This window comes from Humulus lupulus, chromosome 1 (assembly GCF_963169125.1).
Source record: "Humulus lupulus chromosome 1, drHumLupu1.1, whole genome shotgun sequence".
In the NCBI taxonomy this organism is placed as follows: domain Eukaryota; kingdom Viridiplantae; phylum Streptophyta; class Magnoliopsida; order Rosales; family Cannabaceae; genus Humulus; species Humulus lupulus.
The window spans coordinates 9480066-9552154 of NC_084793.1; the positions used below are offsets into that span (position 1 = coordinate 9480066).

Below are 72089 nucleotides of genomic sequence, written 5' to 3' on the forward strand. Positions count from 1 at the left end.
GAAAAAAGGTACGGGAGAAGCTCTTGAAGTTACTCTGTTTTTCTCTACCTTTCTACAGCCTTAATGGCTTAAGTCTATCCTAGGGGTGAAAAGACCAAAATACCCCTAGGTCAATTAAGAGTTTCTAAAGGCTCCCAAGGGAAAAATTGGTATTTCCCACCTATCTCATTAATCATAATTAACGCTCTCCAATTCCCGCTATTCTCGATATACTCAAACACCAATAATTCATATCCCGTTACCCTTTAATTCCCGGAAACGCTCTAATCTTTAAAATCACCCCGAGACTCACCCCAAGTCCCGAACTTAAACATGTTATGACTAAACCGCTAATTAATATTCCAAGATCGTCTCATGCCGAATAGCTCGAACAAACCCACATTATAATGCAGTCTCAACAATATGTCACCAACATGCATACAAATATACAATCACGCCCTCAACAGGCCAAATTACCTAAACATCCCTGTAATGAAATGTGGACCCACATGCATGCATTTAACATCATATTATAATATAATTCTCATAAACATGCATATAATCATTTAATGGCATAATTAAACAGTTATGGCCCTCCCGGCCTATAATCCAGCCATTAAACCGCATTAGGGAATCCGGGGCATTACAACTATCCCTTCCTTACAGAAATTTCGTCCTCGAAATTAACCTGAACAGCACGGGATACTGACTCTGTATATCTGACTCCAGCTCTCAGGTCGCTTCCTTGACCCTACTTTCCTCCACAACTCCTTAACCAAAGGTATCGTCTTATTCCTGAGGACCTTATCTTTTCTGTCAAGAATCTGGACTGGCTGCTCCTCAAAGGAGAGATCTGCCTCAAGCTCTAGATCTTCATAACTTAAAATATGATTCACATCAGATACATACCTTCGAAGAGTTGAAACATGAAATACATTATGCATAGCTGACAATGCCAGAGGCAAAGCCAATATGTAAGCCACTTGACCAACCCTCTCCAGGATCTCAAATGGACCTATAAATCTAGGGCTCAGCTTGCCCTTCTTCTCAATCCTTCTCACCCATTTCCATGGCGAGACTCTAAGGAAGACATAGTCTCCTACTTGAAACTCCACGTTCCTACGCTTGAGATATGCATAACTTTTCTGCCTACTTTGAGAAGCAAGCATCCGAGCTCTAATATTCTCAATGGCCTCACTGGTCCTCTGAACTACCTCAGGACCCAAGTATCTCCTTTCACCTGTCTCATCCCAATGAATGGGAGACATACACTTCCTACCATACAGCATCTCATAAGGTGCAATTCCAATGGTAGACTGATAACTATTGTTGTAGGAGAACTCTGTCAAAGGTAGACACTTACTCCAAGATCCACCAAAGTCTAGCACACATGCCCGCAGCATGTCTTCCAATATCTGGATCGTCATCTCAAATTGCCCATCTGTCTGAGGATGATAAGTAGTACTGAACTTCAACTGTGTCCCCATGGCCTTCTGCAAACTCCCCCAGAACTTGGAAGTAAAAGTAGGGTCCCCAGGCCCCTTCAGCTCCACCGCCCACCTGTAACAAGCTCGGGCCGCGGCGCCCAAGAACAGGGCCGCGACCCCACCTCGAATGCCAACCAAAACCACGATTTCTCCATTTTAAAACCTCCCAAAAACCTACCCAAACATTTCCAAATCCAAAAATCAAAGTTCTCAAACATCCCCATCATCCAAAACCATTAAAACCCAAGCTTCAATTCAATCAAAAGCTCATCAAAATACAAAATCCAATTCAAGCTTAAAAACTTAAAAACTTAGAACTTAAAACTTGAATTACCTCTGATTGAGTTGTTCCCAACTATATCCTCCGGCTAATAAGCTTCTAATCTACCCTAGGATCGTTATGCCTCAATCCTCGCTTGAGTTCGAGTCCTAGAACTCAAGTTTCCTTCGAAAATGTGATCGGGAGACGAAAATAGAACTTTGAGGGAGAGAGAACTTATTGAACGTTCTTTTTATTTCTTAACAGGTTACTTCAAGCTTAAGTAGCCTCAAACAAATCCTAACGCTCGGGGTCCCGAAAACGTACCCGAGGGCAAAATAGTCAAAACCTCCATAATTTCCCCCTGATCTTACTAACTCCCAATTTATCATCAAATACTTATTCACATTACCCAATAACCCAGTAATGTGTTAAATACCCCTTGACTCACTCCGAGTCAAGAATAAATCCCGTTGTGACTATTACACTAGCTTACCTCCTAGGATCATCTCGTGCTGAGTAACCCTAGCATAACCAAATAATAATAAAGCACCACACACATATCACATATACGCCAAATATGCCCGAAATGGCCAAAATATGAAAATCACCCAATTAATCAGAAATGTGTTCACATGCATATTTAATATACCTAAACATACATATAATCATTTAATAACATAATAAATCAACTATGGCCCTCCCGACCTCCTAATCAAGGTCCTAAACCATATTAGGGATTTTGAGGCATTACACATTTTCATCTTCACAAAGCTCAACTAGCAATTCATCCTCTACATCTGCGACTTCCTCATGTTCTGGCATATCACATTCGTCGTCACCCACTTCATCAGCCCCAACATATGCAGCAGGTTGATCAGATTGCATAATCAACTCTCCGAGGTCCACAGTCAACACAAAATTTGATGAGCTTGTTTCATGTACAACATCAATAGCATCATTAACCTCATCAGAGTTTTCCTTAATGTCCCAAATTTTTCGATGATTCACATCTTCTACAATTTTCCAATCACGACCTCTAAGTAGATCATCAAGATAAAAAACTTGCTTAGCTTGGCTAGCAAGTATATACAGCTCATCTTTGTACCATTCACCATTGACGTTTGTACTGGTGATATTATTTTCAATGATTGTTTTCTTCCTTCTTGGATTTGTATTAAACCATTTGCACCGAAATAATGCCACTGAATATGCACTAGTGAAATATAGTGTCACTACTTCTTCAAGCATGCTATAATAATTAAAATATTTTGTTCCGGAAACAGACACTCCACTATTCTATGTAGTGCGCTTTTTATCTCGGTCGTGTGCAATAAATCTAACACCATTGACTATACAACCTTGGTAATAGGTTGCCAAATGATCTGACCCAGATGCTAAAGCTAGTAATTCATCACCATTTTCCAAAGACCCAAGCTTGTGCAAAGTCATATATCTAAACACATAAAATTGTATTAGATTCACAAAATATATCATTAATAAAAAGAAAGTTCAAAGCTACCTTCTTATGAAACCACGAACGAAAATTTTTCCTAAGCAAACGATCATGATCACCATCTGGGTATTTTTGTCTAATCTCTTGTAGGTGTTTGTTGTTAATTAGAATAGTGTTACGATTCTTGATAACAAAAAATTTATAATAACCACACATGTTCTAATTTAAAAGGGAATAAACTTTCTCTAAATAGGCTCAATTTCTGGAGAATTCTCAAGTATGAACCACTCAGCTATTTCACGAGTGTTATGATTGAGATGCTTCAAAGTTCCCTTTGTGAGTGGACGACATTGAGATTGGAAAACTGTAAGGTTTCGTGGAATATAAGTTGCATCTTCATTTCGATCAAGACGGTTAAATCTTGTTTCAATGTCTTTGAAATACATTGACCAAAAGGTCAAAGCCTTATCTGCAACATAGCCTTCGGCGATCAACCCTTCAGGGCGAGCTTTATTTCCCATGTAATTCTTCAATTTTTTCATGTACATTTCAAAAGGATACATCCACCTCATAAATACCGAGCCACCCAATATAGCTTCTTCTAGAAAATGTAATACCAAGTGAATCATTATGTCAAAAAAAGTTGGAGGAAAAATCAACTCCATCTTTGCACAATATCTGAATAAGATCATTTTGTGCTTCCTCCATATCTTTAACATTTAAAGTCCTCGAACATATTTGCCTGAAGAAATTGCACAATTATGTTACAGTGGTCGATATAGATTTTGGAAGAAACTTGCGAACACTGAGAGAAAGTAATCGTTGCATTATCACATGACAATCGTGTGACTTCAACCCAAGAATATTTGTATCATTCTCGGACACTTTCTTCTTCAAATTTGAACAAAAGCCATATGGAAATCTAACTCCTTTTATAAACTGACAAAATTGTTGCCTCTACGCTGGAGTTAACACATAAGGAGCGTGCGACTTCATCAACTTCCCGTTCTGATCTTCATAAATCCACAATGATTCTCTCACACCTATCTTTTTCAAATCATTTTTTTCATTAGTGGTGTCCTTAGATTTATCATTGTCTAAGATGGTGCCAAGGAGACTATCACACACATTCTTCTCAACATGCTTGACATCTATATTGTATTTTAATTTGTTTGTACACCAAGCTCGTAAAAGAAACTTTTTTTCCTCCAATTACCTTCATCTACACCTCTTTTACGTTTCACAACTGGAAGTGTTTTCCTGGAACTTGCGCTGCCAAAGCATTAACTTGCTCTAATATTGCATCACAAGTAAACCGTCTCGGAGGACGTCTTGTCTCAACTTCTCCATCGAACTCGTTGTCTCTTCTCATTCGAGGAGTACTTGGAAATAATCTTCTGTGACCAACATAAGATGTCTTACCGATCACTCAGATGGAAGTTGTGTCTTCATTACACGTAGGACAAGCTTTGTATCCCTGACCACTCCATCTAGACAAACTACTGCGAGCTGGAAAATCGTTCATGATGGACCCAAAACGGGTATGTTTTAAAAATTTATACTCGCAAGTGCACGAATCGTATATGGAATATAGTGTTCGTGTAAGCACGAGATCGAACCCAAAGGAGTTGTCTTAAATCGAAAAGAAAACTATTTTAAATCAAAAGTAATAAATTCTAACCTAGCTCCAAAGATTGATGAGAATTTTGTATAATGAAAATAAAATAAAAGACAATAATAAAGATATTAAAGACAATATATAAACATAAATTAATAATAGAAATCAAGATAGTAAAATAAGATTATTAAGGATTAGAATCCACAAAATATAAGTTCAATAATATTTATAAGTACATTGATTCCCAAGTTTTAGTGATAGTTAAAATAAATCAAACTATCATTTTCCAAATAGATTTATAATTTTAAGCACAAATTACTTCTAAAAAGATAAGATTTTCCTTCACTTTTCAAAATTATAATTTCAAAGCATTTAGTGTAAATCAATATAATGAAATAACAAGTAAATCAATGAACATTATTTATAAGGCAAAACATAATAATTTTGTTCTAAGCATGGATGTGTACAATTTAATGTCACATCTTACACAAAGAATATTATGTTTTTGCACTAATGAAGAACAAAGTGTAAATATGTGTTAACAATCCAAAATACATGATATTTAAGATGAAAGAAGATATTTGAAGAAGAAAATTCCATAAACTTTGTTGCACAAAATGGGAAATCAACATACAAAATAAATACTATCTAGTTACAAATTATTTCATCATCACCTTAATAATCTTAAAAAGATGAAAACTCATAATTAGAATAGAAAATACAAACAAAAAAATTACAAACATAGATGAGACAATTTGGAGGAGAAACCCCCAAATTGTTCATCTAAAAATACATAGAAAAATATGACCCAAAAGAAGAGAACAAGATGAAAAGAATAGAGTGGTGGAAGAAGTGGTCTAAGAGTGGGTGTCCAAATTTTGTGGTATGAGACTCTTATTTATAGGAGGGGATGAGGGCTAAAAAATAAATAAAAGTAAATTATATTGGGGGTTACCAACAAGGACTAAACCAAAATAAAACATGAAATAATTAAAAATAATAAAAATGGCAATTTTATAGCTTTCTTGGGAGTGAGCATGTTGAAGTTGTGGATTTGGAGCAATGGAGTGGCTCTAGGTGGCTGCTGCTGGGCACTTTTTGGCAGCAAGGCTGCTTGGGGGCATTGGGCAAAAGGCTGCTTTGGGTGCCAGGCGTGGCTTTGCTGAAGGAAGGAATGGCTGGCTGAGATGATTGAAGGGGAACCGTGGACTGCTGGGCAGACTGGGCTTCTTTGCTGGGCTGAGTCTGGGCGTGGGCCTGCCTTGGGCTGGTGGAGGCAGCTGAAGTTGCTTTTGAAAAATGCCACCTTCTCCATATTTTTTCACCTTTAATTCTTGTCTTTCCTCCTTTTCCAAAGTACCAAAATGCAACATTTTTTTTCTACAAAATAAATGTAAAATAAATCATAATAAAATATTTTCAACTATAAAATAAATCAATTTAATTTTTTGAAAATATTAATTATAACTTAACTTGTATTTAACATTTAAATTCAATAACACAATATTTTTTTACCTCAAACTAAACAACAATAATTCAAATAATTAACTACAATATTTTACAACAAAATAACTATAAAAACACACAAAAATTTATAAAATTAAAATAAACCTAATAAATTCAAAATTACTTAAAAACTTAATAAATCAATTAAAAACTCAAGAATTAAGCAACAATTAGCACATAAAAAGTGGTAAAATAACTTTAATTTGTAGAGTTATCAGTTCACTGTCCACAAAGGGCTGCCCGCATCTTGAACATCCTGTTGGTCGTACTATCTCTTGTATTAACTCTGTTAACCCACATATCCTTCAACTCATCCACCAATGGTCTTAGAAATACATTCATGTCCTTACCTGATGATTTTGGCCCAGGAATAAGGAGGGTCAACATGAAATAATTGTCTTTCATACACAACCAATGTGTCATATTATAGTTTGCCAACACCATAGGCCACATGATGTATGCAAGGTTCATGTTGCCAAATGGATTAAATCCATCGGCAACTTAGCCCAAACGAACATTTCTGGGATCCCTTGAAAAATCAGGATGCTTGACATCAAAGTCCTTCCATGCAGAGCCGTCCACCGGGTGTCGGATCACCCCATCATCTTTTGATTTCCCGGTGTGATGCCATATCATGTGTTTCGCTGTAATCCTTGAACTATATAATCTTTTCAACCGAGGTGTCAATGGAAAGTAATACATCACCTTGTGTGGCACTTTTTTTCATTTCGTCATTTCGGAAGTAATCCATCTACTACTTCCGTATACTGGGCATGTCTCTTTAGATGCATGCTCATTGTAAAATAAGCAGCAATCATACAGACACACATGAATGGACTTGTATCCCAACCCTAATTTTTTCAATCTCTTTTTCGCCTCGTAGTACAATTTGGGAATTTTGTTTTCCTTAGGAAAGGCAAGTTTTAACAACTTCAGCAATTCATCAAATATGTTATTAGACACCTTCCCTCTAACTTTTAGATGCAATAACTTTGCTAAAAAGTTCAGGGATGAAATCCAATCACATCCAGGATACAACTCCGCTTCAATCTCCTCAAATAACTTGTCATAATAATAACTCTCACCAGGTTCCCTTTCTATTTCTTCAACTGTCGGTAAAAGGAAGTCTTCCACAACGTGAATCATCTCATCGCCTTCATTCTCATCAACCACCTCATCAGCAACAATTTCTTCCACCTCACCATGAAAAATCCACTTATCATAAGCTTGATGAAAACCCCTATCGAATACGTGTGCTCGAACAACATCCAAAGATTCAAATCTATTATTATTGCATCTCACACAGGGACACCTAAATATTCCATCAGAATTTTTATGTTCCGACGCCATCCTCAAAAAAACTTGCAGACCATTCCAATATTCTTGACAACCACGATTTCTCAATGTTTTCCAATATTTATCAATCGCCATCTACGATGATATAATAGAGCATAAGACATTAAAAATCGTTTCTAGTTTTTAATGTCCTACACCATAGATGTAAGACATCATAGAGAGCCATCAAAAGTAGAAATTATTGTAATGTAAGGGTATAAAAGTCCTTACTCAATTTAAACCATAAAGTTGTATCATAAGATCTCAGAAAAATTCTAAAATCGAGGCCGAGTTATTAAAATTCGGCCTTTATGTGTATTTTATTGACCCGTTCCCACTATCGGACCAAGTAAGATTAAATATTTTGGAACGTGTTAACTTTATAAAATTACCCTTTCTTTTGATAATTTACAAAGAACTTAATAATTTTTGTAGAATTTATTAATTGTAACCTTTTAAGAAATAAGTTATTTTATTTGATCAAGAAAATAATTGCAAGGATGATTATAATTAAATTTATTTTTTAAAAGTCTATGACAAGATTAATTTGATTAAAACTTAATTATTTTTAATTTCTATAAAATTAAAGCTTTGGTCCATTTTTATTTTATTTTAAATAAATTTCATTAATTTGTAAAAAATATTATGTCTTGCGTCCAAATTAACCCTAATAATTATTTAGTGTACAAAATTTAATTTCATAATTATTAATATTATAACAAACCAAAAATATAATCTTTCATAGAAAATCTCAATTTTTTCACCAAGTGTCAAAACTGTCTAGTTTTGTGATATAATTTCCTAAATTTGGAAGGTTATATTTTAAAAAGTTTTATTATTTTAAATATTTTATGATGTTTTATGAGAAGTGTTATTCCTTGACAAACTTGAGTTTTATGATCTCTTATTATTTAATTAATTATTCTAAAATTACATTAATTTTCTATTTATAATTACCAAATTAATAAATATAATTTAATAATTGTAAAGTAAATTAAATTTATTTATAATAATTACATTTATATTAAACAACCATAATTTATTTATTTTTAAAAATTTTAGTATATTCTAACACACTAAAAAAAGACAAAAAGTATCAGGGCACACTGCATTTTACTTTTCCTGACCATTCTTTTGAAGTTGCAAGACCCTAATTTATATTTGCAATTAGAAAGCTAACTCTAAATTATTTGAAATTAAAAATACAATTACTTCCAAATATCAACAATTACATTAAGAATGAATTTTATCACACCCAAGAACTATAAAATTAATTAAACCAAAACAAAAAGACTTGCTTTGTCAATAACATCAAACTGCATAAATAACTGAATAAAGAAAATTAAATTATTGAACAGAATGTGAACCAGTGGATTATAAACAACAAATTTTGGATAAAGAAACATTTTTTCATTTCAAAAGCATTTGATTGGTACTAAATTAAATCCAAAAATTACAAAACGGGATTATAAGAAATACAATACCTAAAATAAAACAAAAAGAACAGAACTTTACAAACAAGAAACCCTAATTCCCTACTCGGCCATTCGCAAGAAATAACGACTATAACCCAAGAACAGAGCCATTGATCTAAGAACTAGTAAACATATCATCTCCACACATTTAACTAAAATAATAAATCTTAAATACAAACCACACCATAGATATCAAGAAAAGTTTTATAACCTGTTGTTGCCGAGAGGACCCTTGCACCTGAGAGAAAGAAGAGGACCCTTGCCGAGAGGACCCTTGTGCTTGAGAAGACCCCTGTTGTTGCTGAGAGGATTGCTGTTGCCGAGACCCTTCCTTGCGCCTAAGAGAGACACAGATGAGAAGAGAAGTGAGAGGGGAAACGAAGAGAAGGGAAATGGGCTGTGAAATTTTTAAACCGTAAGGGTATCAGCGGCGGGACCCACTACTATTATTATAGTCTGCCGCTAATAATACTATTACCGGCGGGTACTCCGCCGCTAATGAAAGAGATTACCCGCCGCTAATACTATTAGCGACGGATAGTCCGCCTCTAATAAAGGTGGTTATCCGCCGTTAATAAATCTTAAAAAAAACCCCTCTATTTCTCAGGCATTTCATTACTGTATTAGCGACGGACTACCCGCCGTTAATAATGGTACATCTACCACTAATACATAATAATCCGCCGCTAATAGCTACGCTGCAAATAACATTTATTGTTGTAGTGAATACTAAATATTTAATAATTATATTAATATAAATTGAAATGTTATAAAATATTATTACGATGATAACATATAATTCTAATTTTTTATTAATTATATTAATTTAAATTTAAATATTATAAAATATTATTATAATAATATTTAATAGAAAACTAAATATTTAATACTTATATTAATATAAATTTAAATATTATAAAATATCATTATAATAACAATATATAATATATAATACATAATCTTAATTTTTATTAAAAAAATATTATTTTTGTTTAAAAAAGTTATCATATTATATATATATATTTTAAAAATCATAAACATGTTTTTGGTTTAATTTGTTATTTAATATGTTTATGTCATTTTTTTATATATAATATTATTTATTTATTTAAAATTTATATAACAATAATACAAATTTAATAAAAATAATTAATAAATTTTAAAATAAATTCAAACAAATGTAAATGTACATTGTATCTAGTATATATATATATATATATAAACAGAGTGATTAATAATTGGCCCCATATGCTACTTGGCTGTTTTCTTGAATCTTGACTGGTCACATAGAGATATGTGTTGAATTTATTCTTCTATTTGGATATTTTTATTATTTTTATTAATAAATATTAATTGCCTCAATATAATTTAATCACTAGATGTTAATATTCACTCTTTTGAACAGTAGGAACTATATATATATATATATATATTATATAACATGAATGTATAGGAAGGTTGAAAATGATAGACATGTGTGGTTTCACGAGAGATTATAATAAAAATAGAGTAAACTTTCATGTCCATATTTTTTTATACTTGGTTTATTATTACTTGTAAAGTTCATATATATGGCCAAGAAAGTAATTATACCAAGTATAATGAAGACGAAAAGATGAGATTAATAACATTTATTTTTATTTAAATAAGTTTATTCTACATATATAATAGAAAAGATATTTTGGCTTACAATGAACTCAATTATGGTCAATTATTATCAAGTGTAATCCCTAATTCACCTATTCATCACCTATAGAAAAGTAATATTTGCTTCCATTTATTACGTTTTGGAACATAGCTAGGTGCTATATAGAGGATGGTTTTTTTTTGGCATATATATAGATACATATAATTATAGTATATACTAAATAAAACTTTTATTTTGAAATGCTTACTTGGTAGAAACAAAAGTAAAATTCCATTCATTACAATTGGATATATATATATATATATATTAATAATTGGCACAATGATGGACCATAATCTACTAATTAAGTTTGTTTATGCGTGTGTACATATATAATAAGGGTGAAATATTACGTGGCAGCCAGAAGGACCCAACTATTGTAACACAATTATGACTCTTATTTCATCGTTTTGCAACTCTATACTCTTACTGTGAAGCATTTTTGAGTTGGTATAGTGACGTGGAAGTTGGCTCCTCTGGGACCCACACGTGGCAAAACACTAGTGCCACACGTGCTACAAACAACTGTCTGTGTCTTCTTTTTACAAATATATATCGGAGAATTTTTTTGTAGGGACTTTACTTTAAGTTCGGGCTTTTAGTGTTTTTAATTTGTGAATAGTTTTTGGCGCGATTTTTTTTATGAGCGTGTATATTGTAGTTATTTAGAGTATTCTGCAAATTTTCAGAAAATTCTGAATAGTTTACAGTCCCAAAAATTAGGTTCAAACATGTTGTTGCATGCGTGACTATTTTTTTTTATGCTCGTAAGCGTGTATATTGTAGCTATTTAGAGCATTCTGCAAATTTTCAGTCCCAAAAATTAGGTTCAAACATGTTGTTGCATGCGTGACTAATTTTTTTTATGCGCGTAGAAAGCAACATGTTTGAACCTAGTTTTCGGTACTGTAAATTATTCGAAATTTTCTGAAAATTTGCAAAATGCTTTAAATAGCTACAATATACACGGTCATTAAAAAAAAATCACGTCGAAAACTGTTTACGGATCGAAAATCACTGAGAACCCCACAAATAAAACTAAAGTGAAATACCCATAAAAAAAATTGTCCTATATATATTATTTCAAATTATTGATAAAATTTATTAAGAAGTAAGTTTATAACTGAATAAAAATAATGATCATCCATATATATAGTTTCCACTTGACCTTTCGAAGTTCGAATGATATGTATATAAATATAATAAAGAGAAGCATCTATTCAAATAAATATATATTTATATTTATGAACAGAAAATAATTGAAGCTTTTGTATGCTGTTTACTGTGTACTAATTAATTGGATGAGATTGTCTAGTCTTGACACCGTTATTTTGCACTTAAAGTAATTAATTGTATATTAATTAATTCTAATAGTGCTAATATAGCAGCTTTTATATATTATTTGGCAGACTGTATTTTCCAAATTGTGAATAAAATTATTTATTTATCGTCTCCCTTTTTATTGGTCTAACAGAAATATAAGATGGAGACGACATACACTACTTTGAGGAGCCCAACTGGTTCAAAAAGATGTATGCAAATGGTAGTGTCTGAATAAATATATATATATTTTTATATATATTCTTTTTTAAGGACTACATCATAAATTTTATATGTGGTATATAACTTACAAAATAGAATTAATTAAATTATTATGAAAAAAAGAGTTATATTATAAGCTTGTCCAGAGAGTTCAGAATCAAGAAGTACTAGAATGCCATTAAAGTATAAAATTTAAAGATTAATTTACCTTTGTTAATCAATGGAATATATAACACAGAAATTCTTAAAACACATAACATTATCCTACAAATATCTCTGCTTAATAATAATTAGTATTTATTAGGCAATTCTACTATACACCCCTTACATTTTTTAGTGTGCCGGTGCTTGTTTTCGGTACCGAAATCGATACTGAAATAATTTTTTTATGATAGTATATATTGAGTTATTTAGAGCATCTTATAAATTTTTTAAAAATTTTGAATAATTTACATGAATAATTTACAGTGCAGAAAATAGAGTTTAAATAGTTTGTTGCACGTATAATTATTTTTTTATGCATGTAAAATATAATTTGTTTAAAAACTCTGATTTTGATACTGTAAATTATTCATAATTTTTTTTGAAAATTTACAAGATGATCTAAATAATTATATTGTACACAATTAATAAAAAAAACTGTATTGAAAATCATTCAGGTACCGAAAACAAGAGAAGGGTGCATCGATACACCGAAAAAAAGGGGTTGCACCGGAGAAACACCCTTATATATATATAAATATATTCTAGAACATGCTTGGCACAACAGTAATAATAATTATGCTAATTAAGATGGGGGTGGGTCATACATGTATTAGCTAAAGACATACATGAACATACATAAAGACAATAATTAATCTGCAACAAATTAAACTATAGTACTTTGCTAAATATTTTGGTTGATATAGAGATCACAAGAAAAAAAAGTACTTTATCTGGTATAATTAGAATTAACTAATTATCCCAAATTATGTTTTTCATTAACTCATTGGACAACATGTGAGTGCACTTACATCACACGAAGGGACATGTATATACTAACTAGCAAGAGAAAATGAAATTTTCCACATCTCTTGTATATGTAAAAAGTGTCTTTAAATGAAAATATATACGGACAATTCATCAGGTTTCACTTTAAGTCTTATTGGTGAGGCTCTCAGTGTTTCTTAACCTATGAACAGTTTTAGGTGCGATTTTTTTTATGACCGTATATATTGTAACTATTTAGAGCATTTTGCAAATTTTCAGAAAATTCCGAATAGTTTATAGTATCGAAAACTAGGTTCAAACATATTGTTTTTCATGGGCATAAAAAAAACTAGTCACACGTACAATGTTTGAATTTGGTTTTCGGTACTGTAAACTATTCATAATTTTCTGAAAAATTTCAGGATGCTCTAAATAGCTACAATATATACGGTCATAAAAAAAAATTGCGCCAAAAACTGTTCACGGATCAATAACACTGAGAGCTCTACCAATAGAGCTTAAAGTGAAACCCTGTAGAAAAATTTCTTAATATATATATATATCGATTAAGCTAAGAAAATCCTTTTAACTAGATATATATTATATATATAAAACTATAAAAAGTTCCTGTATATACACAGGTGATGTTCAAATTAAAGATTAGTTGAACTTGAACTCCTACTAATTAGTTATTAATTGTTTAATCTTTTAAGTACTGTTTAACACTTTAATTAGCACATAAACACCCTACACTGTCTCCAGGTTGATCGTATAAATATATATATATACATACATATTCTTTAGCTTTTTCACTTCTTCAGTGGCCAACAAGTACACTTGTCAGAGGCTTTTCCCAAGATTGTCGTTTACGCCATGCGCAAAACCAAAATCCCCCTTTCATTTCCTATTAATTATATATATGTACTATGGCTTTAATTCTTTGTTATTTTAATTAATCAATGCTAATTAATATCATTTGATCACTTTTTTTTATCCACTTTAACTTCTAGTATGGCACTTATTGCCTGATTAATCCTTAATTATATACATATGTATGAAATTCTTAACTTGTATTATTAATTAAAAGATGTTTCTCAGTCCAGTGTTCTATCCCAATGTCACAATATAATTAATTTTGCTTCATTCATTTCAGGAATATTATGCTTTATATTCGAATGGTACTATTTGTCTCCATCTGATTCTGATCAGTTAGTTTTAATAATTTAATATATTCTAATTAGAGGCAGTACTGTTTATAGTGTTCTAGCTAGGTAAATAAATTAATAATATTACGTAGGTACTAAACTTCATTAACCAATGTGGAGGACTACTTTTTTTGGACATATAATTAGAACTCTAGACTAATAATATTATTATTTTAGCTTATTTTATTCTTCATATATATATATATAGTACTATATTATACCCCACTCAATCTAAGGAATTGAGAAACTGATTAAGGGATTAGTGTCCTATAAGAAGAAAATGAGTTACAATATTAGACTAATATGTATACTTTTTATAGCCAAAATGTATCGGAAAATGCTTACTCTAGCTAGGGTTAGGATCGAGAAATTAATTATAATTCCAATGAGTGTGACATGCATGCTAACTATTTGACAACTTGACTAATTCTTTGTTTGGATTTTATTAATGGGTCCCAGCAATATAATTCATAGAATAGAAAATTAGCTGAATCTTCGAGCTCTATTATAATAAACTAACAAAAAACATTGAGCAAGTGTTGGCTAATGTGACATATATGCAGTATTATCATGTGAAAAAAAGTGATATATATATATATTCCAATAATAAACTGACAGAAAATTTCCTTTCAGGTTTAGTCAAATTTCAAGTTCTGTCTTGCTTTATTCATTGTCATGGTAATATTATATATATATATATATATAGTTAAGAGTTATAAAAAGCCAATCTAAGACTAGGCACAAAAATATAATGAAGTTAAAATAAAACTGGGCCAGCATTGAAGTCATTTTACGCGGAAAAGAACCAGAGATAAAAAGTTGATTACTTCTTATTAATGACATTAATTTCTCAATTAATGGTATCCCACTTTTTGCCAGCTGTTATTTATATCTATATGTATATATGCATGCATGTGACAATTGTCTATGTACTGTATATATATTCAGTGTTACTCATAGATATTATTTTTTTATTTATTTTTTGCTAAATGAACTGAAAATTAAATATAGTGAAACTACTTTAAATGGTTGAACTGAATATTAATATTATTGGAGTTTGCAAAGTCCCATGCTTAAATATATTGTGTGATAAGAATAAGCATCTAAAGAAGATCACTAATTAATATACAAATATTTGTACTCATTCTCTCAGATTAGATTCCAGCTTAATCAACCACTTATACATAGGTGCACCCATCACTGCATATATATAAGAAAAAAAAAATATTATTTCAAAAATATATATATTTATATTTATAGAGACATGAATAATGGGTGAGATATATTAGCAAGCAAATCAAAATGGGTTTGGTTTATGTATAGTAGCTAGCTCTTTTTTACTTCGAAATTTTGAGTCAGAAAAAGGGGTGGGGTGTGTGAATTAGAGTTAATTAAATAAAGAAATATGTCAGCCATTAAGGGAACCTAATGCAATTAATTATTGATTATTAATTAATACACAAATCACCACACCCCTATCTCCTCTAGTCTTTATATACAGGGGAATATGGATCTTGCTCTAGCCAAAAAGCTTTATAAATTAAGAGCAAAAATTGCACTCCAAAAATCATCATCGAAAAACCCTCTTTCAATTTTCAATCGTTATTATTATTATTAGAATTAGTATTTGAAGATATGACAGGTTCTGGTTCTCCATGTGGAGCCTGCAAATTCTTGAGAAGAAAATGCATACGAGGCTGCATTTTTGCACCTTATTTCTGCCATGAACAAGGTGCTTCTCACTTTGCTGCCATTCACAAGGTCTTTGGCGCAAGCAATGTGTCTAAGCTTCTAACTCATCTTCCTGTTAGTGATCGTCCTGGGGCTGCTGTAACCATCTCATATGAAGCTCAAGCTAGGCTTAAAGATCCCATCTATGGCTGCGTTTCACATATCTTTGCTCTTCAACAACAGGTAATATTATAAATAATTTCAAGATTTTGTATGTTTTGATGATGATTTATTGATTTGTAATTATGTAATCGAATTGAATATTTTGTGTGCTATCTTATAGGTTATTAATCTACAAGCACAACTAGCATCGATCAAGGAACAAGCGGCTCAAAACTTTGGGAACAGCTCTGGCATTGGTAGTAATGAAAACCCTAATGAAAAGTACATCAAAGATGTTCAGAATTGGTTTCAATCAGAAACTAACATGATGATGATGATGACTACGCCTCAATTTAATCCCAACATGGTCACGAGTGAGACTTATAACGCTTCACATGCGATGCCTTACACTGAGAACAAGCCAGCGCCATTGAATTCTAACTCTGGTGGGAGTAGTAGCTGTGAGAATTCAATGTTTGGATCAGAAGAAAATAATAATAATAATGATCAGTTTTATAATCAAAATCATAATAATAGTAATAATATGGGGAGGTTTGATGAGGCTTACCACTACATGTCCTCACTAGATAGCCTCCAACAAGCGGTGAACAGGCAAATGGATTTTCAAGACTACTCCGACGATCATCACCATCATCATCATCATCATGAGTCAGTGCCTTTTAGCTATACCCGCCATTCATGAGAAAAATCATTATTACATAAATATTTCACAATAATTAGATATATATTAGAATATTATTATTAAGGATTTTTCTAGTTTTTTCAATAATATATATATATATGTTAATGCAGTACATGATCAAGTACTACTACTGCTAGCGATGGTCGATTTCATGAAAACCCTAGAGATGCTTTAATATTTCTGAGGGCAATTATTATTGGTGATTAATATAGCCAAGAAAGTATTACTCAATACTATATATATATATGTTATGTATCTCTATATATAGAAAGGATCGAAAATTTGGTACTGTGGTACTATTCCTAACTACATCTTCTCTGATTGGTTGAGATTTGTTTAAACTCAATTTTTTTTCTTCTTTTTAATTATTTATACCTAGTTATGATATATATGAAATGCAGACCAAATCAACCATTACTTTTGAAATTGTTGACTTTATATTAAGACATGCATTCAACAAATAGTTTCTCTTACATGTAGAAACTAAGCTCTGTAAAAATGTAGTTGTGCAATGACACATACAAAGTTTCTCTTTAATAGTCTTACATGCATATGTAAAAATGTAGTTGTGGAATAACACATACAGATAGATTCAAGTACAAAATGGGGTTCTTGGCCAGCTATTTAGGCAGGGAATATTAGCAATAATGAAGTAAAAAGTTTATTCTTGAAAGAGATCAGCTATAATTAATATAATAATATATATATTATTAATATATAGATGTCTCTTCATTATCTTTTTGAGAATTATGGCATGTGCTCTCTGAGTTATATGTGTGTAGCAATATCTGGCAGTTACCTGATTAGCACTCAGGAAAAAAATTGGAAATTATAAGGGTATAAGTGCCATATATTACACTAATATATATATATATATATATGCATGTATGGTTATGCATCATATACATCATCAGAATATAAGCGTTTTTTTAGCAATTAAATATTAATCTTATTATTGTGTCAAAGAAGTTTTCAAAGCTATAATAATAATAAAATACATTCAACATGTACCATATATATGTTATATATCTAAGATCATAATAATAATAGTCTGATAATTAAGTCTTCTTGAAGCAATATATAATATATTTCTCCAAATGGAGGCCAAATTCAGTCGTATCATCATCATAGGAGTGATAATCACTATTCGTTTTTATTAGCTGATCATCATCATGGTCAGTATTATTATTTATTGAATAAACATATCGAAATTTATCATTTTCTTCGTGTAATGTTTTTGGTGCAAAATGTGCTCATTGGGCATTAATAAATTCTGTCAATCTCGTATTTCGAATTTAATGCATTGTAATTTGTCAATACATGTTATTATTACTGTGATTAAATATCTTAATATTATATGTAGGAGTGATACAATGAATCCATTTTTTTGATAGACCGGTGTATTTTTTTTTTTTATTTTCAGCATTTTAATAGTTATAATCTCAAATTTGTGTATACGACAATGTACGTTGTAGTCATTTAGAATATCGCGCAAATTTCCAACAAATTCTGAATAGTTTATAAAGCCAAAAATAATGTTCAAACTGTCAAATTTTACACGCGTACACAAAAAGGTAAACACGCGTGCAACAAACAGAATAAACAATGTTTTCGGTATCATAATAATTTATTCAGAATTTTTAAAAAATTTGTAAGATGTTCTAAATAGTTACAGTATACATCGTCATTTATATACATAAAATTTCTTGATTCCTACCAGCTTTGATTTAAAATATATATAATTATTTTATCAGGATATATATATATATATATATATGTAAACACTACTCTTCCTTGAAATCATGTTTAATCTATATAGAATAGATGACAAAATCTATGTTCCCTTCAATATTAAACAACAAACATATACATATAGGTATAGCTAACAAGTCGATCACAAACACAATATATATTGGATAATTAAGAATATAGTGCTACTGCATATAAAGAGGGTATATATATATATATATATATATATATGATCACCTTTTCTAAAAAAGCACTAGGAGTTCCAATGCAACTTTAAAATCTATTATATTAATTTATTATGATACTGGAAGCTTAATATTACCTAATTTTAGGTTGATAGATAACTAGCTCGACCAAATTTTCAAACTCTTTCCCCAAAGTATTAACAGCTGAGTTACTGTTAACTAAAGCAAATTATATATACACATACACGCAAACACTCAATGTGAGACAAAAGAAGGAAAAAAAAAAAACTTTTGCTGAACTTTCAAGGTTTAGCGACTAATTAAAGAGAGAAAAAGAAGTCGAAGAAAGAAACTTTAAAGTAGTTATTAATTTTCAGTCAAATAAAACTCGACCCCCTATAGCTCTATAATCAGAAACAAACAAGGACTACATTTCTATATCATAGCAACATGTTAAATAAAGATTAGTCAAATAATCTTCCAAATAAAGTTAATATTATTACTTCTAAGTTCTAACCTCATGGACCTAATAAATTTATTTTGGTTCTCCTAGATGTTCTGTCCACTTGTGATGACTAGATATAGCTTTCTTGCTAATAAAGTCATTGAAAACATCATCTCTCATCTCAATAATAATATTCATCTTCATAAAAATAATTAAGGAAAAAAAAGTGTCTTTTTCCTAATCTTTCTTTTAAACCCCTCTTTCTTTTATAAATGACACCCCGGCCTCATTGTTGTCCTTACTGTTTTCACTACTAAAAAATAAAAATGATATAAATCATCACCCGTTCCCTGTAATAAGGGTTGGACTTTGAAATTTTGTCTCTTATTCAAACTACACTTAACTTTAAAAAATCTTATCTACCTCATTATTCTACGTATGGGTTCTAGAAATATAAAGGGGAATAAATTATAAAATTATTCTTCTGAAAATGAAGTTTCTTTTGCTATATATGTCTAAGCAAGAGCTAGAGCGTTTTGATGTTTGTGATGTGAGACGAAAGCCAATATGTTTCTATGCCAAGAGACCAAGTCACTTTCAATTTTAAGCATAATATATATATATATATATCACACGTTTATATATATTTATATTTATACATGTTGCAAAAAAGTTTCAAACTTGCTAGCACATGAACAATAACAACTTCATATACCTTATTGGATTCTCAAATATTAAACATCAAATCTTGTTGAGTTGATTAATTCATTGATGGTGTTATTGTTTATAATTTCCAAGTATAATATATATATATATATATATATTTATATATGGATCACACGTACGTTTGTGTGACATTATTTTTTGATATTATTAGTTAATTATGTGTTTAGAGACTACACTACTACTACCTTAGAAAATATTTATACATTTAAGTATTTTAATTATTTTGTTAGCTAGCTAGATTGAGAAGGAAAAGAAAATATAATAAAGAAACTTATGATGATTCGTTATCTAGTTATTAGTAATCATCCACACACGTGCAATATGGCCCCATGTGCAACCTTGGTGTCGGCTTGACTGGTCTTAATAATTTGACAAACAACACATTTGAACCAAACATTTTCCACCAATTTTGTTTTCCTTTTAATATATATATATATATATATTATTAATATACCAACCGATCTCTAATAAAATCTTATTAGAAATTATAATCAATAATATATATAATTTACTCAAGGTTTTGGCTGGTTCTTGTTTAATTTAATTTGTTCTGTCCAATGATACATATATGAGAGAATCGAAGAAGAAATTATTATTACCTAATATAACCGCGGTAGGTGATGATTCTCTGACAACACTAGGTGATCATAAAATAGAAAAATACATAGAAATAACATCCTAATAATATAATGAAATTTTTTTATAAGGGTTTCACTTTAAACTTTATTCGTTGAGCTCTTATTATTCTCAACCCGTGAACAGTTTTCGACGCGATTTTTTTTATGACCGTGTATATTGTAGTTATTTAGAGTATCCTGCAAATTTTTAAAAAATTTCGAATAATTTACAGTAACGAAAATTAAGTTCAAACATATTGTTGCACGCATGACTAATTTTTTTTATGCGCGTGGAAAGCAACATGTTTGAATCTAGTTTTTGGTACTTTAAACTATTCATAATTTTTTTAAAATTTGCAGGATGCTCTAAATAGCTACAATATACACAGTCATAAAAAAAATCGCACCGAAAACTATTCACAAGTCGAAAACACTGAGAATCCTACTAATAAAGCTTAAAGTGAAACATCTGTAAAAGAATTATCATATATATATATAAGTTTGCTCGTATATCGTCAATTTATTATTATTTTCTTTGTGGGTTTCTATAAAGTTAAAACAAAAAAGAAAAATGGGCAGGGTATCCTCTCCCCAAAAGCTCAATAGAATATGACATTAATTGGTGTTAATTAATAAGTTAACTTATAGTACCAATAATAATATTAATATGTGAGGTTATGTTATGTATTGACCATAATCTTGTATGGTTCCTATATAGTTTTCTCACTATAACATTTTTGGTTGGCACGTACGCCATTATTCCACACGATTAAACAAACAACAAAGTAATAGTTTTATTTATTTAAATAAAGAGCATGACTCTAGACAGACTAGACTCTAGTTTTATCGTTTTCCTAAAGCTGTAGGCGGTGGTGACGTGGAGAATTGCTCGAGTGGGACCCACCAATAGCATAGGAATAAATAAATAAATAAAAGAGAGAGAGAGAGAGAGGCCTCGTGTGGTGTGTCAATATCAAAGTTCAATGCATATTATTTATGATTCGAGTTTCGTTTTCCTATTTGGCACGTGCGATGCACCGCAATCCCGAGGAATAATGTGTTTGTTTGTTTATTATAAGTATCCACGGGCCACGGCTCTTCCTTAACTTTTGTCTTCTTTTGTCCATTTTACTCTTTATTTTTTCTTTCTTTCCTTTCACTATTAATTTGTCGACTATAAAGTTTCCAATCAATTAATAAGCACCACTTTTTCAACGGACAAGTCTACATCTCATGATTAAATTTACATAATAATATAATAATAGCATAAATCAATATTTGGGAAATCTCTACATGGAAAGAAAAAAAAAGATATAGCAAAGCAAATAGTTTGGAAAATATGTTGTACTTAAATTACTAAAAAATTAGTTTTACCACTAAAAATTAATAAGTAATATAAAATGTTAATATAATTTTATGGTGCATATTTTTTGTGTTTTGCAACTCATGAACAATTTTTGGAGAGTTTTTTTTGTATGATCGTGTATATTGTAGTTATTTAGAACATCTGTAAATTTTCAGGAAATTTCGAATAATTTACCGTGCCGAAAATTAGGTTCAAACATGTTATTTTCCGCGCGCATAAAAAAAATTAGTCACGCATGCAATAACTTGTTTGTACTTAGTTTTCGACATGGTAAATTATTTAGAATTTTTTGAAAATTGGCAGGATACTCTAAATAACTACAATAAACACTGTCATAAAAAAATATCGCGCCGAAAACACAAAAAGTATGCACTGTAGAAGTATCCTAAAATGTTATACTTAAAATACTAAGTTTTTTTTTTCCGGCCAAATCACATTTTATATTAATTTGATGCAGCAAAAATCATTAAGCATATTTTGGTAGATTTAACAAAGCGTGAACTGCTTACTGATTTATGTGCAAAGATTAAGAAAATGCATTTATTAATTATTATTTTTTGTTCTTTTCATCCACATGAATAGATACAACTTAACTAAAAGTATATAGAATTTTAAATTTAATGCTTTCAAGATTAGTATAATTGTGAATTTTGACCAAGATTGAAATGGAAATTTGTTTGTTAGAATACCGCTATATAAAAGGGTGGTGGGTGACACATTTAGCCAAGGTTGGGGTTCAAATATATCCCCCAAGCCCCATTTATGTATATATTAAAAATATATATGTATATACTTGTGGTCTATTTGGTGACCCAAATATTGATGGCTTATTCTTCTCCCTTAAGGCTGATGGTAGTGGTATGTGTGTCTCCCCCGTTGTTATAGTGAGGTTCGACACTTCTTCCCTTCAAAGTTATGTCGAAGATGTATTGTTCGGTAGACTATTATCAAGTTGGAGATCAATGTGTTGTGGATTGATCATTATATATAGAAATGTAGGAAATTTATATTATTTTGCATGATATGTAGTAATATTTCTAGGTCAATTTTAAAAATTATCTTCGTGAAAAATTGTATATTATTATATTTTTGTAATAAGAGAATCTATGTATCATATATATATATACTAGATACAAGCAACGCACAATATACATGTTTGCATAGTTTTATTTATAGAATTTATTAATTATTTTTATTAAATTTATACTAATGTCATATAAATTTCAAATAAATATTTTATTTTAAGTAAATAATTTATTTATTTTTATTTAAGTTTATGTTTGTTATAGTTTTTGAATTTGGGAGTGACAACAAAAGATTATATATTATATATTTAATGTAATATTAAATATTATACTTTGATTTTAAATTTAAGTTTCTTGCTATATTTTTTTAAAAAAAAATTTGTTGCTAATTGACAGTAGATTATATTATATGTTTAATATGATATTATTCTAATAAGTGAGTTTAAATTTAATTAAATTTTATTTATGTCATAAAACGTATGATTTTATTATTTTTAAATAATTATCATTGTAAAATATCTTATTTTAATTTGTTTAATTATTTATTATTTTTAAATAATTATTATTGTAAAAAATCTCAAAAATATCACATTTTAATTTGTTTAATTATTTATTATTTTTAAATAATTATTATTGTAAAATATCTCAAAAATATCATATTTTAATTTTTTTAATTATCTATTTTATTTTATTTAAATTTAAGTGTTTATGAGCTACCGTTAAATATAAGAATATTCCATTAAAGTTAATATTAAAAAAAATAAAAAACTGTTAAAACTAAAAATTTCCATTATCTACATACTTATTACACACTTATTATATAGAATAGATATATATATACATATAAGTATATATTTTGAAAAACGGTACCCAAAATTATATTAAAAATAAATAAAAAGTTACAATATGGTTGATATCTCATCATAATACATATCTCACTTTTTTTTCCAAATATAAAGTACTTCGAGTTATAGGGTCGCATGTTATAGATTCCACTAATTATAGACTTTGTGGCACCAAATGATTAGGTTGTGAAAAAAAATCTCAAGTAAATATTAAAAAGTACTTGATAAGCATTTCATTATTGTTCATTGAATATATATAGAAAAGGTCAAAACTCAATTTATATATATATATTAGTTTTAAAATATAAAATAATATTCATATATAAATTATATAAGAGTGGTCCATGATTAGAAGATTGAAAAAGTGAAAATATTGCTAAGGAGCTTGGAGTAATTATATAGATTATATATATATATATTTAAATATATGTATAGTGGTTAACGGTAGAATACCCTATATATATAAGACTTTCTCAGAGGCAGAGCACTTTCATAGTTTATTATTTAATAGCTTTGTTCCCTTTTTCTTGTGGAATTTAATTCTTAGCTTGGTTTTTAGTTCTTGTCAGAAAATTAAATAATAAATTAAGAAACCGATAATTCTAGTACTGTTGCGTAAAAAATTGTAGCTAGCCACATTTAGTTTGTCCATATATATGTTCAGCATATATTTATTTTTTTAATAAGTTTTCTGCTTTAATATGTATTATATAAATTGGTTTACCGTACGTTTTAAGAAACATGCCTTGCACTTCCCACCATTAATTAATCCACTAATTATCTTAATTAAGGGTTTGATTATTAATGGTTGTGTTGTGTGGGTCATTCATGCATGTATGAACTACACAACATATACGTATATATACTACAGTTACAGTATTTGTTTACTGATGCAATTAATAATATTTGAGCTTAGCTCTTCTAAACTCTTAATTAACAGTTACTAATCTTTCATATTAATTAAAAAGGGGGACAGAGTATTGAATAATTAATCACGTGTTTATTAACTATAACATTTTTGTATATATGTGGTATGTAAAAAGTGAATTGTTATTGCTTTATTATTATTTTGAATATTAATTAATTTAATTAGTACTCGATTATTATCATTCAAAATATGAAATTAGAATTTTTTTTATTGTATTTTATCTCTTCGTCAATTATTGATAAGAACTAAAAAAAATTACAATAAAGTTTTATTTAAATAGTATCAATGAATCGAAAAATTGCAACGTTTTATTTTATATTTATGACTGGTTCACAAAATAATTGCATTTCACTACTGTAAATATTTCAGGATATATCTTTTCTATATAATAAGTGTGTAGATAACGGAAATTTTTAGTTTTAATAGATTTTTATTTTTTTAATAGTTTTAGTTTTAATAGTTTTTAACTTTAACGAAATATTCTTATATATAACAGAATATTATTATATTTAACGGTAGTTTGTAAATATAAATTAAACTTAAATTAAATAAAATAAAATAAATTATCTCAAAAATTAAAATAGGATATTTTTTAGATATTTTATAATAATAACTATTTAAAAACAATAAATAATTAAACAAATTAAAATAATATTTTTTGAGATATTTTATAGTGATAATTATTTTAAAATAATAAATAATTAAACAAATTAAAATATGATATTTTTTAAATATTTTACAATGATAATTATTTAAAAATATTAAAATCATACGTTTTATAACTTAAATAAAATTTAATTAAACTTAAACTCACTTATTAGAATAATATCATATTAAACATATAATATAATCTGCTTTCAATTAGCAACAATTGTATTTTAAAAAAAAAACTAGCAAGAAACTTAAATTTAAAATCCATGTGTAATATTTAATATTATATTAAATATATAATATATAATCTTTTGTTGTCACTCCCAAATTTAAAAACTAGAATAAGTATAAATTTAAACAAAAATAAATAAATTATTTAATTAAAATAAGATATTTATTTAAAATTTATATGACATTAATATCAATTTAATAAAAATAATTAATAAATTCTATATATGATTATTTATATCTAGTATATTATTTAAGTATATATATATACTTATTAGATTATTAGATTGAAAGTTCTTCGTCACGGTTTGTATATAGTACAATAAACTTGTATATATATATATATATATAAAAAAAGATGGGGCAAACGGCACTTTTTGAAATAAAAAAAGTTTTCCAACATGCATTTTGCTGTACAATTAAATATAGAATGATTATAATTAGTGTTATCAAAACTACAAACGAATTTATGCAAATGGGGTATATATGTGGGATTTATGGAGCTACAAATTAAAGAAAACCTTCTAAAAATCTAAACTATATATAATGCAAAAAAGAGAGGGGTTCTTTTTTTTTCTTTTCTTTTTTGGCTATTAAAAGTATATATTTGCTTTAGCTTATTAATTCCGTTTTTAAAAGGCAATTAAAAAGCAAAACAAAAAAAGGGTTATAATTAATAATAAGATGGGACTTGCGGTGTCTTCTCTTTAAATTAAAAGAGAAAATTAGTTGGATATTATTATTGTTCAGGACGACAATATAAATAAATATGTATTAATATTATTTTAAGAGTCTTTTTAGTAAACATGCCTTATTGTCTCCAAAAATTCTCTTTTAATTCATTTTCTTTTTATAAACAATTTTCCATGGCTTATATATATAATATTTAAGTGGCAAACAAGTAGACCTGATCATCATGAGTGGAGTTCATTCCCCATTTATGCGATAATAATATAATGGCTTCCAATAAGGTCCATGCCATGCACAAAACTACTACAGCTTGATCTGAAATCACATACGTCCAATAATATTATAATAATACAATTAATTTGTCAAAATAATCATATATATATATAACTTAATTTGCTTTCTAATTATATGTTGTAATATAATTAATAATGTTACGCGTACGTAACACTGTTATTGGGAAATGAATTCATCAGATTTTGTTTTAATTATTTATTATATATTTAATTGTTAGGCGCCCACTTCTTGAGCAGTGAGCACCGTCCCATATAAAATTAATTTGATGATCAACACAATTTTCTAATATATATAATATTTATATTCATGTTCAAATGTTCCTGAAACTTTCATTTTTTTTTTCTTATCATCAGATTTAATAATAATATTTGCATTTCAAATTTATACAGAAAGACATTTTGGCTTGAAAACTTTGGACATATTGCCCTACATAATCGCTAGAAAGTAGAAAGCAGTGTAAATATATATACACACTCTTTATTATTAGTATATGTGTAGTGAAACCAATACACAATTTTCCATCATATTAAGAATAAGTGTATGTACACAGTACATACATCTATACATATAAAAATATATATGTGTAGAAAGAGAGAGAGATTTTGCTAGTTGTTAGTGCTACTAATTTCATAATTCATATATGGGAAAAAGAGGTACGTAATAAAGATTAATTAAAATGTATATGTTTATATATAGTTGGAGTGTCATTATTGGGTTTGGGATGTGGGACCAAATATGCAACTTTGAGAGGTCTACATGTTGGGAGCTATATATATATATATATATATATATATAAATATGGGTGACAGAAGAAAGTGATTAATTAGCGATAAGATATATAATAATAAGATTAGTTAAATGCCTATTTGTACTGTAATGCTCGACAAACCCTGACCTAAACGAGAGATGCTACTATTATTGTTTCTCTCTCTCTCTCTCTCTATATATATATATATTTATATATATATATCAGCTTCATGGTTAAGTTTATAGTGCTTTGAGTTGTATTCCAGTGTCACTATCTTTTGTTTCATTCATTTTTTGGAATATATATGCCTTTCTTTCTTTTTTTCTTTTTGTGTCCTTTGTATTAATTGGTTCCTTTTTATTACCTGTTCTTATCATTATTATTATGATTCCAACTACAATCACTATATTACATCAACTACACTCAGAAATGTTATCACTGATAATTCGTTTCAGTAATATTAATTAATGGTTAATATATATATATATATATATTATTCAATTAGTTTCTATTTATTTGTTTTACATGACTAGTGAAAATTGAAACTCAAAGAGATATGTGGCCTAGTACAAATAATTATTATAATCTTTATATATATAGAAATAAGGGCTTATATATTCGGCTAGCTTCTTCTACTAGGTACTATGCAATATAGATGTTAGACCAAAGACTTCAACCAACTTTTTTTTCGTTATTTAAAAAAGCAAGTGCCACATTTTATTTATTTTGTTATCATCAATTATATCTCTAGCTAAATACATCCATTGTGAGTTAATTAATAAATTAATAATTGGTAGATTAATAAGTATATATTCCAATTATGATGAGATTTTATGATCATTATTAAAAAAAATTACAATACATTAATTACATTCAACAAAACCTCCCATATATAGACATATATTGGTAGGAATTAATTAATAATAATAGTACATATACGAAAGGATTTATAATATCACTAGTGTTATATATGTATATTAAATTAATAAGCTCTCTCTCTCTCTCTCTCTAATTAATTAAACTATTGTTGAGTTGTTAAGAGGCTCCTATCAGTGTATATTGTTGTTGTTGATGGTCTCTCAAGTCTCAACTGCTACCATGGACCATATGGACCTACAAGACAACACTTAAGGGAACTAAAACTCATCCATGTACAAGGAGTATTAATTGTTATTACAATTAACCCAAGGATTATTTTAAAGAATAAAAAATGGTAGAATAAAAATAATATATTGTGCAAAATGATGAGACAATTAATATATCTCCGACTACACCACAAATCTAAGGAATTTATTTGTGTTTTGATATCATAATTGAGCCTATGCATATGTGATAAAGAATTCGACAGATCAATTAGTCATTATATAAATATATATATATATATATATAAATATCCATGGTTGACAAAGAACTCTACAATTTTGAAAAATCATGTCTTGTATGAATTTTTTAACCGAGCTTCTTTTTTTTGGCATAAATTGATATTAGATTTTCATAAATTATTCAGTTCTTTTAATATATATATATAAGTTCTAAAATTTTAAAGGCCAATGACAAAAAGAATATGTGGATCGTTTAAAAGTTTAAATTCTACTTTGTGATGTATAGCAAAATTCCTACTATAAATTCCATTTATTCTCCCTCAATGTATCTTTTACTTATTGATACTTTTTAGCTTTCTTTGTTTCGGTAAAGTGTTTATCAATGCAAATTTATATTATGTTTTTTTCTTCCCTCGATAATACTATCAAACCCGACTCATTCATAAGCACTGTGTACACACATGAATAAGTAAAAAATTAGTCTCCAATCTTTTTTGTCCCTACAATGTATGTGTCATATTTCTGAAAACACCATATCACTTTTTTTTTTCTTCACTGTCTAATTAAGTCCAAACACTCTTTTTCTCTTGCAGTCAGCCTCCAAGCCTTTCCTAGTAGTCGGTCAGAGAGCACCCCTCTTTTGCCAATCGCGCGCGATGGTGTTTGCAATGGTGTTAGATTTTACGTGCCTTAGTATTTTTAGTATAAAAAATATTCAAATAATTGATTAATAGACTAAGTCTTTAGGTTGTTAGGTTATTTATTAGACATGCTTATATTAAGAATATTTTAAATTTTAAAATGTTTTGTAATATTTGTGCTTTATTTAAAGATAAATGATCTCAATAAAGCGTATTAGATTTTCAACCTCATAAAATACTTCTTTCTTTAATTATCTTTATTATTTTTTAGATTTTCATATTCTCGCAAAACCAATATAGTGTAGGGGATAGGGTGGCAATTTCATCAGATATGAGTTTAATTACCTTTTGTGTGGTGTACTCGAGGTCCATGGGATGACAAATTTAAGGTGTTGATGATGGTGGCTGGCGATGTCGCAAGTCGTTGGGTTGGAATAACTAAATGGCAATGGTGATGACCAGTGGGAGACGTGGGATGTTTCTCACCTCTCCTATTGGGAGACGTGAGATGTGCACTTACAATGTCTCCCCCCATGGGAGACATTGTAGACTTTTAATATCTCCCAAATAAAGTCATAAAACTCTTATATTGTTGTAGTAATTTATGTGTTTATGTTGGAAATAATTAATGGTTTGGTTTGCCTGCGTTGGACAAAAGTCGTCGCTGTAAATTCAAAAGTCATCGCCAAAACGGCGTCGTTGTAGGTCTGGATGTGCAGCAACCTACAGTGACAACAAAACTCAGTCGTCGCAGTAGGGTTTTACTACAGCGACGACATGTCAGTCGCAGTAGGAAATCTCTTTTTTTGGTTGAACTGGGATATGGCGACGACATGTCATCGTTGTAGGTGGTTGCAAAATTTGAAAATTTGAATTTCAAAAACTCCTACACCGACCACAGTGACAACCTACAGTGACAACAAAACTCAGTCGTCGCAGTAGGGTTTTACTACAACGACGACATGTCAGTCGCAGTAGGAAATCTCTTTTTTTGGTTGAACTGGGATATGGCGACGACATGTCATCGTTGTAGGTGGTTGCAAAATTTGAAAAGTTGAATTTCAAAAACTCCTACACCGACCACATATCGTGGATGTAGGTCCATGGACCATCAACATCTACAGCGATGACATGTCGTCGCTGTGGAGTGGATGGGTTTATATACCTGCAGCGACAATCTACAGTGACAACAAAACTCAGTCGTCGCAGTAGGGTTTTACTACAGCGAAGACATGTCAGTCGCAGTAGGATTTTACTACAGCGACGACATGTCAGTCGCAGTAGGAAATCCCTTATTTTGGTTGAACTGGGATATGGCGACGACATGTCGTCGCTATAGATGGTTGCAAAATTTGAAAAGTTGAATTTCAAAAACTCCTACACCGACCACATATCGTGGATGTAGGTCCATGGACCGTCAACATTTACAGCGACGACATGTTGTCGCTGTGGAGTGGCTGGGTTTATATACCTGCAGCGACAACCTATAGTGACAACAAAACTCAGTCGTCGCAGTAGGGTTTTACTACAGCGACGACATGTCAGTCGCAGTAGGAAATCCCTTTTTTTGGTTGAACTGGGATATGGTGACGACATGTCGTCGCTATAGGTGGTTGCAAAATTTGAAAAGTTAAATTTCAAAAACTCCTACACCGACCACATATCGTGGATGTAGGTCCATGGACCGTCAACATCTACAGCGACGACATGTCGTTGCTGTGGAGTGGCTGGGTTTATATACCTGCAGCGAAGACATGTTGTCGCCGTAGGGTAAATAAATCTCAGATTTTCATGTTCAGCGAGCACCCTACTGCGACGACATGTCGTCGTTGTAGGTATATAATTTATTTTAAGAAAAATAATTAATTATATTAATTAAAATGTAATTAATAAATATTAAATATTAATTAAATAAATATAATTTATTTATTTAATAAAACCAATTTTAAATTAGTATAGTCTCCAAAATGTAAAAAACAAAACATAAGTAGTATTAATAAATTTAAAAGAATAATATAACCAAACTAAATATCATCTAAATTAATCACAAAGTCATCATCATCGTCGGGTTGCTGTGGTGGTTGTGGCTGCTATGGTGGAAATTGGCCCAAGCTTGGAAAGTTCGCCATCATGGATTGTATCATATTCATGTCCAAGTTCACAGGCTGAAATTGTGGAGCTTAGATGTTCGGATTTGTAGCTTGCATAAATTGTTGCATTTGCTGGAAATGTTGTTCTGGGTTATAATGGCTTGACTGAAATGTTGAACCATGGACTAGAAAACCTCAGCTGGTACCATTAGATGGCCGACTTTGGTGGGCGTAAATGGTGATGTCTCTGACTGTGAAGATGATCTGGTGGCACCTGAGGCAAAGGTGTTAGTGCCCTTCAACTTGCGTCCAATACCTCAATTGTGGCCACGATGTTAACCAAGTACATTCGAGACAACTTGTGTCTCATCGACAGAGGCACTTCCTGCTGAAGATTCAGATTGGGATTAGGATTGTGTTTGAACTTCTTGCTGCAAGGCATCCTGCAGTTTAAAAACAAGACAATTAATACATAATATAATTAAATAATAAACATATATACAAAACTTAGAAAGTTGCTTACATATGCGCTCTTAGTATTCGTGTTCACCCATCCACGTGTCGGGTGATAGTGCGTGTTATGGAATGTATCAATAATGTTGGGCAGTTCCTTAGTCTAAAGATTCATCTTTAGAAAACAAAATGTAACAAAATATCGATTAAATATTGAAATTATTATTAAGATAACTAAAAATATTTCAAATTATCTACATATTTTTATTTACCTTCTTAAATCAAGCAAAAGCATAAGAGGTCGATCTATGGTGACTTGGATACTTCTGTTTTGTTCTATTGGCAGCATTTGCCTTTGGGCGTGCCATGAACTGTGGAGTGGTGAAAATGTCAACCAACTTCTGTCAACTCTCGTTGTCCATCTCCTCCGATGATTCTTTCTGGCTGTCTCAATATCATCATACCCTCCATTTTGATCAAAGTGTTTTTTCTTGCGACATTTTCTATCCTTGTAGCGATCCTGAAACTTTCGCTCAATGTCAGTCTCTATTAGTCGCCACTCAGGAAGACCTCGAGGAAGAATGAAAATTTCCTTCAAAAAAAATTAAAACTTGTTAGAATTTTAAAATTATAAAATCATTACATGTGAATAAGTTGATAATTTTACCTCAATCTTTTGCATCAATCTTATCTTGTCCTCATCCGGAACACTTTGTCATGAATCATAATATAACGGCACATGGTGACCAATAAGGTTACCAATAAGTCTCATGAACAATATCCCGAAATCACCAAATGCTTTGTAGGTTCCTTTCTTTAGATAAAATTGTAGATACAATGAACCTTTATTGTCATCGACGAGTTGCTGCAAATTTTTTGATCGAGACCGACATCTTCTTTTCGCGGCAGCCGCTGCATATTTTAATTAAACAATAAAATTAAATTGTATAAAATAATAACAATTGACCATTTATTGATAAAACATATACTAGTTATAGTATATTACCTGCCTCGCAAGAAGTAGGCACCCGTGTAGGATCTGGAATAGGATCACCCGCTCCACCGTCATGAGAAAGAGCAACAGCAGTAGACATATATTTATAGTTTATATAACTATTAACTTTAAATCAGTTATAAAATAATAGTAATAAAATGTAGGGCGTCCACATTAAAATTTGGATGATGCATTGGAAACTATTGAAAAACAAACATTGTTGAGAAAAGTTATATATTGATTGAAAAGTCTTGAATTGAAAACATACACATCAAACATAAAATAAGAATATTCACAAGAAAATATTATTCCTCATCAATGTCAATTCCTACATCATCATCTAAACTTTCTACATCATCTTTACTAATTTCGTCATCCTCATCGTCATTGATGAAATCATCACCCACATCCGGAACAGATCGAGACGTTTCCCCAATTATGTTGGTGTGACCAGGTCGATCCAAAGGCATAACCTCCAACTCTCCTAATTCCTCAGTGAGTACAAAATTTGATGAAGTACTATCATGCACGACGTCAACCTCATTATCATCATCGATACTTGGATGATCTCAGATCTTTCAATGATTGACTTCTTCTACTACCCTCCAATTTTTGTTTCGCGAAGGATCTTCCAAGTATAAAACTTGTTTTGCTTGAGTGGCGAGAATAAACTGCTCGTTCTCTTATACCATTCAGAATTAATCATGATATTAGTGATGTTATTCTTGTTGGTTTTTATAGATCAAATCAGAGATTATACGCAACGGAACAATAATCAAAATTGTTAATTTAACCCCATAAGATTTCTAGATCTACTTCTTCACATACATATATATATATTGAATCAAAGATATGAATAGAAAATTACTTCAAGTCCTTTCCTTGCTGCTATCTTTTTGTATGGTAAAAATCCTTGAGATCTCACACCAAGATCTTCCAAAATATTCTCAGCACACAAAGAACGAATGTGGGCTCGCCATACAAAATAATAGGCAAAATCTATTTATCAGATATTCTCAATACATGAGATCTGATAAAGTTTGGACCTAAGTTTGTGAAGAACAGTGACCTATGCTTGTAACACTGTTCTCTTTCTCTCAGAGAGATTTCACGATATTTTTTTCTATCCGTGAAAAGTATTGTTTTGAAAAACTGATATCCTATATTTAATATATCCAATATATTAAAAATAAAATATTAGTTATTTTAAACAATTTGAAAATAACTAATCAATTATCAGATTATGTTTAAATAATAATATTTTAATCATTTTACAATATCTCATTATTTATTTAATATTTAAATAACTAAACTTGTGGAACCAAGAAACTACCAAGAGCTTCTTATGCGTGTAGCACAGTGAATGTGCACTGTGCTACACGTGTACCACATGCCAGGGAAGGCATGTGATTTTTCCCAATTTTTATTATTATTTAAATAATAAAAATCCCAAAAATAAATTAATTCAAAATTAATTATATTTTTGTTAAATAAAATAATTAATTAATTACATATAATTATACAATAATTATGTTTGATGCAGAGAAAAATATTTTACTTATCAAATAAGTCATTTTGCCCATTTTTGTATTTACCTTTGTCAGTGTTTGTTTGAGCCATTTCAGGGACCATGGACCTATAACATTAAGCTCCAATAAATTAAAACTAAATAATTAAACTCCTTAATCAGTATAGTTAATTTATAATTATGATATTTCTCCACTATAAATTCAGAATTGCACTATTTATGTTATAGATATACTTTTACATAAATCTTATCTTAAGTCGTCCATTGATATAATCATCTTACAATAGTTCAACCCTCTAATTAATTAGTTTATAAATTAGAATGGAAGAATTGACATTTTACCTTTCTAATTTACTTCTTATTCCTTAAGTACCATTAATTCACTAGTGAATAATTAATCTATAATCCAATTATAGATTTGAGCTCAAAATCATTCAGTTCCAGAATTAACCCTTAAGGAAACTAATATACGATCTACTATGAAAGATTAGATTCCGTATTGTTGATACATGTTCCCAGCCATCCATGATATTAAATCTCCAAAACAAAAGTCATTAGCCTCATTCTACGAAGAGACATTAACGAATGAATCAAAAGATTTAATAAACATGAACAGGAGTTCATGAACACTCAAGATTTAGGTTGATCTATAAATGATCATCAGTTATGATATGAAGTACAAGTCTTTATTATTAAATAGTTTTTAGATAAAGACTTTTATTCATATCGGTCATTGTCATATATAATCATATTATATAAAGCACATATACCGAGATGTCTTACCACATCAATAATCCGAATCTAAATTATTTGTATCATCATGATACTCATCAAACCGTACTTACAACCCCAATTAAATAATTCCATAACTTCAATTTGTTGTTGTTGACTATTTTTATTCATTCATGTGATATTAATTCTCTCGTACTAATACAAAATCACATCCTCAATAATGAATATAAAATTTTTCTGATATTTACAAAATTATTCAAATAATAATTTAATAATCTAAATATATAACAATAATAAACCATTTTATTTATTTATTCATAGAAATAACAAATGTCTTTTACATGCTTTTCGGACATACTTCTAACAATTCTCAGTCACATTTCGACCCTTGCTTACATCGGTATTGCACCATTTGCATCGAAACAATACTATCAAGTAACCATGGGAATAGCATAACTCTACATTCTCATCAAGTTGGTCATAGAAAGTGAAATCATCAGTTACTGGCACCGAAAATCCACTATTTTGAGTGGTACGTATTTTGTCACGACTATGTACCAAAAACTTCACACTATTAACAATGCAAGCAGTGTAGGAGTATGCATTCTGATTGGACCAATTTGCTAAAGCAAATAATTCATCAGTATACTCAATGGACTGTACTTGTCGCAAATGACCCATCTATAGAGTATGACACAAAAAAAGAAAACACAATTAGATGAGTATTAATTGAAACGAATTTCGTAAGAATTCTACAGTTTCGATAATTTACCTTCAATTTAAACCAGCTAAGAAAATCTTTTTGAAGATTTATGTTTGAATTTTCTCGAAGGCATTCACTTTATAACACAAGGATTACGGTAACAAAATAGCTTGCTACAAATTAAATTTTATAAATTCATATATGTGTTGAGCCACTTACTCCATATATGGTTGGATTTCAGGGCAATTGTTGAGTACAAACCACTCCGCTTCTTTTCGATGAAGCTAGTCAAGGGATATGATATTCTTTTTGCTACTTGGACGACATTGTGATTCAAAAACAGACAAATGTCTTTTAGGAATAACAATATCCGCATTCCTTTCCGGACGATTAAATTTAGTCTGTACGCCCTGAAGATATTGTGAACAAAAAGCCAAAGATTCATCGATAATATAACCCTCCGCTATAGAACCTTCAGGGGACGCCTTATTCCTGACAAAACTTTTCAACTTATTCATATATCGCTCAAACAGATACATCCACCTCATGTAAACTAGTCCTCCAAGGATAGGTTCTTGTGGTAAATGAAGAATTAAATTAATCATTATGTCAAAAAATGCTGGAGGAAAAATTAACTCTAGCTTGCACAAAATTTGTATCACTTGATCTTTTGCATTCTCCATGTCCTTAACAACCAATGTACGAGCACAAATTTACTTAAAGAAATTGAAAAGCTCAATGATTGTCTTTGAAATAGACTTATCCAAGCAACCTCGAACTCTTACCGTCAACAGACGTTGCATAAGAATGTGACAATCATGAGATTTCAACCCAACAATGTTCCCATCATTATCAGGTATTTTCTTAGAGAAATTTGAACCGAAGCCATCAGGAAGTCTAACTCCTTTTACGAACTGACAAAAAAATCGTCTATCATCCGGTGTGAAAGAGTACATAGGTTGTGGTTTGATCAACTTCGTACTATCTTCCTTGAGGTGCAACTCTTCTTGGATACCCCAATTCTCAAGTCTGCCCGTGCGTTGGTGGTGTCTTTAGATTTCTCATTCATAAGAAAAGTACCGAGTAAACTATCGAAAACATTTTTCTCTACATGCATCACATCTAAATTGTGCTTCAGTTCAAGTTCAGACCAGTAATTAAGTTTAAAGAAAATACTATTTTTACTCCAATTAAGCTCTTTTGGATCTTGCTTTCTTTTCACACCCCCGAAACTGACATGTTTACCCAGCAAACGATCTGGAACATGCGCTAATTGTTCGAGTATATCTTGACTACTGAATTTTCTTGGAGGATGTCCTTTTTAATAATTCTCATCAAACAAGAGACTCTTCCTCCACTTATGCGTAGAAGATAAGAACCTTCTTTGACCTACATAAGTCGTCTTCCCAATTACCCGACATGAAGGAGTGTCTTCGTCGCATGAAGGACATGTCATATATCTTTGGCCATTCCAACCAGACAAACTACTACGGGTCGGAACATCATTGATAGTCCACAATAGTGTTGCACGCATTCTGAATACAATGTTCGTTTCAACGTCTCTGGTTTGAACTCCTTCAGCCCACAACTTCTTCAATATGTCTACCATAGGCCTAAAAAGGACATCCATGTCCTTCCCAGGTGATTTCGAACCGGGAATCAATAAGGTCAACATGAATGATGAATCTTTTCATGCACAACCAATAAGGCATATTATACGTGCAGAATATTACCTGCCACATGCTGTAAGATAGACTCATGGTACCAAATGGATTAAAACTAGCAGCCAAACCTAATCGAATGTTTATGGGTTCTTTGGAAAAATCAGGATATCTGGAATCAAATTGTTTCCAAGCACCCCCATCAACAGGATGGTGCATCACACCATCTTCTTTCGACCATCCCGTACTATGCCAGGTCATATCATTTGACGTATGCCTTGAACCATAAAGACACTTCAGCCTAGGAGTCAAATGGAAGTATCGCAACACTTTTTGGGTGACATTTTTTCCCCTTTGTGTTTTTGTCAACCCATCGGCTCTCACTGCATACAAGACAAATCCGTTTTTGGGAATTCTCCTTCCAGAACAAACAACAGTCGTACTTGCAAGCATGAATTAATTGATAACCTAACCCTAACTTCCTCATTTTTTCTTAGACTCATAGTATGAAGCCAAAATCTTATAATGAGAATTATAAGACGTTAATTATGATTAACGGGATGTGTGACCAATGAAATTTTTTCCATTGGGGCATATGAAGGCAAGACTTAAGGGAAGGGGCATATGGGTCATTTTGAGCCAAAATTAGTGACTTAGTCACTCTTACCCCTAGCAGTAGGAAACCCAAAACAGAACAGCCCTTTCCCTCTCTCTCTCCCCGTACATTCTCCCTATTTTTCTCTTTATCTTTGCTTGGGAATTTTGGAAGGTAAAAGCTAAGGGAATTCAAGGCTTGGCTTTGGGATTGGATTAGTTGCAGCCAGGAGGATACAAACCATAGCTGAAGTAAACTCGAATCCCTGTTTTGATTCAATTCTATTTTTGGTTTAGGTTTTCTTTTGCTTTGAAGTTCAAGGTTTTAGATTTGTGTTTTTGGTGGTGTTTAGAGTGTGTTATAGCTTGGGTTTTGTTGTTGGATTAGTGTTAATGGTGTGCTGGGACTGAGGTGTGATTTTGGGATTATTTGGAAAGGATTTTGGTGAGTATTTGGCTGAGGAAAACAATGGAATTCTGGGTTCGTAGGGTCGCATCGCGACCCGTGTGAACCCAAGGCACAGAAGGGGTCTCTATTTTGGAGGCGGGTCGCGACTCTCAGGGGAAAGTCGCGGCCCGTGTCTTCATTTCCAGACAAGGGGGCTATCTATCTGGGAGGCGTACCGTGTAACCAGCCCGCCTTGAGGGCATGTTACAAGCTAGGTTGGTGCTCATTCAAATGCGCACGCGAGGGTGCAGGCTGATGAGCATGTTGATGCCTAGTTTGTACGGCAGTGCCATTTTCGTAAATATCTTCAATATTGTCTGGAAATGGACGGGACTTGGTAGGTTCCATATTGAAGGGTCAATGAATGCAATGGTGCAATCGAATTTGGGAGATTCATAGAATTGGCGAGCTAAGAGCCAAATATGTCTGCCAAGCAAAAATCATATATGTTCCTAGTAGAAGGCTAAAAGCTTAGAAGACTCTTTGTAGGGGGAGCACCTGGTGTCAGCTCCCCACCACCCCATGGCGCAAGTGCGTCAAGTGAGCTACTACTAGTAAGGAGGGCTAGTAGGGTGGACATATGAGAACCACGGGAGGACTCATATATCTCCATTAGTAGGAGTACTCATGGACATTACCGGGCTGCCCCAGGAGTGCGTTAAGTGTGTTGCCAGAGGTTTATAGGTATGGTTCTCTTGGCTTGTTGGTATGCCGCTTGCACAGAATGTGGCCCAAACCTCTGAGGGACGTTGTGGCACACCATGGCCACTAGTCTTGACACGAGATGGCACGGGAAGTCATTTGTGGGACTTGCTAGCATACAAGCATTGAAGGGTGCACAATGCTTAAGAATGATAGAGGTCCAGTGTGTGCTACTAGTCTGGCAGCTAGTCTCGAGGGCCTGCCAACATGCATGAAGGCGTGATGCCTTGAGGATTGGACCATGGATGTATGGGAGTCCTTGGTCTATGACGTGAGCTATTCGGATAGTATCAAATGGGGCATGATGAAAGGTGTTGGCACGTCAGCTTGGTGTTGGCCCTTAGCCACACATGCTACCTTGGCTTGCGAATGTCAGGGTGAGCATCGATGTTGGGATTTTCCTTTCCATAGTGAGAACCTATGGACAGTGTGAATGTCTTGGCTAGATAGCCTTGATGCATGGTTGCACTCATAGATGCTTGAGAGTATGATTCAACGGGAGTTGTTCGAGAGATGGAAGTGTGTAGAGGCACACGGTCGCGCAAAAAATGTGCCCATTGCTATTCGAATGGTTGGAAGGCTGACCTTGGCTCAGAGGAGTCAAGGTGCTGCACGGGCATTTCCGCTGTAAAAATGTCAACTCAAGACACGCCGCGACTCTTAGGTTCAAGTCACGGCCCGCCTGGGCAGATTTGGCCACCTTAGGTTTTTAATGATGAGAATTCAAACCTAAGGGCTCGAGATCGATTCTACTACCCGTTTTAGTAGAATTCGAGATCCCGGAGGCTATGACTCGATCCAGAAGCCTTTATTCGCTCATTATTGATGGGTAACTATATTATGGTTGTGACTAGGTTATCGCTAGGGATTGGATCCGGGATCGTGCTCGAGGATCGTTCATTCCTAACTCATGCTTGGACCAAAGGTAAGAAAAATACACCCAATATGTGATGTACGTGATTAGGGCTTGGCCTGAATGTTGAATATATAATTGATCAGAGCTTGGGGCTCTGAGAATGTGCATGATTATGATTATGCTTGTGATTGTTGATTAAGCATGTTTAATGCTTTGTATATGGATATTTGATATATGATATATGCTTATCTACATTATCAGATTGAGAAAAGCATTGACTTATGAGTCAAGGATGGCAATAGTGTTGAGCGCTGGTCGAAAAGCATTGACTTATGAGTCAAGGGCGGCAATAGCGTGCTGAGCGCTGGTCGATATGGTTCAGCCGAACCAGGAGCGCATCATACGCTTGTCCGACCCAATGGTCGTGGAAAACTCAATGCCAAGTACACTGGGCCAGCTCCAAGGCTTGTTATACAGAGGATAGAGCAATGGATCCCGGGTGACTTATTAGTCATATATCCTAGGGTTGGGCCCCAGACTTGAGTTATAAGTCAAGAACGGCATTAGCACGCTGAGTGTTGGTCGAAAGCATTGACTTATAAGTCAAGGGCGACAATAGCGCTCTAAGCGCTGGTCGATATGGTTAGCCTAACCAGGAGCGCATCATACGCTTGACCGACCTATTGGTCATGGGAAAACTAAAGCGCCAAGTACGATGGGCCAGCTCCAAGGCTGGTTATACAGAGGATAGGGCAAAGAACCCCAGGGTGACTTATTAGTCCCATATCCTAGGGTGCTGAGTCCCAGTTTGATTCATTAATCATGTATTTTAGGCAATGGGCTCCAATATGATTCATTAATCATGTATTTCTGGAAACAAGCCCCAGTATGATTCACTAATCATGTATTTTGGGAAATGGGCCCTAGTATGATTCATTAATCATGTATTTTGGGCAACGGGTCCCGGTATGATTCATTAATCATTTATCTAGGTCAATTAGCCCCATATGACATTGTAGTCATTTATATGAATGGTATGCATGCATGAGTAGGGTTATTGCTACTAGGCATGCTTATTATGATTTGGTAATGTGTTAATAATTTCTTATGAGCATGCTTAAGTTTTCTTGCTGAGTCTTGGCTCACGGGTGCTTTGTGGTGCATGTAAGGGGAAAATGAAATTGGATCATCCTTGAGTTGGAGAGCTTAGGTGATGATGTAACATATGCGGCTGCTTGACCACCATGACCGAGGTGTTTCAAAGGAACTAGGGTCAAACCCTATTTTTCCGCTTAGGTCAGCTGGTTGTAACTTTTCAATTGTAATTAACTTTTTTAAATGATAGTTTGGGAACCCATGTATGGAAGTAAACGTTTTAGTGAAACGGTTATACCTTTTGACCAAAAAATTTAACCCTAAACTATTAATCATGTTTAGTTACACGGTTATGGCCAAATGATTCGTTTAGCGGGTTTAACACTATTTAAAATACACAGTGTAACAGTCCCTGAGTAGTAGGGCGTTACACGAAATACATAAATATATTAACAAAAAAATCATTTTAAAGGCTAAAATAGATAAGAATTGGGTTTAGATTACCTAAACTTGGAAGAAATGGGCCAGAAACGGAATGGGGGGCGTTGGATCGACGACGGGCGGCGGTGGGGATCTGGTTTTGCAGAGAAAAGAGAAGAAAATCTTAAGAAGAAGGCTCGGGTTGGGGGATTTATGCCCTGATCCTATAGCGACAACATGTCGTCGCTGTAGGAAATAAGATCTTCATCACTAAAGAAGGCACACACTATTTCATTTAACCTATAGCGACGATATGTCGTCGCTATAGATAAGGGAATAGTACACGAAGAGTTCGCTTACTACATGCCCAAGCTATAGCAACGACATGTCGTCGCTATAGGAAGTGAAATTTTTGACAACTTTTTTTGCAGTAAACTTTCCCTCAGTTTTTTCTAGGACCCTATAACGGCGACTTCTCGTCACCATATACTAAAATTTTAACTGATCAATCGATAAAATGGGGATCTATAGCAATGACGTCGTTGCTATAGGTAGTGAAATTTGGTAACAAACTTTTGGCGGTCCAACTTCCCTCCGATGCTATATACAAAAAATTTCCCTCGATTTTTTCTACGAGAACTCTACAGGGACGATGTTTCGGTCATCTCCGTAGATTCATTCTTTGTCTCGTGTTCCCTCCAAATTCCAGGAACCCTACAGCGATGACATGTTGTTGCTGTAGGGTTCCTAGAATTTAGAGGTGACTAGTGGCGTGATGTTGGATGTTGTCGTTGTAGCTAATTTATTTCAAATAATTAAAAAAAAATTCGTGGAATTCAACTACATGTAGCAATGACTTTACTGTCGTCGCAATAGATGTCGTCGATGTAGAATCATTTTCTTGTAGTATCCCGAGCCTTCTAATAGAATTAAGTGCTTTGATTAGCGTATCGGGAGGGCATGTGAGGTCATTATGTGAATTATATGATTATATGATTAAGTATGCATGATCATGTGTATTAGATGTGTTTAAACACCCGTTTTTATTAAAATGAGCATTTTCGTAATTTTGACCCGTTGATGGTATATTTGTAATCTTTATGTATTATGTGCTTAAGGCCACATTTTTATGTGGATATATGTGATATTCGTCATGAGTGGATCCTTTCAAACAATTTTAGCGGAAAAGTCACAATGGGGATAAATACCCGACTCGAGTCGAGCCAAGGGGTATTTTGGGAATTTTTAACCATTTACGAGTATTGGCAGAGTGAAATTAATTGGTGAAATAGCTATGATTGATGCTTTAGTTGGTTATTGGGAATTAGTGGTGAAATTTGAGGGTTAGTGGAAATTTTAAGCTAAATGACCATTATGTCCTTAAGGATAGTTTGGACGTTAAGTGAATGGAGAGATAATATGGTCATTTGACCTATTAATTAGTGAAAAATGGGCAAAGGCAACTGGATCTTTATCTTACTCATTTTTTTGGTTGCCTTCCTTCTTTCTTCTAAGTGTTTCTCTTTTTCAAGAGTGAGAATTATCTAAAAGCTCCCCCAAGCTAGATTAAAACTTGGAATTTTGAGGATTGCTAGGGGAAAAGTGAGCTCAAGGAAGGGATTTCAAAACTATCAAGGCTTCAATTCAGTTTGAATTTTCAAATTTGGAACAAGGTAAGTGGTTTTTGAAGGTATCGCTTTGTTCTTAATGTTCATAACGCAAATTTGGGGTTTTAGTTAGTTTTTTTTTAATTTATGTTTTGGACTATTTAAATGGATAGATTAAGGAGAGGAATGCGTTTATGAATTGATATGCAACTTCAATTTCCATTAATCTTCATGAAATTGAGGTTGAATTCTCAGATTGGGATAAAAGTGGGTTTAGAACCCTAAACTTGCAATATTGCGGTTTTGATGTGTTATTGAATGAATTATGAGTGTTTTAAGGTTGGGTGTAGGTTTCTCTTCTGATTTGAAGTCGAAATTTATGGTTGAAATCTGCAAAAATCTGGTTTGCGTCGTGAGATTTCGATATGAAATCGCATGTGGAATTGGGGCAAAATTTGGGCTCGCGATGTCGTTTCTAGGGACTTAGCGCGACCACGCCAGAGCCTTAGAAACTCGAATTTTTCTGATAGTACAACCGCGTTAGGGCTAGCGCGGCCGCGCTAGTTGCCCATAAAACGTGATTTTCTGAATTTTGGGAATTTAGCCCGAGGTTTCTAGGATTCGATTTGGAGGTCAACTTGGGGGCTCAGAAGACGACTCCATTACCCCGTTGTATGAAATTAGAGGTCCTAAGAGCTAGGGTTTAATTTTGGAGCCCGTCATTAGACTTAGTCCCTAATAAGTGTACCATTTATGTTGTGACTAGCTAGGGTTTTTGCAGGGCTAGGGAAAATGATCGCACTCGAGGTCGTTATGTATTCTACGCAGGTCTTGAGGTAAGAAAGCTGGCACATGCACTGAGAGTAGGGCATTGGCCCCGTCCTATGAATGCATAATCGTGCCAGGAATATAATTAGGGTTATGTACCCATGTTTTATAATTATATATGTTGCATCTGTTTGCAATATGAATTGTTTGTGATTGAACACTATTGACCATATTGGGTGATAATCATGCAAAATGTAGGTCGTGTTGGCGGGGCCACTATGGGGGTATCGTACACACTCATTCCGCACCATGTAAATGATTTATTTGTTGAATGAATTGTTTATTACCTTTGAAGCTTGTATTTGCTATGCCATGTTGGTTTTCTTGTTGGGTCTTGGCTCACGAGTGCTCTATGATGCAGAGGAAAGGGGAAAGTTTGGCCACCATGAGTTGGAGGGCTTTAAAGCGACGCCTACAAATTCGGTCTGCTCGGCCGCCATGCACAGTCGAGATATTTTGAAGGACTTAGAGTACAGGTTCAATTTTGCCGCTAAGGCTAGCTATTTTTGTAACTTTTGTTGTAATTATATTTTGTTTAAAACTCTCTTTGGGATCCCTTGTATACGTTCAAAGGTTTAGTGGAAATGTGTATACCTTTTGACCAAAATTTTCAATACTTAAACCTTTAATTAATTTCAATTACATTTTTGAGTCCAAATGACTCGCTTAACGAGTGAAGCATCATTTTAAACACATAGTGTAATGACCCAGGATTAGTAGGGCATTACAATCGATCTCTTTTTAAATTTGTTTTTTTGGCCAGTTCAGACCTGCAAATATGTAAGTGATTTAATAATAATAAATCAAACCATTTTATGCCCTATAAAATTAGACCTAGAGTTGGTACATAATAAATGTATTCAAATAATTAATTACGATTTTAAAAAAATGATGACTAAATATAGTAGATATATGATACTTTGGCTTTGTTTGGCATGGCTTTGGAAGAGCTTTGAAGTCCTAAAGTCATCACTTTTAGGTGTGTTTGGATATAACACACCTATATAAAAATGGTGGTAACTTTGATAAAATACATGCTATATAAAAATAAACTAAATTACTACAAATCAAATATTTGAGAATATGCATTATTAATAATAATATATATATATGCATGAACACATGATATAGGTAACAAATACATGAACATTTTTTACCAGCCACATATCATTTTTCCCCTCATTTGAAGGATTACTAGCTATATTCTTACTACATACATTTTCACAAGTTCTTATACATTTTTGGACCATATGTTTTGCTCAATTATTTGATTGGACCCTATGTTTTGATAAATGATTTTTTGGACTCTGTATTTTGTAAAATGGTTCAAATAGAGTCCTAAACTAGATTTTGGTCAAAGTTTTCTGAGCTAAAATTACAAATATTTCACCAAACTAACAATTTAAAACAAAAATAGAATCATTTTTCCTAACAACTGCGTTGTTATATTCAATTTTGTTCTTCATCAAAATTGGGTTTAAGGGTTTATTTGAACCATTTTACATAACACATGGTCCAAAAATAAATTTGTCAAAACACAGGGTCCAAACAGATAATGAGACAAAATATAGGGTCCAAAAAAGTATAAATCTTCAATATATATAGTGTGTAGATAAGTATATATAGTGGTAATTAATTTTATACTGAGTGATTGTAACATTATTGAATTCCTTACTACATGGGGAAAAAATAAATTAATTAATAGAAGGCTATTATACGTATAACTGTATAGTTCACTTACCCATTACAATTTAGCATCAAATTTTGGTCAACAACTATAAGTTAGTTCTCATATAGCAGTATTAAATCTAGTTATCACATTCAACAGAAAAATTAATGTGCTTTTATAATAAGATATATTTATTTATGCAAAAATTAATTATCAAGTATATACATTTAAATAATTAATCCAATTATTATAAAAAATCAGCAGAGAAACTGGTTTGGTTTCTGTGATATATATATACATGTATAGGTCTTTTGTCGTATATATAAGCATGGTGAACGGAATAACATTTCAAATTATTAAAAAAAAATTAAGATAGGTGATGAAATAGTGTGTCTGCTTATAAAAGGAAAATAATGATAAAAATACTGAAATCTGTATCCCATAAAGGGGACCTGTTGTAATTAAAAATTCAATAATACGTATTATATATTAATTCCCTCTCTTAATTAAACTCATCATCATCAGATTATAATGCTTTGCACATATATAGCAGAGATAGAGAAAACAAAACCACCAAAACAAACAAATTAGCCCTTCTCTGTAAGAAAAACAGCCACACAAAAAGAATCAGTCATCATCATCTTCCACTAATATCAAGATGACTGGTTTTGGTTCTCCCTGTGGAGCCTGCAAATTCTTGAGAAGAAAATGCATTAATGGCTGTATATTTGCACCTTATTTCTGCCATGAACAGGGAGCAACTCATTTTGCAGCCATTCATAAGGTTTTTGGGGCAAGCAATGTGTCGAAGCTTCTTGCTCACCTGCCGGTGACTGACCGCTGTGAGGCTGCGGTGACCATCTCCTACGAAGCTCAAGCAAGGCTTCAAGATCCCATCTATGGCTGCGTTTCTCATATATTTGCTCTTCAACAACAGGTACATATATACATATATTTGAAAACCCTAATAATCATAAAAACTGTGTTACTAGCTAGCTACTTTATAGAGTTGAATTTAATCTTTGACTATGGCAGGTGGTTAACTTACAAGCACAGTTGGCTACCCTGAAGGAATTACAATTAGCCTCGTCTCAAAGAAGTCAAAGCTTCAACAATGGATCCGGAACAGTAAACCCTAATAATGGAAAATTCAGTGGAAAAGTTGAATCTTGGGACGATGATCATGATTATGGTTGGTTTGAAATGGAAAGTCCAAAGTTGAGCAGTAATTATAGTACTAGTGCAGCTGGGACAGCTATGGCGTACAACGATAAAAATGGGGTACTGATTATAAATCCAAACCCTAATTCATCAGGGAATCATTATAATAAAGTTGACCAAATTATCCCAGATAATCATCATGAGAATATCTGTTATGGAAGCTTTGAAGAGACTAATAATTCCTTTTCGATGTCTTCTTTTGAATCAATAATGCAACCAAATTACTATTACAGGCCATGGGGGGCTTTTCAGGAATATTCCGATGAGCTTCAATCAATGGTCCAGAATTCATGAAGGAATAAGATGATGATCATCATGATAATTATTACGATCGGTGATGAAGAAGCCACTTTTTCATTTTTGATGATTATTAATATTATGCTGTTGAATGAATGCTCTGAATTATTAAAATTATATATATGCACTTTTTTTTGTTGCTATATAAAATAAAGCTAGCTCTAGGAACCCTAGAAATTGTAATGTTTATAGAACTACTGGAAACCCTAGTATCCATATATATATATATATATCCTGTTACAATAAAAGTAGTATATATTATATATGTTTTTCTTTCTCCTTAATTATTAATTAGTTAGATATTCAGCTAGTATAATCTTTGGGGAAAGAGTAGAATCTAATGTGGAATCAGATCAACTAGGACAGAAATGAATCATTGGATATATATTTATTGTAATTCTCTGACAACTTCAGAGTAAGATCTGTCTCTGATTTCAGCTGATGGTATTGTGTCTTTGTTATATGTATATATATATATATATATGTATACCTAGCTAGCTAGCTAGAGATTTTCAGAGAGGCCTAAGACAACAGCTTTTCGCCAATGATCATATTATATATATATATATATACAAGTTGCTTTTTTTTATTAGCACATATATACTTTCATTTCATGATTGACAAATCAATCATATATGTTGCAGATGATCAAATCCACTATTATATTTATACATTAATTAGCATATTGGTCTGAAGAAAACGATCGATCGATCCCTGCTACTACTTAATACTTACTCATCAATCAGAGGGTGTATGTATACAGATTAATTTGATGGGATCTAGGTTTAATTTATGTTTTGTATATATATATATATATATATATCTATTATATTTCTTTTTTTTTCTTTTGCAACATATATATAAGCATTTGAAATATATATATACATGTACATACATATATTGCACCAGAAAACAAAATGAAATTGTGTATGTTAGCATTAGAAAGGTATAGATCCACAATAACTCCAATCATCCTGCACTACATATATATATATATGTATATGTATATATATATATACACGGCTCCAACACTCATAAAGATGCTCATTTTTCGCAATTATTATCAGTTCTTCTGCAAAAATTTAATTGATGTAATATCTTTTTATTTCACTCATAAGTTATGAAATTCATATATATCTTATATATAATGACTGAATATGATTATTAATTATGCAACTATTTCTTTAGCAAATACTACTCAAAACTATTATATTTTAGCACTTCAATACATGAATTAGTTTACATATTTGTTTTGTATTTATTCATATATATGTTGAACTTGAATCTGATGAAACAGCTTTCATGCAAGTTTGATCACCCAAACTTTGTCATAATTAGTTATTCTAAAGTAGTGTAAAAAAATTATTGCGTGAGTAGTGAATATATATGTGTATTCATATTCATTATATATATATATATGAATGTATATATGTTGTTCTCCGGATACATGTATCAATTATTCAGTTATATTATTGAAGATTTATTACATGTGCATATGCATCTTTGGCTTAAAGATTAATCTTGATATAACAGGAATCCATAGGCTTGTTCTGCTTATAATGTGATGATATATCATCATACATCAAATTATATACATATGTCACTATATATATATATGACTCCCTGATATATGTGAGTATATATATATATATATTGGAATATTAATTGAATCTCACCAGTACGAAATGGAAATATTACACGCATGCATGTGATCTTCACATATATATTGTTAATAAATTGTATAACTATAGACAGGATATACATCACACTAGCATATTTTCAACATTGATCCACTAAACTAGTATTAATATTCTATATATCGATCGAGGTTATGTTTTTCAGATAATAATTAATGATTTTAATAGGTTTCTCTTATGGTTTACAAAAGAGTTCCAGCTAATTAATTATTAAAATATATATATACAACAGGTTGAGTGTAATTTCTTATATTGACAATTTCCACTTCTATACATAAATTATGTGCCTATTAATTTCAGCAAATATAATTAGAATATGCATTAGATTGGTGAATAACTTAATATATAGTTTGATATATAATAAGTGTGTTATATATTAGACTATATATTATATATGATCTTTAATCCAACATATATATATATATATTTATATATTTGACAGCCATAATCTGATAAATTACACAAAAGTCATTACATTAATATGTACACTAATGATGTATATTACAATTACGCTGAATTCAGTACAACTTCTTTGGTGTTATATATATATATATATATTTATATAACATATATATAGGCAGAACCTTTGGCCACATAATAAAAAGTACACACTACTTTATTATTTTTATTATTACATAAAAATGCTTTACATTATATGTTCTTATGCTTGCTGTACCACAAGTATATGCACATATCAATTCTTTTGAAAGAGAATAAACATTGATATGCCCTTCTTTAAGTAACAAAGAATTTTAATGCATAGAAATTTTAATTATTAACTAAGTCTTTGTCCATGCCAAGTGGTGCATTATTCCTAGAAACCGGTCTTTTGAACACTAAAATAATAAATATTCTGATTACTTTTTCTTGAAAGAATATTTACTTTACTAAAGTATATATACTAACCCAAGGTTATATATCATGAACATTAAAATACAAAATTAATTATAACACAACAAAAGCACATATATAAATAAATAAATATCTAGTACTATATGTATATTTATAATCATTTTAATTTCTGAATTATTTATGATGATTTTATTAAGTAATAATCCTCATTTGGAATTTGATGACTTGATTACAAAAATGCAAAGAAATGTCTAATTTTTGGATATAAAATATATATAACTTGACATATATATCGATCGATCATGATGAGAAAGGGAGATTTAAGGGAATAGTGGAAAGTGGTGGAATTAGGCCCATATATATTTATGTGTACATATTGTAGATCCATTAAGAGAAAGAGAATAGAGATCCAATATTCAAAAGCTCAATCCAACCCTCCAATTGGCCATTCCAATTTCTAAAACTAAAAATAATAAAAGGAATGCAAAACTATATCTTTGTAATACATTTCTTATATCAATCAAAATATCAACTCTTTTCTGTCCCAAGTTCTAGTTTCTCTTGATAACAATTCATTCTCAATTATTATATTAATTTCATAAAATTGATCTTTAAACAATATAAAACACATATATGTATATTTATATATATGTCTTTGTGTTTTCTCTTTTGCTTTATATAGCAGTATAAATGTACTTCATCAAACGTTGCATTATGATATTTTGATGAATCATATTTTTATTTATCTATCAACTTTAACTGTGTTTATACAATTTATGAGAAAACAGAATGGTAGGATTTGATATTTAAATGTTATATGGAATAATTTTGAGGGGAAAAAAAATATAATCTGAGGATCAAATCGAAAACATCTAAAAGTCATGTACTAAAATAAGATTTGAGCTATCTTAAGAGCTTAAATAAGGTTTTATTAACTCTTTAATTATCTGTTATATTATATATGCATTGAGAGAAAGAGCAATAATGATATGAAAAGGAAAAAGAAAAATGAGAATAGACCAACAAAGAGCAAAAACGACTATATATTTCGATCTCTATATATATCGTTATCTATTTTCATTCAATAAAATTTGTGGTCAGCAGCAACTAGTTTATATTTTTGAATTAAGAAACTAAACTTTATTAATTAAGTTGTTAAACTCTTGGAATGTATACATATAGATATAGATATAGATATATATATATATAATCAATATGTACAGTGAATAATGATCTCTCGTGAGGCAAAATATAGATCATTAATTCTTCAGACATGGAAAATCATATGCATGCGCAGTTATATCTACCATTTCAGGCCATAGAGATATGATCAGTACTAGCATGAGAAAATGTTAGCTAGATATTGGTAGCTAGGTCAAGTTTAATAATTGAAATTTATTTATTTATTGGGATATATAATAATATATTAATTAATCATTTTTTAATTATATACACATATATAAGAGTATAGATTACCGAATTTCTTAGTTTTAACAGTTTGTTTTGTTAATTTTAATAAAATAATCTAAATATTTAATGAAATATACTTTTAAAACTAACTAAAAATAGATATTTACTAATTATATTAATATAAATTCAAATATTATAAAATATCATTATTATAATAATATATATTTAATATAAGACTACATATAATAATAATATTAATATAAATTTAAATTCAAAATAAAATATCATATGTAATCTTAATTTTTTACTAATTATATTAATATGAGTTCAAATATTATAAGATATTATTAATAATAATATTTTAATACAAAACTAAATATTAATACTTATATTAATATATATTTAAATATTATAAAATATCATTATAATAATACATAATACATATTCTTAATTTTTTATTAACAATATATTGTTTAAAAAAAATTATAAAAATTATCATATTATATATATTTATAAAAATTATAAATAATTGTTTTATTTAATTTTTTTATTCATATATTTATGTTATTTTTTTATATATAATATTATTTATTTATTTAAAATTTATATAATAATGATACAAATTTAATAAAATATTAATAAATTTTATAAATAAGATTAACCAACCGTACATTACACTTTACTTATATTTATTATATATATATATATATAACCGTAGCTAGCTAGGCTAAGGTGTTGATTGGAGTTGAAAGTAACCTTTCCTATCATTGAGAAGACAGAATCATATTACTCTTCAGTGAACTATACAAAAGTGGTTAAAGCTTTTCCTAAACCATACAAAACATCTTCTTTGGTCATTTTCACTAAAGACACACACCACACAGCTCAATAATTTGAAACCAAAATATTAAATGCTATACGAAGACCAAACCTCTTTCATTTTATTTTTTATTTAATTGCTTTTTCCCCTTTTTTCTATATATATGTTACCACTAATTTTTAATGAGTGGCGCAGTTACTTTGTGGATAAAAAATAGTCCAATTTGGTACGTCACATTCATGACTAATACTAATCCCCAATAATCACATCGATTAATTTGATTGCACACGTGTGGTGTGTGTGAAAACATGTACATTTATTCAGTCCAGCTATTATTATTATTTTTGTCTTTTCCTCCAATTTTCCTTCACTTAATATCTCTATAATATATATATTTTATAATTACATATTACAATTCAGAAATATTACAATGAAGTACATAATATGTACTATGATCAACCCTAACCTTCTTCATTAGAATTCTAGTGAGAGATACTTCAGCATGATCCTGAAAAAAAAAAGTGTCGAGCAGCTCACAAAAAAGGGAACCAAACAACACCACCATCCACTACAACAAATAACCATTTCCACAACACATAATTATAAGCTTAACAAATGAATATTACAATAAATTGAGTGAAAAAAAAAAAATACCAAAATTGAAAAAATACTTCAGCATGACCCTGAGGAAAAGAAGTGTCGAGCAGCTCACAAAGAGGGAGACCAGCAACACCACCATAAAATGGGACATTAGTTGCCACCATTATAGGAACAATGTATAATATGTACATAACATCTCTATAATATATATTCATATATATATATATATAATTTAACACAGTTTGCTAAAAAAAATCATAATCAGTAGACTTTTTTTAGAACATAATTAGTAGCTAGACTTTAAGTATTTGCACATTTGACCTTTTAACATAGAGAAAGAGGTATATACTTGTCACAATTTTGCCAAACATATAGCGCATGCAATTTCATAAAGCTTTAAGATTAATTTCAAGCAATAAGCATCTATAAATATATATATATACATATATATTTAAATTATTTATGTAATTATTTTCCCTTTTGATTATTCGAAAAAATAATTTTAGGTTGAAGCTCTTGACTTATTTTTTTTTTTGGGTTACACATGATGCATTTTGCACGAGAGTTGAGAATTATACTTTCTTGTCTTCTTTTTTTTGTTCTCATTTCCACTTTTTGGCGACAACTTTTTGGCCCTTGAACTCACATTCAACTAATCATCACTCATTACTCACTTAATTAATACTTCTTTAGAACAATTAATCACTTTTGTTTAAGTGCAACTGATGGACTCCAATGGGGAATGTATTTATTTATTTAATAAAATAATTTTTAAATCTCCTGAGAGACAAATATATATATATATATATAAGATTTAAATTTTATATTTTATTAATGTTTTTGTTTATTAATGGCAAAGAGAGCTGTAATAGACAAAGTATGAAAGTGGTTACAAGCCGCTTGACCAAACAAAACTAATATAGAATAAGCTTTTGTGCCACACTGACATAAGAACATGGGAATTGAATACTTCAATGTACTGTGACTTGACTAATATAACACTACCATATTTGTTTATTATTTCTCCATTTTTAATATTTGTTACTTAATATTAATAAGATGGTTTAAAGTCAGTGTGAAAACTTAAAAATAATAATAATAATTCTTTGTGTGAAAATATCGATATATATAACGCAGGTGGCAGATTAAAAAAGAGTGGTCCTGATAAACACAAATATTGAAGTAAGCAAGAATTAATTAAATCAGTCCCTCTAATTAATCTAATTAATCTTCCACTTGATAGATACTTTGTTCTTTGGGTACTGTGCGTGTGTATATATATATTATCTTCAATCTCAATTACCATGTATATATAAGTGGCATGAAGCAATTGATCAATTAATTGTATAATAATTAATTATGTTGTTTTAAGATTAAATGACGTTAATTAAGTACAAATTTTGCAAGTACACTGATAATTAATAAGGTTGATTATGATGTGATTTATTTACTCTCCAAACCAGGGTCATGATGTTGTTATTTCTTGTCTTGTGTCATTTTACATGATGTTGTAATATCTTGTCTTTTGATTGTTTTCCACACCTAGATAGAGTAGTACCATATATTGATTCCATATTTCATTACACATGCAATTTACACATGTTTCCATCTTTTTTTTTTTTGCAGCATTATATTGTTGTATTTTTTTTCCTTTGGTACGTGGACAATTATAATTTCATTTCTTTTATATGGCAGTGTATATTATAGTTATTCAGAACATCTCACAAATTTTTAAGAAATTTTGAATGATTTACGGAACTTAAAATAGTTGGGTTTCAACAATCAAATAAAAAAATGCAAGCACATGTGCAGCATATATGTTATTTGAACTCTATTTTCGGTATCATAAATTATTCAGAATTTTCTAAAAATCTGTTTGATATTCTAAATAACTATAATACAAGTATATTATTATATAAAAAAAATAAAACAAAATAAGATTATAACTATCTACGTACCAAAAACATAAAATAATACACCGATATTAAAAAAAAAAATAGATATATTATAATTGCCCATATATTTATATATCAACTCAAATTAATAAGAAAACATTAAAGAAAATTCATCTAGTATACTAATAGTACTTTTTTTACACCAACATATCTCATAATATTTGACACGATCCATTTAACACTTTTTTTTTCAAACAATGAAATAATTAGAATTTAATAGAGTGAACTAGCACTGCAATACATGTTTAATTATATTTATAAGAGTGCAAATTACATAAATTGATCTATATATATATATATCATGATTTTATGACTATCTTTTCTATAATTAATTAGCATATGTGTATTGTCCTATTGATTTGAATATCGTCTCATCGATAATTTATATAATTATATATATAACTAGTATACTATTAGCAAGTGCATACAATAATAAATCAAAAATAAAGAAATCTCATGCATATTTGAATCAGGAACCTCACCTTATTCCTTCTTTTTCTTCACTAATAAAATCGTCTATCAGTGAAAAAATATATATTAGTAGATAAAGATGCTTTTAATTTAATAACAGATGATGGTGTTAATTAATTATATATATATGTATGACAATTATTATATATTATGGTAAGCAATAAATTCAAATTAGTAAGAAATTAAGAGTTAAAATTATATTTAATTAATTAGTTTGAACTCTCTCCTAATTTTCTTTGTCTTTATTAATTCACAATAATGTGTACGTTTAAGTTTTTTTTTTTTTGAATTAATTAGCACCAATTTTGTAATTAGAAGCTAACTAATGATGTAGCCATGTGTAACCAATCAAGGGAACATTTTGTCTGTGTATAAGAATACATAATGATAGGTAATGATATATAAAAAATTTAGATTAAACGACGAATTAATCATGTTAGGTGAACCTAATTATTAGGACATAAGCCCCAAACGTGTGGGTCCATTAGGTAGTATAGTACTCCCCTTAATGGCGTGTTTGCTTTTAACAACTATATCCATCATAATATATATATATATATATTTATATAAACCTGATCCCCATATATATCTTCAGAGATTTTCAGACCAGAACTTCATCATGTCAACTTAGCTATAACTAGGTATGTATCCCTCTAAAGAGCACATTATATTCACCTTATTCTCCCAATAAACCATATCTTTATATGTAAAAGTAGAGAACGAATTTTATCCCAATTAGAAAATACATTCTATTTTCACACTATAATCTTACCCTGTTAATAATTATTAAAAGTCTAAATACATCTCAGAGTACACTAGATAGTACATAATCAAATATTTTTTCTTTTTCTTTTTCTTTTTTACAAATAGGAAAAGGGATGAAAAAATCCACTTTCTATGTATATCTAATTAACTAATCTTGATTATATATTATGGATATGTTTACATATATGCATGTTAAGAGATATACACTATGTTCACTCTATAATCATCGCATATCAATTATTAGATTGATCGGACGATTAATAATTATTAACAGCCAAGCACATCAAATTACAATAAATCTTATCTAAATAACAATAGGTACATAAAAACAAAATCCCTAATATATAATGCGTGACGCTTCCTTTTTATTTTAAGAAGAGACAAAATATTAAAGGAATGCTCTAGCTAGTATTAATAATGAGGATATTCCTAATACTTTATTATTATTATTATTATTATTATTATTATTATTATTATTATTATTGTTTTTCCTCTAGATGAGTGACTAAATAATATATATATATATAATATTTCAATAAGTGTGAACTGTGAATTTAATCGTATTATTTTTTTAATTTAAATATTTACCGATACTATAAATATAAGATTATTAAGTTAAAAAGCACGAGTGCATATATATATTTAATAAGTATTTGTTTATATCTAGTGTTGATAAGGACGTGCGCCAATCGGTACCAATCATGCATCTTAAGATTAAACAAAGTCTTCTTGGGATTCTCATTCACAATTAATTCAACTTGGTCTGTTAATTCTTAATTTAATTTAATTACAAAGGCTATTTTACATACACTTGATCACGAGTTGGTCAAACACTACAAAAAAGTCTCGTATTGTTATTGTTAGTTACTGGTGAAATTAATATATCGGATTTCATATAATTTAATTTAATATTTATTATGAAGTATGGTTAATTAATTAGAGTCGAATATATTTTGTAGTGTTGAGCACAAAATACCAAATAGCAATACTAATTTATCATTCGGCTAGTTGAACTTGATAGCTATGAAGAATAGTACATATAAATATATATATATATATATATAAAAACAAATCAAGATATACTACTCCAGATTCCAAGTTTTTGCTTGGCATATTATCAAAATAAATATATACATTTGTGTGGGTAGTGTCGTCTCTATTATTGCCGTTTAAGTAAAAAAAACTATATTATCTTCCTAAGTTGCAATAATTAACCAATATTAGTATTATATACCTATAAGAATTACTATAGCTTTAGTATTAAACCCACTAGCTATATATGTGACAAAAGAGATGGAGTAACTTGTAATACTAAAGCTACTCAGCTACTTTCATCAAGATATTTATCAATGAATATATTTATATATATATAAATGAGTGCGTAATCGGTAAAATAGATTTTTTTTAATTAATGAAATTTTGAAAAATAGTTTTCAGCAGTTACTCTTGAAAGAGTGTGTAATATATAGCTCACTAATGAGTGTTTTTGCACTGAAAATTGACGGGTTTAACAGTTATTTTTTATAAATTAACTTTTCAAACCAAAGTGTTGGGTGTATTGATTCCACAAGATATCGGGTTAAAAAAAATACCACTTGTAAAAAATTATGAAAAGTTTTAATTTTATAAAATCATATTCTATTTCGCCAATAAATACATATATCCTAATTAATAATATTTTATTTGAGAAAAAGAAAGAAAAAACGTGTAATTTTGACTCATGAAAAAACTGTAATTGGCAACTTTTTTTTAAGATGGATGGATCGTAGAATAAGGTCTCTTAGTATATATACATTAATTCATTCATCTGGGGCGTACAGTACAGCTCTCGATCATGATCATCATCATGAATCAATATCGATCGTTGATCAATATCATGATAATCATCTATCATATATGAACATCAAAACTCAATTCAATCTCTAGCTAATTCCTCATCATTCTAAGGGCTAGAGCATGAAGCTCACCCAACTCACCATTGCTTGGTCTCTTCCTCGAACAAGCAGCAGCAGCAGCTTGGACAAGGTAATAATCCTCAGCTGAAACTACTGATCTGCCGCTTTCTATCTCCTGATGATGAGCGCCGCGGCCGCCACCGCCACCGCCGTTCATCATCAAATCACTACCGTTTTGGTCCACTGAGTCCAGCGAGCTCTGAGGCGAAATTGGGTAGTTGTTCACGTAAGTACTATTACTATTATTGTTGAGATACAAGTTATTCGTTGCTGATGATGATCCATACTGATTCATAATGTTGTTCTCTAAATGATGATGAGTAGTACTACTCCTTGAATGATCATTATAACTTTGAGCTAGTTGAGCCTTCGCTTGCACCAGTTGTGCTTGCAGACATGCCACCTATCATATATATATACATATTACATGTGATGTTGATGTTGATGTATATATATATATATATAAATAGAGATCATTTTCCAAAAAATTATCAAAAAAGTTACAATATTTCAGTACCTGTTGTTGCAGGGCAAAAATGTGAGCAACGCAGCCATAAACAGGGTCTCTAATCCTGGCTTGAGCTTCGTAGGCAATGGTAACCACAGCTTCACAGCGATCAGGAACCGGCACGTGTAACAAGAGCTTAGACACATTGCTAGCTCCGAACACTTTGTGTATGGCGGCGAACCGAGCAGGGCCTTGCTCCGAGCAGAAGTATGGGGCGAATATGCAGTCGGCGGCGCACTTCCGCCGAAGGAACTTGCACGCACCGCACGGTGACCCTGCTGAACCGGTCCCAGTAGTCGCCGAAGCCATCTAGAGAGACTATACTATATATTATATACTATATTACTACTACTGCTTCTAGTAGTACTAGTTGTTATTATTATGATCTAAAGAGAGAGTGCTTTGGAGAAGAGTAAGAAAGTAGTTATATTAAAAATTTTGAGGCACACGGATATACTAGGAAACGGTGCAACCTCAAACTTAAAATTGTGTTAAAGGGAATAATATGATAAATGGGGAGGTGGGTTCAGTGGAGTGGGGCATATCATTACATATATATAACTTAATAACTATATGTGTATAAATATATATATATAAAAATATAACTATTGTGGTTAAGGAGCAGAAAGTGGTGGAGGGGTTCTTATATAAGGGTAGGCATTAGGCAAAAGCAAAGCAAAAGTAAAAAGAAGAATGGGAAACAATGAAGGCCCATTGTGCAGGGTTTACAGGGAACATTTTTTTAATGGGGTAGACCGACTTTAGTTTCGTATTGTTATTTTGCTTAGTTTGATATTATTGTTATTCTTTTTTCTTTTTTTTTTCTTTTGTTATTGTTGAGTTTGAGTTTTTGGGTTTGAATTGGTGAGTTTGTGTGAAATTTTCCGCCGAACGCCGCACCTGGGAACTGCTGCTGCTTGTCGTTTTGTGTGTGGAGTTGTTTGAGTTTGAGTGGCTTATGCGTAAACGCCTACCGACAACCACTAATTTGGATATACACCCTTCGGCATATATATATAAATAATTTAATTACAAACCAAAAATATGAACATTTATTATAATGTGGTTTATTATTATTACTAATTCTAGATGAGTTGTTTGATTAAAACCGAAGAAAATTGAAAATGTTGATTACTACTTTCATGGAATTAAAGTTGGTCCAAACGCATCTGCAAGGGTTCTCAAGTTAGTGAAATAATAAAACAAGGCAAAGTAAAAGTAGTAGTAGTCCTAATCTTCTAGATTAATATGTACCTGAAGCCGAAGGTTTTTAATAAAGTGAGTTAGGACAAAATAAATGTATATAATAACAATAAACAACTCATTAAGTGGCAACAATTGAGACTACTTTTAAGTGAGGCCATCATTTTTTTTTTCAGAATGCACATCAACTCATTAAGTGGCAAAATAGTTTAGACCTTTCTCGTTGATGACCTTGAAAATTTGATGACCATAGAAATCCCATTAAATAACACTATCCATGGCCGTTGTTGCCTTTACTCAATGGCCTCTCTTTATTGGCCTCTTTTTCCAGCGTTGTTTGCAACGAAACACTGCCATAGATGTGATGTTATTTACTTCAACAATCTTAATAAGAAATCTTTAAAATGAAACTTTTATCTATAATACCGAGTTTTAACTCGTTTGCCTTTAATAGGTGAAAAGTACTTAGTTTTGAGTTGAACTCTATCGTAAGAACAAAAGTAGGACAAAATTAAAAGAGAAATGAGTGCTAAGAAAACTCTATTTAGTTTTCTATTTTATAGTGTTTCGTGTTATTGTTTGACAAATGAAAAACTTTTAAAATATAAAATATCTCTTGGTAACGTAATATTGAGAAGAAGCCAAAAGAGAAACTAACACTGCACGAGAGTAATCGTCATTGTAACAAAGGAAAATGGCTGTTTGCGACAAGAAAATATATTCTCATGTCATGCTTAGCTTCCTTGCCAACCGCCATGAATGATCAATGTGAAGCAATTAGCTCTTTTCTATCTCACCAAAACCATGACATAGGCTTACATTTATAACCAAGTCAATCTAAGAACATGGCAAAATCTGCAAGCTGGCAACTGAACTGGATATACATGAACTATACATATTCATACACACCTATATTGGGAAAAGTGCAAAATCTCCATTCAGATCTACTTCAACATTGAAGCAATGGTGAATTGTACAACTTTTGGTTAATCTATGGGAGTTTCAGTTTCTAATAAAGACACAGTTCTTAATGACCATTATGACTGTCTGTCACCACTAACACCTAAAGTGAAATTGATTTTGTAAAGGAAAAGAAATAGAGCAAACGGTCATTTTCAACTATGCCACATGAGCTCTCCACAAAATATGGATGAAAAGTGGGAAAGAACAAAAAATATGTATGTATTAACAAACAAGGATGAAACCCCATGTGTACCATGACACGTGTAAATATAATCATAGTAGCTGTCTTTGACTAGTCAAAATATACATGGATTGGTATGTCATTGAATACAGCCTTTGGATTTTCTTAATTGACAATGGCCGTGCACGGTTATGCCTCCTGGTTCAGAGGTCAAACTGGAAAGACAAGTGGGGCAAAAACTTTATTTAAGCTAGCTTGTACATCACGGCAAGTTGTACTTAGTAAAGAAGACATGAAACTGATGGTGTTCCAACCAGTCTATTGATAAAGATTCAGTAACCAAGCAAAGAGCAGGAGCTGAATATCATATGTTTTGTAATTAGTGGAGATCTTACATTTAGATTAATATATTGTGTTTTCATTGCAATCAGAGGAGAAGATATCAGGAAGCAAAATGATCATTAAAACGCATAATTCCACCCCAGTAATGCTGGGTCAGGAAGGAATTGCTGAAAATTTGACACTTTTGTTCATCAAGTACAAAACACCCTTTACATATTACTAGAAGTAAAAGCCGATAGATCTCAAGCAAACCCCAAAATGAGATCTAAATCAAGATGTGGGAAACCCAGAAGACTACAATTCATCGAAACTGTTCTGTACACTATGAACAAAGTTATGACCAACCGTTTTACCATCCTCCTTACCTCTTGTGATGAAACCTTACCTTCAGTAAGTACTGCATCTTAACCTGTTCACATAAACAACCTTTGAGAGTTGGTATATAAAACAACCAATGAGTATGAGCATTAGGCCCCACAAGGGACAACCACAAACTATGAGAAGAATAATGTCATAAGCTGCCTTAACATGTAGCAAAGGCGAAGCAAGCGATAAAGAATATAGCATTCTACTTACTTGAGCAGTATTATAAACTATGTACTCATTGTACATCAGCTCGGAGGCTTTGACATTTGACGGCACGGGTTTTCCACAAGGCACAACAACATCATCCTTCCACTTCACATATTCAGACTGCTGAGGTACCTTCTTGCCAAGTCCTTTTGTGGAGTGCTTTCCTTGAGGAGGTTTATCCATATACTGAATGATAGGAGGACTCAATTAGTCTAAAGAACGGGAGTTAAAGAGTGCATCACTGTGATGCTGAAAAACTTAACTTCCATTCATATACCACCAGACCAAAGAAAACACCAATCACCCACATAATCTACAGCTTTACTCATGTCAGTTTCCAATTATCATAATACAAGCTTCAATGGGTGTATCCATGACATGAAGTTAATAAATGAGTTAAAATCTATTATAAGAAGCACTAGACATACATCCAAACCAAATGCACAAACTAAATTAATGGAGTCCCAGTTCACCTTAGCTTTCTTGAGCTCATAGACCTCCCCTAGAGCAACTTCACTTAGAAGCATGAGACCAACAGGACTTTTTCTATCAGTATAGCAGTACTGAGCACTCTTACTGACAAGGTCAGCAAAATAAACACCCTTGCCAAACTGTATTCCAAAAGAAAAAAAAAATGTATATTTTAGTATTCTGAAAAAGCAGCAAGGCAGAATGTTAGGCAGCACACATGCACAAAGAGGATAAGAGAGTGAATAAGAAAGAGACAAGACCATGTAACCAGTAGCTGGAGCTTCCGGAGGAGCAATTCTCAGCCCCTGGCTAAGGATGCCCACAAAGTTTGTCAGCCGGGAACCTGGTAGAAAAAGGAGCATTTATTGTTTATTTTACTTCAAGTCTCATTCTTAAAGTCCTAACTTTCCAAACGTGAAGTGCAACTTACCATGCCAAAGAAGCATTTTATTGCCAAGTTTTTCCCTGTAGGGAGCAAACTTATCAAGCTCCCCTTCCCTTTCAAGTGAAAAGACTTCTTCGAGTTCAAGACTCCAATCCTGAGGATTTAGAAACAGTTCAATATATATGTATATGTATACACTCCATAATATAAATAAAACCAACCGTGTGAGTAGGGGCATGAGTAGTGAGGAGATATTTCTCAATCAAATGGTAATCTGCACTGTCACGAGGAATTGGATCAATGTCACATCTGAGTTTCTTGTACTTATCATCAAGAGATTCATCACCATCATCAACATCAAAACCAACTAATTTGGAAGCAATTTCAATGTCCTGGAGAGCTTCTAACATTTTCAACTGCCAGGGAAATAAGAGAGAATTAGTTTACTCTTTCTTTCAAAACTATTTAGAAAGGTAATAAACTTGAACAGATAAGAAAAAAATTTATGGAATTTTTTAGTCCTCTCTTTCTCTATACGTGATTTTCTCCCTTCCATATGTGCACAGACTCAATAAAAAGAGTTCATTTTTTGTATATGTGCATAGGAATCTTCTGTACACTTGCAAACTTCCCAAAGTTGTTTTTTTTTTGTCCAGTGTAGTGCAATTCCCAATAGCAAGTGGATTGAAGATGAGAAGAATCAGAAACATGCACCAACAAATAATACCACCTACCTTTGACTTAAAATCATCTTCATCCCTAATAACATGTGGATGAATAGACGGGATCACAGTGAAAAACCGGTTGCTAGCATCAACAATCAAACTTTCTAACATTGAAGGATTATGATTACTGTTCTTTAATAGATTCTGTATTTCAGTCAATGCCTCAAATCCTGGATAAAGAGAGAGAGAGAGAGAGAAGAAAATCCAAAGGGCATTATAATACATTATTTTGATGCAAAAAGGATGAATATTTTTTGTACGTGAACACTAGTACACCAAAATATAATGCATCGTTTTGATGCTTACCCTTTTGAATATTATGTTTGCTCAGTTTTCCAAGTGGCATTTCAGACATATTGATTTCAAATTCCATCATGGCAGCTCTGCAAAACTTGAGTTTAGTCTCTTACACTTATAATTCAAACAAAGAAGACAAGGGGGAAGAATTATTTTGTATATAACCTGTATGTTTCAACATTGAAAAGCATCTTCATCAGTTCTGCTAATGGGGGAGCAAGTTTGCTATCCTGTTTTTGCTGATTTTTCTTTGAGACTTTTTTGTTAACACCATAATCCTAAGATTCCCAGAATCAAAAGAATAAATTACTTCTGAAATTGAGCAAGAAAAAACTTAGAAAAATAAATGAGAAAAGAAATAAGACATACAATATCTAAGGGGAAAAATTTCCCTGGTTGCTTCTGAAAATTTTGTTTTTCCAGCCATGCTTCCCATGAATTGCCAGTCTTCTCACGGAATATGCGTTTAAATTCAGAGATTGCATCTGATTTTGAAAACTCTTCCAATTTCTCACCTCCAATTTTGGTGCCCACTCGACCCCATTTACGGTATACATAGCAATCCAAACTCTTATCATCTTGAATTATTTGGAGGATATAGTAACTTAATATGAAAATAAAGGAGAAGTCAGTTAACTAAATGAAAGTGAAGAGCTTAAACAGAAAGTGAAATAACACTTGAGAAATCAAATATGACATTTTAAGGAGAGATTGAAAGGTTGGAGCTAAAGATGGAATATCACAAATGCACCTGTTGACACCAGTTGATAAGTCGGACATATTCAGAGTTGTATTATAAATGCTTTTTCCATCCTCAAGGATGTGGCCTGTATCTTGCATACCAGAGGATTCATGCACTGCACTACTCCCTTTAACTTTGACGGTTATCATGCTAGAGGCCTCACCAATGGCTTCAACTTTGTAGAGATCAAATGGGAGCTTCTTCTGTTTTCCAAAGCAATTAACCAGATAATCCTCTCTAACGATTGGTAGTTTCATCCTCCTTTCAACCAAAACTTCGAAAGTTAAAAATAAAATTAAAAAAAAAAAGAAAGAACATACTTGAGACTAGCAAATTGCAGAATCTTTACCTCGCCTTCCTAATCTCAGCCTCTTGGTCATCCGCTGTGCCACTCACAACTAAACAGTTTGTATCTGCAGTTTGGTATATTAAGCAAAGAAATTATAGTTAGTTATCATAACCGAACATCAGTATGTGCATGCATCTGAAGCAGTCAAATGCATGTAGCTCAACAAGCACATACCTTTCTTGATCTTGGCATGAACAGCTCCACCTACACTCTCAATTTTGCTTTTCCATTCCTTCTGCAAAATCACCCTCAAACGAAAAATGAATATAACAGACTACTTTATTGAAAACAAATGGTAAGTTCTGCTCATAATAGAAAATTATATGTAAAACATACAAGAAAGAAAGGAATATCATACTATTGTTTCCTTGGGTAATCCAGAAATAGCAACTTTCAAATCTGCCAAGCGTTCACTATTGGATGACTGTGATCCACCACGAGAAGCATGGCTTCCATTTGGAGAGGAGGCTGACATTGGAGGCAGTATACGAGGTCGTTTTCCAACCTTTTGTGATTTAAACCACTGCAACCAATTGGGTAAACCTTTAGTCATTGTTTCCTATCCTGAGTATGCACAACATGAGAAATAGTCTGTTACCTTGATAAGATATTGATTATCTGTGTCTTCTGGGTTTTTCCACTTCCCTTTTATACGTTCTGGTTCACGAGTGGAGAAACTACACTTGCTCCATTCTGAAAGGTAACCTTGGCACCGGTACATACCAGCAGAGTAACGAAGAGAACCAGAACAAAGAGGACAACTAGAAAGTGCTCCAAACATCATTCCATCGGCGCTACAAAAGAAGTTCAAACTTGAGAGTTACATCAACTTCAAAAGAAAAAAATTGTAGGTAGATGAAACAACAAGATTTATGTTGTTCTAATATTCTAATAAATATTATGGGGGAAAAAGGATAAACAACTTTCGAAACCACTGAATTCTCAAGTTCACCACCAAACAACTTCTTATAAGTATCCAATTTTCAAACTCATGAATCAAGGGTAGCGATCATCTTGCACTCATATTGTTCATACAAACATGTAGAAGTTAGTTAACACAAAATCAACCCAGAAACAGCTTTTGACATTGACAGGATAGTTTAAGAACTTCCATCCAAAGACAAATATAGAAGTAAAGACAAATTCACAAAACTCCAATATAAAAGATTATGAGTCAAAATATGTGATCAATTACAAGACAAAAGTCATGATATGCGGGTACAGCAACATAAGAAACTAAATTACCAATGATCACGCAAATCAAGCTCTGATCCCGTTGAATCTTGATTGTTGGCTTGGAGCATTTCACGCAACTCAGCTGCTGTCACATGCTTTTTAAGGTCATCTTTCAGTGCCCACAGTTCTTTAGTCTGGGCCTCTAATTTAGTATCTAGATCAGACGCTTCTGAATTTTGTTCACCACCACTAGCATTCTTAACTGGTTGATGCCTGCGTGTTGACACATCCCCAGAAGATTTTGCAACTTTGGACTCCTGATTCCCAACAGCATCTTTTGTACGTTTCTTACCAGCTTTGGAAGATGATTGCTTCAGTCCATCATCTTCTTGTACTTGCTTGCCTAAACAATGGTGAAAGAAACAACATTTGAGAGAACGGCTTAGCAGTAAAAATGGATCACAAATACTCAAACTCCAATGTAAGGAATTTCATACCACTTTTCACTTTGGAAGGAACCTTTTTAATTAAGGCGAGGACAGCTTCCTGATCAGATGTGGGGAGAGTGTCCCATCCAGATAGTTTCTCCACTTGTGTAGATGGAGAAAAGTCCATGTAACAATTGGCATGGTGCCAACCCAATCCCCTAGGCCCTTGACCTTCAGGCTTCGTAGATATACGAACCTACCAACAAGAATATAAAAAACCAATCCAAATTATATAACTAACAAGTAGTGATTAGTCTACAATTATAATATTGTGATTAAGAATATTTAAGATTTTACAACTGAAAATAATCAAAATAAAATATAAGCAATGGAATTCAAAATTACAAATTCCTCAGTCTGCATTAGCATCGATGAAATGTGATAACTACACTAACATGAATATAAAGTAAAACATAATATATGAAAAGTAAGATGTTGTGTTTTCTTTTTGAAATGACACTCAACAGTCCTCTAGTATAAGTAATTACATGTTAGTGTCAAGTTAACTAAGATCAGAAAATGTAACCATAAAAATAGCAATAACAAGCATTAGTAACCCCACCTGTCCTTTCAAGATTTTTTCACTACAGCGCTTGCAAGTGGCACGGGATGTTTGAGAAACTTCAATACCACATTCAACATTCTTGGCATCATTTGTTTCCTCGGGTGGACCAGCAGCAACACCATCCTGACCCTCCACGTATTGTCTGAGTTTCTGCTGATCTTCCCACCTAAGTTGCTCAATGCCTTCAACATCATCAACGCTGAAAACAGAACACAAGGCATGAAAGTTAATAACTTTCTCCAAACTCCATGGCAAGGGTTGTAATACACGGATTGAAATGACACATACGACTTAATCTGCTTTGCTTTCTTCAGTACACAACTAGCGTGATTCCACATCTGAGATCAAAAAGAGAGTCAGAAGCCAAATTACATTATATTCATTTCTTCACCGGAATGAACACACAAACACTACGAGACAATCACTCCATTGCAGCATCAAAACACTTCGAACAACCAAAAGGGTGTACAGAAACCAATGAAATGGGAAGAAAAGTAAATAATGTCAGAAAAAGAACGTCCACCCACTAAAAAAAAAGAAGGAACTTTTCAACCTTACAAGACATAAAAGGAAGGGTTTTTTTTCCCAAAAGAAGAAACGGAAGAGAAAATGGGGAATGGGGTATGTGAGGGAGAGTGATTAGAGTAAAAAGGAGTACGTACGGGCATCAAACCGTCGAACTGGTGGGCCTGGACCATCTTTCCGAGACGGAGAACCTCCTTGCCAATGGTGCTCTTACAAGTCTTGCATGAGGATCTTGATGACTTAGCGTACTCCACCTTCCATGGCTTCTGGTCCTCAAGCTTCGCCATTTTGAAAAGCTCTAAGCTTGAGCCCTCTGGCTTAGTGAGCAGTAGTAATAGTATGATATAGGGGTATCCTCTACCTGGAAACACAGAAAGGAGTGGGTTTTTATCAACGAACCTTTAGCTTCTCTTATAAGCTTATTTCTTTTTCTTTTGACGAATCCCTTCTCTTATAAGGTGTTTGTGTTGATTTAATTAAATTTTAATTTATTTATTATTTAGTGACTGTCTTCTGCCATTCTCATTCTCCTTTGTCGTTTACTGTCACCCAATCCACTCATTGTAACCCGACCCGGAAACCCACCCCAGAAATCCGACCCGATAATGGTTCAAGACTTTTGCTTTGTTTGGTTAGAAAGATGGAAAGGGCAGAGGATGGATTGATTGTGCATAATGTGTGGAAAAGTGAAAAGAATGGATAAATTTGGTGTATATTTAAAAGTTGTTTGGAAAATTCAAAATAAAGAACACAAGTACTATTCTTTTTTCATTGTTTGGTATAGAAAAACAAAGGAAAGGAGGGATGAAAATTTGTTAGCATATTTACCATATTATCCTTATTTTATTTTTTTAGAGCAAATTATAACATGAATAATTGATGATGTTTTGTACATAATATTTTTTTTTAAATATTATGATAAGTATTAATCTAAACAAACAAAAAAAGTAAAATTTTGGCTAAATTATATGTACTTAATAGTTAATATGATAAAAAGAAATTACACTTTAAAGATAAATTTGGTATTGTTTGGCCTTATATATGTACTAGATACAAATAACGTGTAATATGCACGTTTGTTTAGTTTTATTTATAGAATTTATTAATTATTTTTATTAAATTTATATTAATATCATATAAATATCATATTTTAATTAAATAATTTATTTATTTATGTTTAAGTTTATGTTTGTTCTAGTTTTTAAATTTTAGAGTGACAATAAGAGATTATATATTATATGTTTAATGTAATATTAAATATTATACGTGAATTTTAAATTTAAGTTTCTTGCTAGTTTTTTTTTAAAAAAAAAAGTAATTTGTTGCTAATTGACAGTAGATTATATTATATGTTTAATATGATATTATTCTAATAAGTGAGTTTAAGTTTAATTAAATTTTATTTAATTTATAAAATGTATGATTTTATTATTTTTAAATAATTATCATCGTAAAATATCTCAAAAATATATTTTTTAATTTTTTTAATTATTTATTATTTTTAAATAATTATCATTGTAAAATATCTAAAAAATATTCTATTTTAATTTGTTTAATTATTTATTATTTGTAAATAATTATCATGGTAAAATATCTCAAAAATATCATATTTTAATTTTTTAATTATTTATTTTATTTTATTTAAGTTTAAGTGTTTACAAACTACCGTTAAATATAAAAATATTTTGTTAAATATAATAATATTCTGTTAAAGTTAACATTAAAAAAATAAAAAAATCGATAAAACCAAATATTTTCATTATCTATACACTTATTATATAGAAAAGATATGTATATAAATAATCCAAATATAGTTACTTTTACTAACATAATTTAGAATCAATAATAATAATTAAAAAAAATGATGGGCAAAAATAGGAATATGTGCAATATTATTTCTTCCCTCCACTTGTTTTTTTTTTCCTCTATTTTTTGTTATACAATCCCTCCTAAAGAGAAATGATAACTTTTGGTGGGCCATAGTGAATTCTGAGTTCACACCCCAATCCCTTCCTCAACTCTTTCCTCTCTACCAACCAACAATGAGCCAAGGATTGATTAGTCCAATCCACCCTTCAACCCTCTACCAAACACAATGTTAATCTAATGATAATAATAAACTAATAATTATAGTCAAAACCTTACTAAACCATTCTTAAATATTTCTCTCAAATTTAACGTTTTGTAAATATTTATTATTATTTGATTAAATCAATTAAATAAGAGAAGTCACAAAGTAATTTGTAACTTATAAAAAAGAGTTGCAAAATTTGTAATTTGTAACTTAAACTCTTAAATGTGTAAATACATTATACATTTAATTGGAATTTGAAATAAGTGTAATATATGGTGTATATAGATGTTATACATAATTTTATATCATTTATAATGTGTATAAATAATATGGGTTACCTTTATAGAGTTTTGAGATGTTTTGGCATTTTAACATCTCAAATCTTTTCTTTATGTTCATAAACACTCAATAATAAATTATAATTCTATAAATAGTGTGATTTTGTTCATGTGAGCATTTTAAGTTCAAGAGTATTTCTAGAGGGTTTCCCATAATGGTTTAGTGATGGAGGTAATATTTTTTTTTTGTAAAAATAATATCCTAATTTTCAGCTTATATTTAATAATTTTTTCATTCTATCCTAATTTATTCCCTTCCTTCCAAAAAAAAGTGTAAAATCTATTTCGGAGCTGATTGAATGTTTTTATAAATTAGCTTTTGCTTTTAAAAGCTCATTTACAAAAAATCATGGCCACATACTTTCTTAGAAAGTGATTTTTGTAGGAAGACACAGGAAGCTCAATTGAACTTTGATGATTTTTTTATAACAATTTTGTCTCTTTTATTGTTGAAGATAATTTTTTAATTCCTTTTTTCTGTTTTTTATTTTTATTTTTAATCCCTTTTATATTTTGAAATCTGTTTTCTTCCGTTTCATTCTTCTATAATATGCATGTATAGTTTAGGCAAAAAAAAAAATTTAAATTTAGAATGTTATTAGAGTTGATATAATATTTTATAATCTTTTTCTTTAATTCGAACAATTTTTTTATAATTTGTAACTATATAATAATCAAATTTCTATAACTTTATTAATAAAGGACAATAAAAATTATACAAATTACCTAATGAAATTAGATATTCACAAAGTATATTCATTATTATATCTCTTCTATATAATAAGTGTGTAGATAACGAAAATTTTTGGCTTTAACGGTTTTTTATTTTTTTAATGTTAACGTTGACGAAATATTCTTATATTTAACAGAATATTTTTATATTTAACGGTAGTTTGTAAACACTTACTTAAATAAAAAATAAATAATTACAATATGATATTTTTTTAGATATTTTACAATGTTAATTATTTAAAAATAATAAATAAATTAATTAATTAAAATAAGATATTTTACAATGATAATTATTTAAAAAATAATAAATAATTAAACAAAATAAAATAAGATATTTTACAATAATAATTATTTAAAAATAATAAAATCATACATTTTATAACTTAAATAAAATTTAATTAAACTTAAACTCACTTATTAGAATAATATCATATTAAACATATAATATAATCTACTGTCAATTAGCAACAAATTGTTTTTAAAAAAATAAATTAGCAAAAAACTTAAATTTAAAATCCATATATAATATTTAATATTACATTAAACATATAATATATAATATCTTGTTATCACTCCTAGATTAAAAAACTAGAACATACATAAACTTAAACAAAAATAAATAAATTATTTAATTAAAATATAATATTTTTTTGAAATTTATATGATATTAATATAAATTTAATAAAAATAATTAATAAATTATATAAATAAAACTAAGCAAACGTGTATATTGCGCATTGTTTGTATCTAGTACATATATATGTTAAAAAAATATTTATATATAAATTTATAATAATAATTTTTTAATAATTAATATATAAATTCAAATTAAATGAGAAATTGCAACTTCAATAGCAATTTTACTACTTGTCTTAACAAAGCCCGAACATATCAAATTATACTACTTAGTTGCTTGATATGTATCGGTTTGTATCAATCAATAATAATTTCTTTAATTAAAATTTTCTTAATATATGTGATGAAACATAATAGATCGATTATCGATAAATATTATGATATGGACCAATAGCAAGATGACAAGTGTCAAGTGAGTCACCACTTAACGAACCAATGGATTGGGTACCAACAGAGACAAACGAAACAAGACATTGGGTACTAATTCACAAGTTTTTTAAAAGATTTGATATTTTTACCGCTAATTACCTTATATATTTTATAACAACTATTTAAGGAATATATATGTGGCAATAATACTAAATCTTTACTAATGGTGGTACTTAAATATAAATTCAAAATTTTCCAAAATTTTTATATTTATTAATTTTTTATATGTTTTTATAAATTAAAATTGATTTTGTAAATTTTTTCAAAATAATTTAAGGAATATTTACAATAATAATACTAAATCTCTACTAAGTTCAATTTTTTTTTATTCTTTCTATTTTTTCCATTTAATTTTTTAGATTTTAATAATTTAAAATTAATTTTATACATTTTAAAATTATTCAAGGAATATTTAAAGTAATTATTTTTTAAAATTAGCAAATATTTGGT

General features: G+C 30.8%; 4 protein-coding genes across 4 annotated transcripts; 2 read left to right on the plus strand and 2 right to left on the minus strand.

The window, feature by feature from the left end:
• The first annotated feature begins 16153 nt into the window (after positions 1–16153).
• Positions 16154–17054, plus strand: LOC133834495 (LOB domain-containing protein 29-like). Its single transcript, XM_062264165.1, has 3 exons — positions 16154–16432; positions 16533–16825; positions 16904–17054. The coding sequence occupies exons 1-3, from the start codon at positions 16154–16156 to the stop codon at positions 17052–17054; spliced, it is 723 nt and encodes a 240-aa protein (XP_062120149.1).
• A 29498-nt stretch (positions 17055–46552) lies between these two features.
• On the plus strand, positions 46553–47409 carry LOC133834656 (LOB domain-containing protein 29-like). Its single transcript, XM_062264366.1, has 2 exons — positions 46553–46831; positions 46930–47409. Exons 1-2 carry the CDS (start codon positions 46553–46555, stop codon positions 47407–47409), a joined length of 759 nt encoding a protein of 252 aa, XP_062120350.1.
• A 10353-nt stretch (positions 47410–57762) lies between these two features.
• On the minus strand, positions 57763–59643 carry LOC133812789 (LOB domain-containing protein 16). The gene is made up of 2 exons (XM_062246642.1): positions 58455–59643; positions 57763–58340 (listed from the first exon to the last, which is right to left on the minus strand). Exons 1-2 carry the CDS (start codon positions 58752–58754, stop codon positions 57909–57911), a joined length of 732 nt encoding a protein of 243 aa, XP_062102626.1. The 5' UTR covers positions 58755–59643; the 3' UTR covers positions 57763–57908.
• Positions 59644–61232: 1589 nt separating this feature from the next.
• LOC133785318 (poly [ADP-ribose] polymerase 1) lies at positions 61233–67849 on the minus strand. Its single transcript, XM_062224568.1, has 20 exons — positions 67568–67849; positions 67194–67243; positions 66903–67104; positions 66350–66536; positions 65922–66255; positions 65275–65470; positions 65035–65199; positions 64851–64911; positions 64677–64740; positions 64337–64588; positions 63955–64189; positions 63751–63863; positions 63595–63671; positions 63298–63458; positions 62785–62979; positions 62609–62717; positions 62439–62521; positions 62181–62318; positions 61711–61893; positions 61233–61543 (listed from the first exon to the last, which is right to left on the minus strand). Exons 1-20 carry the CDS (start codon positions 67715–67717, stop codon positions 61496–61498), a joined length of 3003 nt encoding a protein of 1000 aa, XP_062080552.1. The 5' UTR covers positions 67718–67849; the 3' UTR covers positions 61233–61495.
• Positions 67850–72089: the final 4240 nt, after the last annotated feature.

Coding starts and splice junctions, on each gene's coding strand:
- LOC133834495 (XM_062264165.1), top strand. CDS start 16,154: ATGACAGGTTCTGGTTCTCCATGTGGAGCCTGCAAATTCTTGAGAAGA. Junction 16,433..16,532: donor TCTTTGCTCTTCAACAACAG/GTAATATTATAA, acceptor GCTATCTTATAG/GTTATTAATCTACAAGCACA. Junction 16,826..16,903: donor AGTAGCTGTGAGAATTCAAT/GTTTGGATCAGA, acceptor TAATATGGGGAG/GTTTGATGAGGCTTACCACT.
- LOC133834656 (XM_062264366.1), top strand. CDS start 46,553: ATGACTGGTTTTGGTTCTCCCTGTGGAGCCTGCAAATTCTTGAGAAGA. Junction 46,832..46,929: donor TATTTGCTCTTCAACAACAG/GTACATATATAC, acceptor TGACTATGGCAG/GTGGTTAACTTACAAGCACA.
- LOC133812789 (XM_062246642.1), bottom strand. CDS start 58,754: ATGGCTTCGGCGACTACTGGGACCGGTTCAGCAGGGTCACCGTGCGGT. Junction 58,341..58,454: donor TTTTTGCCCTGCAACAACAG/GTACTGAAATAT, acceptor TATATATGATAG/GTGGCATGTCTGCAAGCACA.
- LOC133785318 (XM_062224568.1), bottom strand. CDS start 67,717: ATGGCGAAGCTTGAGGACCAGAAGCCATGGAAGGTGGAGTACGCTAAG. Junction 64,589..64,676: donor GCTGAGATTAGGAAGGCGAG/GTAAAGATTCTG, acceptor TTTGGTTGAAAG/GAGGATGAAACTACCAATCG. Junction 62,319..62,438: donor CTCCAGCTACTGGTTACATG/GTCTTGTCTCTT, acceptor TTTGGAATACAG/TTTGGCAAGGGTGTTTATTT.